Consider the following 70,957-nt stretch of genomic DNA (forward strand, 5'->3'; position numbering starts at 1 on the left):
AACACAGCATCAGGCAGCCGGCGTCATCTTTGGCCCACAGAGTGAATCAGACCCAAACGAGTTGATCTTAGAAAGCGGAGGAGCGGAGATCCCCGCCTCCGAACTTCGGTCTCCACAGCACGTGATTGACATATCATCGCCAAGTGATGGACTCCCCCTTTCGACAGCTCATCGAATGGAATAGCACTAGCCGATCGACTTCGATTTGGGAAAGCAAAACCTCAATATTATACAATAATTAGCAACAAAAATGATTGCCATTCGTAATTAATGCACATAATTGCCGCGCCAGATTGCTGCCGTAGAACGTACATAGCTCGCTAGAATGGAGTAACAAATAAAAGCAAAAAACAAAAAAAAAACAGAATTGAGAATTTTTGAAATGGACTCTTAATTGTATTTATTAATTGCGCTTAATTGAATTATGAATAATATTTACCTGCCCCCCAGGAAGTGCCGGTACAGTCCTACCACAGATTCGTATTCTCGGAAGTCCCCAGCAAGGGCATCCAACGAGGGCTGGGAAATTGCCAGCTCCAAGTGGATCGAACCAAGGCTGCAAGATCGTGCGATCCGATCCGATCGGAGCGTATTCGATCCGGAGAAGGGGAAATAAAGCGATCCAGAGCGGAAGGTTGGGAAAACTCAGCTCGTGGCTTCTGGTTTCTATTCAGATATTTACTAATGCATTTATTTAGTTTTTATTCCCATCTTTCTCTTGGTATTAAATTCAATTTAATATTCATTTTATACTCTTAAAGTATTGAGATAGATCTGTCATAAATATTTCACACTATATGAAGAATTTTTAATTTATTTTTGCTATTTTTTAAAGTTTTTATTAATTTAACTGAGTAAACAACCCCTGATGAATGAATCCCCTTGCTTACCAAAGATATATCTTTATGTATAATTAAAGAATACCTTTTCAAATTATCTTATTAACATAACTAAAATTCGTTTATGATTTTTCCTTCTGTTCTTGTCCCAACTTCAGGCAAATGGCCAACAGGAACTGCTTTCCCCGGATGTTTGAAACATTTTTAGCATTTCATGCTGACAATAATGATTGATGGCATGGACACAAAACGAAACTGTACTTCGATATTCCCATTTTGGGCAAAACAGCGGACTACGTGACCGAGGCAAACATAAACACATTTTTTTAATAGAACAATGAAGTTGTGTGGCACAGTAAAAACCGAATAAAGTCCGAAAAGGTCGTTTTCAGCAATTGCCGCCTGTGAAATTTTTAATTATAGAATCTAATTTGTTTGAACGCTTTTTTATCTTGATGATTGATCATTAGGTCTAAGAAAAAAATCAAATATAACACAAACGAAAAGAAAAAAGTAAATCCGTCTTATGTAACAAATCTAAAAAATTGCAAAAGCCAAAATCGTCGACCTTCAAACGCGAGCCAAACTCAGTTCTCAAAGGAGCCATTTCAAAAATTTATCGACGCAAACAATTAAACATTGTTTAATGGCAGGGAGATAGAAACGCCTGTATACACTGTTTAACTGATTATGGTTTGATCATGAGACTTCAATAAAGCAAACAAACTGGTTGACCCATAAAGGGGTCGGGTATGGAGGGAAGTTCCAGATGGGGAGTTCGCTCAGGAGCTAGTCAACCGTTAAAAGGTTCACGGCCAAGGACAAGGAAATCCCAGTGAATGGCTACCGCCTCCATGAATCACGACTTCAAACTCGGACTCCGTGTATCTGAAACAATTTTGTGACTTCTGAAACCTTGGGCGTGTGCTCGTATATTCGTTTTGCATATTGTTCGCCGTCTTATATCTAATACCTTTAGAAAACGCCTGTGTGCGGCGTGCACAATTATATTTGAATATTGTAAATCAGCAAGTAGGAGAATTAAACAGCGAAAATAGAGGCTGTGCCATAATCATGCAGCCCGGCTCACAGAACAATAGTAGAAAACTTGAGTCGGAAGAAAAGTTTTGACCCAGCCGTGAAGGCATTTGAACGTGTGAGAGGTTATTTATGCTGGCTTTAGCCAGAAAGCACTCAAGCCATAAAAACATTTAGCTGAAATTATTGTTTGATTGGCTTCCTAAATATATATTGCCCGAGAATCGGAAGTAAATGCTTAGCCGAATGTGAATGGCATTAAGGCTTATGTGGGAACTTTTTGCAGTGACTAATGGCTAATGCAATCTATGTGGTCACTCTTATATTTTTTAATAATTTAAGTCATTTCAAGTAAAATACATTTAACATATTGCCCACTGATCTTAGTTTAAATGCACTGAAATAATTAAACTAAAAGCTTTTCGATGCTGGCCAATGTATTTCCTAGCTCCCACGAACTTATTAGTTCAGAAGTCGCACTCCATCGCTCCAATTTGTATAATGTATCTATCGGGTCAATAATTATGTTTTTGCTACTCCAGATGCTATGCAACTCGGGGACTTAATAACTTAATGCGGATCGAAGCAAATAGACGTATATGTGATGTGTTAGCTCATTATCGGGCTCGTTAGCTCAATCAAACGATTCGATCTACTAATTTGAACGGTCCGCATTAACATCGGCATTAGTTAGTTAGTTGCTAGATGCAGGCTGCAAGGATGACCGGATTGTTGGCAAGTACAAGTGCACATATGTAGATCAATGGCAAATTGCGCCGATCTCGAGATCGCCGCTAACTGAATTTGGTTAAAACGAAAATAACACTGCCACTGCCACTGCCACTGCCACTGAAAATGCCATTTGAAATGGCGGACCGAGTCCAATTTGAGAAGCGGCGGCAGCCTTGCAAGCGTTATCAGCTTACAGGACAGGAATATATATAATTATTTACATAGATTGCCATATGATCTCGTAATCTGTCAGCTGCCATATGCAAATTCCACTCGCCAGATGTTTGAATGGTGCTTTCAATTATGCCATAGATTTTGTAATGCGCCAGTACTTATCGCCCGGGCTTAGTTTAATGTGCTACATTTACGCATGCAAATTAGTTGTTAAATGGGCTTTTAAAATTTAATCGGCATGGCCGGGTGCCACCTACTTGAATCTCAGCCACGCACGTAGCCATGTGATCCGTACTTCCTGTTTACCACTACTTTGTTTTCCAGCTCACTTTCACTTGGTCCCTATGCGATCCGCTTCTGCATCCGCTCTAGTTCTGACGAGTTTCGATTGAGTCATTCCAGGATCTATTGAATTGCTGGTTTGTTAAAGTGACAGAGTAAGTAATTGGAGACTGTAAGTACACGAAGAAAAATGGACGTGAAATGCCAAAAACCAAATTCCATACTAATATGTATTATAGTTTGTATTATAAGTTCTTATACTTCATAGTTATGAATTTCTTTTTCTACCCCAATATACTAATACTAATATACTTCGATATTAAGTCTTTATTCTTTCAAAGTATTCTTCTGATTGAACAAATTTTCCCCAAGCAGCTTACAGCGTAGTGAATGTCATATTTATTGTATTTTGCTCCGTGCACACACGGCGTATACGTAACATTTGGCATGGGCTAGCTTCGCTCGCTTGGATTTGTTTTGGTTTTTTCTGTATGACCTGTTGAGGCTTTTCGAATGACGCGCGACTGACAGAATGCTTTTGGGGTATTCTACTACCATTCCGACTGACGCGCACGCGCTAATGGTTAACCCCGCTTTATAGCCAAGCTACAAGAGCAGCAAAAACATGGCCAATGCGACGTTCTAGCCCGTTGCCGCACTTGAACTTGGTCGACCAAGCTGAGTCGAGTCAGGCCCCGCGATTCTCGACCCACTCAGCTGGCTGGCCAACTGGCTGGTTGGTGAGAGGAAACCCCACGGCATCGGCATCGGCATCGGCATCGGCATCTTGGCTTTAACCCAGCTCCAGCTGGGCAACTACGTCACAGCCGCGTCATGCGAAAACCAGTCATCCTCGTTCGCTGAAGCCAGCAATCGTCGGCAGTCGGCCCAAACGTTCGTTAACTTGGCCGTCGGAATCGGAATCTGGGGGTATTTAAGCGGCGGCAACTCGACCTGAAGCATGCATTGATTCGCTATCATTCGCTCTAAAGACTTGTGCCCAGCCTCAAGTAGTTTGCTGACTCTGTTTGTTGTAATACAATTAGCTGACAAGGATAATACACATCACCACATCAGTTTCGAGTTCGCGAAAGGATCCAGCTAAAGTTCAACCAAAACAACCATCACTATATCCCGCCGTGAATTCGAGAGTCGAGAGTCGAGATTCGAGATTCGAGAGTTCTTGTCCAGCTTAATTCTAGACGCAAACAGTTCAGTACCAGGAGCGATTTTCTTGAAAACCCCCAGCCAGATCGCCAATAAGCAGTGAAAGTGTCAACACATTTCGAGTGCTTATTGCAAATCAAACAAGAAAAGCGTAACCAAGCACATAAGCAAATAGTATTCTAAGTGTTTTTGCCAACACTTTGCGTAAATTTTTGTTATTCACCCCAAACAAAACCACCCAAACACACAAAACAAAATGATGGCCGTTGCAGCAGCCCAAAAGAACCGCGAGATGTTCGCCATCAAGAAATCCTACAGTATTGAGGTGAGTCGAAAATCGAGAAAAACATACAATTTCCAAATCAAATTGTAAGACAAGCAAATGTGTGACAAGATTTGGTCTACGTGACTATCTAAAGGTTTTTGTGTTTTCCAAAAACCAGTTAACCGGCCAGTAGGCGAGCCCATTTTTGAAATCCCGCATTTCTTTTTCGCAAATTCAGTTTGACCAACTCCATCCTCAGTTGGCCATTAAGTCACACCTCTAAGAACAGGCGGCCCAAATCGAAAGGCCGAAATCGCCAGCGGACACAACGGGCTGTGTGTTAAGTTATTATTTAACAAATAAGTGAAAGTGGCTGCACTTAGCCTGGTCGAAACAGTCGCGCCTCATTGTTGTTGGCTCGTCTCTGTTTATGTTTATGCTGCGTCCGAGCAAAACAAAAAATATGAAATCAATATAAATGATTCAATGAGTTGGGCATCTTTCATCAGCCAAAGCGGTGGCCCAAAAAAAAAAACAGAAACAGAAGAAAACAAACAAAAACGGGCTGACAGTGAAAACTGCAAGTGATGGAAACCTTTTTCCCCCATCAAGAAAAAGAAAAAACAGAAAAAAACGATCGCTTTAACGATCGCCAGTTGCATTTTTTCCCCGCCAGAATCGCATGGGGATTTTCGATTTCTCAGTCACATATTATTTATCTTCGCACCTGCCCGCTTTGGAGCGGTGACATCGCATTAAATTACCATTCGTGGCTTTGAATCACAATCAATACATGCCATGAATAGCCAGCTCTGTTCAAAGAAAAGATCTGAGGACGGCGCTTTCACACACAATTTATGTAATACTTTTCATTGCGCAATAGTCGTTAGCCCAAAGTCACCACCCAAGCGAGCTGCAGCTGAAGAAAGCCACCCTGGCTTGAAGGTCAAGGCAATCGCCCAATTTCCGCTGCACATCCTGCCAGTGTCACTAACACGGTTTCCATCTCTCCTCGCTTTCGCTTCCAGAATGGCTATCCATCCCGCCGCCGCAGCCTGGTGGATGATGCCCGCTTCGAGACCCTGGTGGTCAAGCAGACCAAACAAACCGTCCTGGAGGAGGCCCGCAGCAAGGCAAATGGTAAGTGGATGGGTCCAACAAGTGGGTCACTAAATTGCGCCAAAGAGGGTTTCAATTTGGTGTCGAAAGGGGAGCAGTTAAAGTTAAAAAGTTCTTATATTCATTTGTTTTTTATTTACAAATGCACTTAAGTTTATTATTTATTCGCCCCTTTATTTATTGTTTCCCTTCGTTCCTATTTTTATAATTTTAAAGACGATTCTCTGGAGGAGTGCATTGTGCAGGCTCAGGAGCACATTCCCTCCGAGCAGGATGTGGAGCTTCAGGACGAGCACGCCAATCTGGAGAACCTGCCCTTGGAGGAATATGTGCCAGGTTAATATCCAGTCCCACTTTCATTTCCATACTCCCTTTCTCCTCTTCCTGAGCCTATTATCTTCGACTCGATTCGATTCGATTTGATTTCATTTTGATTATGATTTTCATGGGCTTTATTATTATTTTTATTTCATTCGCCTTTAGTTGAGGAGGATGTTGAGTTTGAGAGCGTTGAGCAGGAGCATTCGCAGTCGCAGTCGCAGTCGCAGGAGCCGGAAGGCAACCAACAGCCGACCAAGAACGGTGAGCAGGGGGTTCAGGAATCCAGCAACCAGCCATAAGTAGTACTTAACTTCTGAGGGGCTTTTGAAAAGCGTGCGACATTGATTTAAGTGCTTAATATGATAAAGTGCCAGGGCAGAGGAAAAGCACTCAGCCACACGGACAATTGTGTGTGGGCGCCCACTCCTATTCAGTGTGGAAATGTCGCATTTCCCTTTTTCATTTGTTACGCTCGACTTAATAAAAGTACGAAATGCGTTTGCCTGGCAACCAGGGCCACTGCCACGTAGCTCGCTTATCGCTACGTGACCCTAAGCCTGGGAAGATTGCATCCTTAACCATCGTATTATCCCCGCTTCTTTTGGCTCTTTTGCAGATTACGGTCTCACCGAGGACGAGATTTTGTTGGCCAATGCCGCCTCCGAATCCTCGGAAGCCGAGGCTGCCATGCAGAGCGCCGCCTTGGTGGTGCGCCTCAAGGAGGGCATCTCCTCCCTGGGCCGCATCCTCAAGGCCATCGAGACCTTCCACGGCACCGTCCAGCATGTGGAGTCCCGCCAGTCGCGCATGGAGGGCGTGGACCATGATGTGCTCATCAAGCTGGACATGACCCGCGGCAATCTGCTGCAATTGATCCGCTCCCTCAGGCAGTCGGGCTCCTTCAGCAGCATGAATCTGATGGCCGACAATAACCTGAATGTCAAGGCACCCTGGTTCCCCAAGCACGCCTCCGAGTTGGACAACTGCAACCATCTGATGACCAAGTACGAGCCCGATTTGGACATGAACCATCCCGGATTCGCCGACAAGGTCTACCGCCAGCGTCGCAAGGAGATCGCCGAGATCGCCTTCGCCTACAAGTACGGAGACCCGATCCCATACATCGACTACTCCGACGTGGAGGTCAAGACCTGGCGCTCGGTGTTCAAGACCGTTCAGGACTTGGCTCCCAAGCACGCCTGTGCCGAGTACCGTGCCGCCTTCCAGAAGCTCCAGGATGAGCAGATCTTCGTGGACAACCGTCTGCCCCAGTTGCAGGAGATGTCCGATTTCCTGCGCAAGAACACCGGATTCTCCCTGCGTCCTGCCGCCGGTCTTTTGACTGCCCGGGACTTCCTCGCCTCCCTGGCCTTCCGCATCTTCCAGAGCACCCAGTATGTGCGCCACGTCAACTCACCATACCACACCCCCGAGCCGTAAGTATCTGACCTCCTATTTTACTGGGGGGCTAAAATCACTTCAAAGGGGAGAAAAAGGCTCTTTGTCGCAACCTAATTGCATTTGCCTGCCGCCTGCCTGTGTGTGGGTGGCTGGGTTTCCTGTTCCGCTTTTCCGCTTTTCCGCCTTTTCCCGAGCAACTTTTGTCGCCTGTGTTCCAGGCAAATTGGCTGCAGGAACTGCGGCAGGCTGCCCAGCTCATTTAACCAGGCTAATTGCCTTATGCCAGCACATTTTCCCATTTTCCACACTTTTAACAAGCATTATTCTCTGCCATTACAGCGACTCCATTCACGAGCTGCTGGGTCACATGCCCCTGCTGGCCGATCCCAGCTTCGCCCAGTTCTCGCAGGAGATTGGACTGGCCTCGCTGGGTGCCTCCGACGAAGAAATCGAGAAGCTGTCCACGGTGAGTTTTCTGAGACTTCTAATTGAGTTGCAATGCAACGACCTTAGGCTAAGTGCCGCTATGACGCAGCTGCTTTTTCTCGCCAAGATCATTTTTTAGTCACTGTCAAAGTCAATATTTCAGAACAACTGCATCGTGATTTAAAACTTAAAGCACATTTTAGGCTGCAAAACCTTGATCTTGGACAGTTCTACAACTTTCCAAATAATATTCTGTTTGCTCTGGCCCTGTTTTGATTTTCTTTATTATTTACTCATGTTTTCCAGGTCTACTGGTTCACTGTTGAGTTCGGTCTCTGCAAGGAACACGGTCAGATCAAGGCCTACGGTGCTGGACTCCTGAGCTCCTACGGTGAGCTGCTCCACGCCATCAGCGACAAGTGCGAGCACCGTGCCTTCGAGCCCGCCTCCACCGCCGTGCAGCCCTACCAGGACCAGGAGTACCAGCCCATCTACTATGTGGCCGAGAGCTTCGAGGATGCCAAGGACAAGTTCCGCCGCTGGGTGAGCACCATGTCGCGTCCCTTCGAGGTGCGTTTCAATCCGCACACCGAGCGCGTCGAGGTGCTGGACTCCGTGGACAAGCTGGAGACTCTGGTGCATCAGATGAACACGGAGATCTTGCATCTGACCAACGCCATCTCCAAGTTGCGACGCCCCTTCTAAGTGGATGGGATGGAGATGACATAGAAGCACCCAGAACACCGCCCACAACACACCCACAACCCGCCACCCCACCACCCCACCCAAACATACACATACAGGTGCAACGGTCTCATTTATACAAATTAATTTTAAATTGACATACCGCACAATCCCTCGTACACGTAATCCTTAAACCAAAATTAAGGCATCGCGCATTATTTTTATTTTTTGTTTATTGTTTTTGTTTAATTTTTATTTTATTGTCATCGAGCAGTTGTAATTGTCGAATCGCACGTGCGCACATGGTAAAAACACAACAAAAATCAAGCATATTTATTTGTTGATCACCGATCACCCGATACACCACCCGACCCGCATATTTATCACCGCAACTATTATTGGACCAAAAAATCTTTAGACGTTTAAGTGATGTGAAAACAAAGCCAAGCAAAGCGAATTAAGTGAAGTGAAGAGCTGGGAAAGCAAAGTTCAGATACATCCGCACTTAGTAGGCAAAGTACCACACAAAACCGATTGTATACTCAGACAAAAATTGTTTTTGTATTATTATTTTCTTTTTGTCTCTCACAATATTTACCTAGACTATATAGACACGCGATATAGTATTCCCGGTATAGGAACTTCGTTGAAAGAGAGTATTTCTAAACAAAAATTATATAGACACAACAATCGAGCAAAGAACAAATGCAAAAAAACGGAAAAGATCAAAATGAAATGGAAAACAAAATAGAATTTTCTTACATTGTACAATAACTGTAAACGACAATATTACTATTGTGTACTATTATTATTATTATCTATTATTATGCTTATGACTATTACGTATTGTATTGTAGGTATGTAGAGTTTAAACATTATTATTTTATTTAAGTTTTGTGTATTAATAAAATTAAAATGCAATTGAAAAATAATTACTCTTTGGTTTCCTCATTTAATTATCTTCTTTGGCAATTAGGAACTCTAAAGTCTGAATCTGTTTAGGGAACGTTTTATGACATCAAAGTTGAATATTTCTTTCAAAATAATGCATAGAAATGAAGAATATGATGAATATAGAAGTGAATGTCTTGTGACCAAAAATCGAGCTATATAGATACATCAAAAATTTTATGAAATTATATTAAATATTCAAAGACCTTGGACCAGTACACATACTCGTATTATTATAAATTAAAATCAAAATATTTCAAAGTAAGCTCAACATTGGGATCAAGAATATCACATATTTAACGTTAACGTAGCATGGAATTTTATTGTTATTGTTCGATGTAGTTGCAATTGGATCGAAAGCCAACCAAGTGTTAACATTTCTGCAAGCAATTAGCCAAACTAATTACTAATTAAACTCGCATATAAATCTTTATATATGTAAACAAGTTAAAGAGCAGTTGGTCCCCAAGCCAGGCTTCGTTGGTTCTGAAAAATCCAGTAAAAGTATATGTATATTGTAAGCATGAATGGAGCACAAAACGTGCAGATACCGAAAATATATATACATTCTTCTCTATATGTACACTTAATCGCTATATGAATAAAGTTGAAATCGTTTAAACTTGAAAAGGAGGGGCTGGGACACTTCAAAAACGCCCCCAGCAATTTACAATGGTTTTTATTTTTTATTTGCACACCTTGACTTGCCAGAGATCCTGAAGTCATGATTAACAATTGGAAAGGGGCCTGCGATGGAATTATTTTATTCTATTCTTAACCTGTGCCAATTTACTTTAATTAGCAGGCTCCACTAATTAGTCTTAATTGCACTCGAGCATGCGATAGTTACTTACAATAGAGCTTCTCCACCCAAACTATTTGTCATCTTACCAATTTTCGGTGATCAAGATGTTGATATATATTTATCGAGCGTGTACTTTAATTTTTTTCTTTACCGATTATCAAAAGCGACAGCTGTTTTAGAAACATGACCTACCTCAGCATATTAATTGTGGTAAGGAAAAAAATCAGATAAATAAATAACACCTGAGCGGATTTATCATATGCCAATTATAATACGTGTGCGAGTACGGGTTTATTGTGATATAATAATTGGCTGTGTGAATTGGAATTGAATGTGCTAATAGTTTCGAGTAGCAACAGTGATCGGATGTAGGCGATATGGAGTGGACTCGTGGGAACGCCCACGTTGTCGTCCAATTATAATGATATTAATATCAAATCAGCACGATAAGGGACACATGTATCGAATCTGAAATGCCCTCGCAGGTGTGCCGATCATCAGAAGGGCTGTGCTGAGCATATGAGCAGGGGATTTCCAATAACTGAATTGCTTAAGGTGGTAATACCTATAATCTTTTGCAGGTGTGCTGAAAGAATATTAGCTCATCAGCCTACAGAAGTACTGCTAGTTCTTATTGGAGATAGAAGTTTTTGTATTAATAGGTTGTAGATCATTGCTACATATTAGAATTTGTTAAAGGAATACCGCGTTCTCTTAAATCTGCATGCTTCATTGGTGGCTCATTTCACACTTGGCTTAAGCCGATTTATAAACCAAGCCTTGGGAATTCCCATGGGCTAATGTCATAGAATTTATGTGAGACATGTGGGCTAATATATAATTAAAATAGCATTGGGTAGATACGGTAACTGGTGCTCGAAGTTGAAGGTCATTTTACTAGTTTAGAAGAACACAATTTGGTTATGGTTTCACGAACTAAACTTGAGTTAAGATTAAATGCACCAACATTCCGATAAGCTGAACGTGTTCTAACTTTTATTTTCAGTTAGGTAGGTTAAGTGAGAAGGTTTATGGGTAAACCAAACTTCAAAATTTGATTAGAACCTTTAAAAACTAGCATGTATGCCAACAAATCGCCCGCTTCGATATACCCATTTAGCACTTGGTATTCTATAGTTAATGACAATTGCTGATATATCTCCATTATGGCTTAACATGATAATAAAAATATGAATTGGCGGCGAGGTTCAGCTGGAGCTAAGGCTGGGCATTTATCAACTTTAGTTGGCCACAATCGGTTAATTGTCCGACTGATTTGGGTCAGGTTTAAAAGGCTGGCGCTGGCTAAATACTTAGCGTACATTCAGCTTGGCGTGGGTAAACATTTGCACTTGATTCGATTGCCAAGACGAAGTCCGGCGGACTACGTGCCGTTTGGTCAGTTGGGACTGGTGGGGCTGTTTGGTATATGCCCAGTGGCATAAGGTTCTTATGGTGTTATGGTGTTATGGTGTTATGGTCTGCTGTCAAGGCCACTGAGCAAATGGGTTAGGGTTGCAGGAAACGCGAGGCTGGCACGGGTTTGTTGAACCGCCAACGGCGAGATAATTGCCGGAAGCCCAATGCACTTTGCAATTAAACACTTTTCATTAATTGTTTATGTTTTTGTTTTTACACTGCCAACTGGCAAAAGGAAAATAAAATTCAAGACAAGAATAAAGGCAGTGGCAGTGGCAGTAGCAGTAGCATTCGGCCAAGCTCCAAGCGAAACACGTCTCATTTACAGCCGCCGCCAACATTTCAAATTTGGCTAATTAAAGCCGCATAAAAGCCACGACGAAAAAACCCGAAAAATACAAAAGCCAAGGTTAGCTGGAGCTTGGCTTTGACAGTAGAAGTAGCCAAAGGAATTAACTAGAACATGTCTACAGCTCTTATAGCTATTTCTAGTGCCTTGGTATTTGGTTTTGGTCTATGATATTTGGCTTTGGCCAACTTCGAATATCAAAGTCAATGACTTACAGCCTGGCATGGCCAAATTCTGCATTCGGCTTTGGCATTCTGGCCGCCATTTGTTGCCAATTAATTGCAGTCGAAACGCGAGTCTTGAACTTTTCAGAGATACTAAATCTAGTCGCATACTTAGCTGCTACCTCGATTTTATACTATATATTTATGTACCTGCTGGAGGTGTGAATATCTGCAGCCAAACCGTTAGCCACTTCACTACCAACTGCACGGGGCTTTGGCCCGAGGCGCACCTGTTGGCCGGTTCTAATTTAAATGATCGAGCATTTATAATCGCAATAGCTCTCGGGCTAATTAGAGTATGAACAGGTTTACATCCCGCCAATCTCGAGGGGATCCAGGGGCTCCAGGGGCTGGGCAGTAGACTGGGTCGTAGAACCCCTCATTTGCATATGGATGCTGGAACAGCTGGTCTTATGAATATTGAGGAACGTGAGAGATGGATCCATAAATTACTCAGATAGATAGATAACGTATTCGCAGTGTTACATTAATTTCCCCGGGGTGGGAATTATTGTTACACAGGGAGGATCCCAACATGCTGAAGTTCTATTTATAGGTTTTTAGGTGGAGATTCATCTAAGCAATCCTTATAATCGCTCGCTTTCAAATATTCCAGTTTTATCGCATTCTTTTGTATAGTAAATATTTTAAAGACCCCAGTGAACTACATTCCACCATGATTCTCTGGGCCATACAAAGTCTCTCTGCCCAGTAGTGCCACCAGGCCCATAATTATAAACTATTACAGCACCAATTGGCTAGACAATTACATCCACGTTGGCCAGCTGCGCGATCGCTAAACAGTTCAGACCACTCTGGAATACGGAATACGGAATACGACACCTGGCCCAGATAAGTACTGCCGCCGGTAGCTAAGGGCCCAGTTACCAAGACCACTTTCGAACATAAATTAAAATTAGAATTTTAAATGCAAAGCTAATTAAGCTAAGCTGCAAACGGCAAAAATGCAGAGATAATAGGTATTAAAGGTATGTGGAGAAAACCTGTGAGATTTCATGCCAGAAGCCGTCGATTTTGTAAAACAATTTCAAGAAAATCGTGCATAAAACTCCCCATTAGCGGTTGCCAAGCAGCAGCCACCCTGTCTGGTACTTTTCGCCCGGACAGCGGGGCGTATGAGTGATATTGGGCGCACACTGGACAGAGGCACGCGATCGCTGGATTGATGGATCGACGACGATTTGGGCCTGATTCTGCGCATCAGTGCTCCCATTGACGGGTCTGTCAATATTATGGTTTTAGCTGCTCAAACAAGGCGGGTAACAGGCAGATACGCAAAAAGAGAGCTGACGCAATGTCAACAATGGGACAAAGTGATCTGTTTGTCATCGCCGATCACCGTCTCATCTTCGAGAGCGTGAGCTGGAGCTGCACATGGCGAGTCTGGAGCCGAAAGTCTTAAGTGGGCTTACACGCTTCACTGGCCCACTTGTTGACTCTGGCTAATTAAAAGTCGTGCACACGCTCTCTGAAAGCGGAAATTTGTCTAGAGCTGAAGAATCCAAAGGTTGACAGTGGGTTAGGGAATTGCCTGTTAAGTGGCTAAATACTTTATTCTTTAATAGTGGGTTTCGAATTGTTAAATTACAGCTTAAGACACTTGTGCATATATGGTAATGCAATGCTAACGTTGTTCTTTATTCAATATTAAATTTATATATCCAGAACGTATTATTTTTTATCGATCTTATGTGGGGACTGGAGATTTCGGCTTATTTACTTGGTGCAGATGAACGGACCAATGAATCCGACCCTTCGTGCCACCATTAAAAAGTGCATAGGTCAACAGTTTTGTCCATTAAAGGTATATAAAGTAATCTTCCCGATTTTGTAGCACAATATACTGAACGTTCTTCCCCAAGTCATTAAACTTGCTTCTTACAAAGGGTTTTCGCCAGAATTGGAAATTAGGGCCACTCTGTATTTTACATTTATTTTACATCTCCATTTTACCACAAGGCGCCATTAGCGGCCACTCGCTTAATTGAAAAGCTGCTTAAAAGCTTTTGTACTTCTGCAGTCGCTCTAAAGCTGAAAGGCGTGACACGCATTTCCGTTTTCAAAAAGTAATAATAAAAAATATTAAATATATATAAATCAATTTTATTTTTATATTTAAATCTATAATGACAGATTTTCTTGGCATCTATCAGATATGAATGACCTTAACGTATAAATAATTTGTAATAATATAAAAGATTTTCAGCAGGGAAAGAAAAACTCGAAGTGTGCGCTTGATTTATAGAAAAATGTACATTTATTTACATAAAAATCCCATCACCGCTATCAGTCTTTTGGCAAATTGCTGTCGCTCTTCCCTCGGCTGTAGGGCCGTGCTCCGCCGAGCATCCTCTCCAGCAGACTCTGCTTGGACTTGCGCTTGGAGGCCAGCACCTCCTTGCACAGCTCGTTGAAGACCTCGGCCACCTGGTCGACGTGGTCGGCGGCGGAGACCTCGCTGAACTTGCACTCGAAGTCCTTGGCCAGGATCTCGCCCTCGTCGCGGCTCACCTGGCGCAAGTGCACCATGTCCACTTTGTTGGCACACAGTTGGACGGGTGTATCGGACTGCAGATCGGATTTGGCACGGCGTATGTAGTTGAAACTCTTGCGATCTGTTATGGAGTAGACCAGCAGTAGGCCATCGGCCCACTGAACGAGCTCAGCTGCATTGGGGTACTCGTCTTCAGCCTGGGAGTATGCGAAAGGAGTCTATAATTTATACAACATTGCCATAATATTCGGATAGCTCACCTTGGGACATGTGTCTAGTATTTCAAAGAGCACCGGTTCGCCATCCACCATAGCCTCGTGCTTGTAGCGATTCTCAGTCTGATGGTCGTACTCCCCGATGTAGCGCTTTGTCAAGAAACGCACAACTAGGGCTGCAATCAAATTAAATAGCCGAAACCATTTATGTAACATGAATTTAATTTACTGTCGTCTGTGCTATCAGCGGGATCAGGTGTAAACCAGGGTAACGCCCTCTAAAGCCCAACAACCCTCATTCTGGATTTGGGTCAGGACTTAAGCGAGCGTGAAGTATGGGTGCCTCTGTAGTCCTGCCAAAATGAAGTGCAGGCACCAATGCAGAATTACCCGCCACCTGGGGCAGGTGGATATTGTGATATTGTGTCTTGTGGGGTTAATAAACCCGATTCTGCCTCGGCTGCCCGGCAACAAAACGCTGAGCCCTAAAGTTGCGTGTCTCGGGCCAACAAACGGCGTCCTTCGTAGGCCTCGTGTCCTGTCGAGGGGGTGAAGTTCGTCCTGGTCACTTCCTATGCAAGTCCTTTGAACTCTCTAAGCAAAAAAAATAAAACAACAACAGTAGCGCTGGGAACCAAAACCTCAGGCGCCACTTCAAGCGAGCATGACAATGTCTAGAGTGAACAGTGAAGCTTCGCAATCTTTACTTACTATCAAGCAAAATTGTTTTTTTTGGGTCAAAAGCAATTATTTATTAAATATGTAATATTTGCCGATGTATTTATTTTATATTTTATAAATGAAAATGATTGTAGTGTGTCCCAACTGTATTTAAGGTTTTTTGCGCTCGCGTGTGTGCGTTTTTTGTGTGGCTAGTGGTTGCCTTGGTGCCTCGCGACTTTTTAATGACATTTTCATCATTTATTTTCCCAACACCGCATACATACTGTACGACCAGTGCTTTTCCCTCAAAATTTATGTTATCCGAATTTTCTTCTCAACTTTCCGCGAGGTCAACGTTTAAATTCTTCGACGCGCGACGCCGAAATGGCAATGGGCATGGCGCTTCTCCGCCCGCTGGGCACTGATCGCGTCTGGGTCTATATATCTATAGGTCTATAAGTCTAAATGGCTATATGGCTATATGGCTATGTGGCCAAGTGCGTGTGTGCACGGTGAATTTTTCCGGCGGTCGGTGGGCGGTGGGCGGTGGGCGTGGAGGTGGATGTGGATGTGGGCGATTTAATTGCTCCACCGCATCCACAGACATAGACACACAGTTGAATTAAATATTTTTCCCGGTCTTTGGTCGCTGATGGTGGCGGAGTGACAATAAAATATGTGGCAATAAATTTATTAAACCTATATGCATTTGCCATTATAAGTTGCTTTTGGCATAGGAATTCAATTTGCTTGGAGCTGTTTTGTCTTTGTGGGCCAGAGAAATATGTGATTTCGAATCATTAAGGGTTCACCCTAAAATACTTTTAAAAGAACTTGATATGATTATATTTATTATTATTAAAACCGCCTATTTTGCTACAAGATATACTTTGCAATCCAGAGACTATCACTTTATTCTGGCCATAAAACGAGAAGGCGTAGCTCATAACTTTGTCACAAAAGCCACACCCAGTCGTATGCGGTCTGCCATTCCATCGTTTTCCTTGGTTTTTCATTCATATTTATTGGTGGCACATATTTTCTAGTCATATTTCATACGGCTCCACTGTCCACGATCTTCGCCTGGTCCCGCCAGTTTTCTTTTCTATTTACACCCGAAATTAGTTGTGACCGGGGACATATTGCGCGCAGGTGTAACCCAAAGTTGTCTTCTCCTGACTGGGGCCTCACAAAATATTACAGATTACAATTATTTCGAGATCTCAAAAATATATTTGTGCAATGGTCACCCCTTGTGAAGGTTATCCCTTCAACTTCGGGGTAACATGGAAGTATCAGATCAGTGCTCAAGAAATAATATAAATCTGGGCGAACATATATAACGCAGGGGTAAAGTTGACAGTTTCGGGAATAAATTTCCGGCCAAAGCCATCATCATCATTAGTTTTAGCTCATGGATGGGGGTTCCCAACAAAGTGTTACAAATTAAATATATTTCGGGGATGCCCGGCATACGTGCTCCCTGACAGGGAACATCAATTTATGCTAAGTCGTTCGCATCGAAGAAATATGCAACATCGCAGCTGACAATGATCTGTGATCTCGAGAGCAGCTAATTATATATACGAGCTGAACCCGTACACTTAAAAACTTCACTAATTTAATACACAGTTGTTGAAAATGTTATATATTGAACTTCCAAAAATTAGCATGACCGATATGATCAGTATAATATGTTTATTGTATAGTCCTGACTATTTTTGATTGGTAGAATGTACTTCCACTAATTTTTTGCGGTGCAGTATGCGCTGTGCTCATGGATCGTCGTAAATTAGAGCATGGCCTGGTCTTTTGGCCAGAGCCGCTTGTCAAATCAAACGGTGGAAAGCGATTAAGGCGGCAGGCAATGCCAAAGTGCCAGCAGCCGCCACACAGACAAACACACACACACACACACACATAGAGACACAGATACTCCCAGCTGCAGAAGTGTGTTGGTGTGTGCAATTGTATATGTATGCTGCCACTTTATAAACAAAACAAACAAAAGTCTAAATATACACGAATCGGCGATTGCTCAACTAATTTGCTGTTGTTGCTCGGCATCCATGCTACAATGCTCCCCAAGTATCTATTGGATACGTCTGCTATGGCTCGGATTGTTTTCGAATTGTTATTGTGGAGGCACTTGGCATCGTGGTATTTCGAATCTTACCGCTTTTGCCAACACTGGGCGCTCCGATCACGGCGATCTTCAACTCCGTCAGTGTGGACTTCTTGCGCCGAATTCCACGCGTGGTCATCTTATCGCAATCCCTGAGTTCTCCAAGCTCCTTAATTTAGTTAGATCGATTTTCTTTTTAGATTTCAATTTCGTTTTCACGGCAGGTGTATATCCGCTTGGCGTGGGTTTTCTCCGTTTCAATTATCCGATTGTTATTGTTGTTTCATTTCAATGTCAAAACAAGCGCAAGAAATGCGTTTAAAATTACAGCCGCACACCGAATTTCGTATCCGTGAGATACGTTCATTTGTTTTAATTTTTGTTTTGGGTGAAATTTGGAAAATTAATGAGTTTTCTGCTGCCGTTTGCTGCAGGTTATACTCGAAATATTTTGTTCAGATTTTTGTCTTATGCCTTTGGGCATTATTGTTGTGGATACTGATACAAAAATCGCGCACTGCACTTTCGATGCGCACCGAAAACTCATTTATTTATTTATTTAAACCATCGATTTTGCTTATATCTCAGTCCGCCACGATTCGATCTGATGTGGAGTATGTCTTTTTCACCTTTTCTCTTTTTCCCTGACTGATCTCTGTTTTTTTTTTGTATTGTTTTTTTTTTTTTTGTATTGTATCTCTTGGATTTCAGCCCGCTCGCATCCGTGCGATTTGCGCGGCCAACTGATTTGTACTGAAAAGAAAGAGCGGCGGAATCTGTGCTACGCCGGAGTGTAAATGTAGATCGGGGATCTTCCGATCGGCCGATGTCTATAGCTTTTCGCGAGTGTACGAGTGAGCATCAACCAAAAATAGACAGTACGAGGAGCACAGCGGAGCGGAGCAATTCCAATCCCAATCCCATTCCGATCCCCAATTCCCAGACACGCGCCCTGCAAAGGGTTAAAGTTAAAAGTTGCTCACTCGGCCAATAGGCTAATCGGTTCCATCGAAAATAGCCCCTCTATGTGCCACATCCGATCGCTATATCTGCGGCTATTTAAGATCGTTTCGAGGCAGCCAACCACCACCACCATCATCTTCGTTCTTGTGGGCCAAGACAAATGCAACTGCGAGCGGCGGATGGCAAATGTCGCCTTAAATTAAATTTAATTGGCACTCTGGGGCTGGGCAAAGCAGCTGTGGGGTGCCAACTGTATCTGGATGTGTGGCTATCCTACTTCTACTGTTGAAAAGCCCCTTTAATTGCAGCTGTTATGACGGGCAGTTAAAGTTTGTTTGGTTATGCAAAGTAAGTGCACCTGGCGTAGGAATTAGTTATTAAGCGTTTGGGGGAGGTTAGTTAGGGAAGTAAAGATTATGAACAGGTATGTTTAACTTCTAAGTACGATAAATAAACTAGTTCAGGATGTGGCATATTGATTAAATTATAAGTTACAAAGTCCGAATCTGTAAGCAGAGCCCAAGTTCCCAGCATATTTCGCTTGGGAAAACCTTCAAGTAAATAATATTAAATATCAAATAACAATTGTTGTAGCAGACAGTAAAAGTCAATTAAAATCTACCAAAAGCAATCATGAACATAATATTGTTATTTATTCAGCGTGTCCGCCCCATGTTGACAACGAATTAAGGACCTTTTAGTTATGCATATTAGGTCAATATTTCCTAGTTCATTAAGGAAACGGTATGTAGCGTCTGTAGCCAAGTCCCATATGCATATCAGCCAGACTAAAACACCCTCAGCAACAATGCACGTGTGTCTATCCGCCTAGTGCCGCCGAGGATTCCCCATTGCGGGGGTGTTTCTGTGCGAGTGTGAACAGCCCTAAGGGTTGAAAATTCCAGACGGCCGAAAAAAGCGGAAAGCATTTCGTTAGACGGGAAAATCTTGGCGAGAGCCAAACAGAAATCGTAACACAAATACAGGGGTAATCATAGACGCCGGCCGCTGAAAAGTATGCAACGCTATTTTTCCAACGACTCTTAAGTCACAGTCGCGTCCCCGCATGGGGGAAATTGGGTAGGGTGGCCGAAACAGCTGGCTCTGAATGCTTTCCGGTTTTTTGCCGCTGTTGCCCGTTTAGTTTTCTTTCGAACGGCGAGGCGTTTGGACGCGCACGCGGATTGCCAGTTGGGAAAATATATATCGAAACCGTGCCTCGAACTCACCCACGCCGGGAGCTTCTTTGACTTCTGGCAGCTGCCGCCAAAACACAAAAAATACATATCAAATAGAAACAAAGTAGTTTTTATTTGAGACAATCGCGCGACGCGCGCTTTTCGGTGTGTTTTCCTCTATTAGCTACTTATACATAGCATATTAGTGTGTTTCCCTCTGCTTCTTTGGTTTTTTCGAAAAACTTATTTTCGTAGTCACTGCTCGTTTTTAGAAATCGCTGCGCGTTTAGCTTGGCAGTGTCGCCTGTTATTCTTGTGCCAGCCAGTGTTGAATTTGAAATATTCTCATTTAATTTGAAAATAAAAAGATAGAAAGCGAATTAAGAATACAATCAAATTCGATTTCGTATTTTCCCCGACGACAAGTGCTTGTGGTGTTACTCTACTTGTGCGATTGACAGTGTGGGCTTTTGGTTAATGGAGAATACATAAATAGCAAGTAATGAACCCATAACAAACAAGAAGCTACGATTTGGTCATTGACTGAATAATTTGCCAAAGCAAGTGCCATAAGAACGGAAACATTATTAATCGATTTTCGGCTAACGCTTATGGCAGTCAAGCAAATACATTACAAGTTATTATATATTCCATATGCATTTTGCTATGGAATTGATGACCATTGAAAGTGAATTTGCATGTAAATTATTGCCTTAAATTGGAAAATGGTCTTCTGGCCGGAAAACGTTACAGGATTTTTTTTAAAAATTATTTTATAAAAGCTAAAACTTATAAATCATTTTTTTTAATTAAAAAATGTATTTGCTGGCTGCTTTTTAAGTTTTATTTTTAAGTCAGATCTGCAGCTTTGTCATTTTTTTAATATTTGAAATGCGTTGCTTAATTATAAACCATATTATGGGTAATCCTGCCCATGTCCTCGGTAAAACCTTCCCTAAAGCTTACTCATCAATCATTTCGCACACAAAACCCACTCACAAAATTGTGATGTCATCTGGTTTGGCGGCTTCTGCGGTCACCGTAGGCAGCCAAAAGACGAAATTAAAAGCGAAAATGAAGTGACTTACTAACCACAAATGGAGGACGACTTCGTTCGACTTCCAGCAAGGACTTCGTTTGCCCTCGGTCACGTGTTGCATTTGCCTCGAAGGATTTGGGGTCTGCGAATGAAATCATCATCAGCGCGGAGCAGAGAAAATCGATGAAATTGTGGGGACAAACTTCCTTCGCTCACCCATTGAAAAATGCAATTTTCGCGGCGACTCACTGACGCTGAGACTGCCTGGCGACATGGCCATGGCATATATATGGCCCACATAAAAAAGACAATTGCTTAATGCACTATGCAATGCCGACCCACTCCAATGTCCTTTTGTTAGTTTGCCCACAGTGTGCAGTCGGGTAATTTAATCAGCCAGGCGCTCAATTGACGCCAGGACACCAGGAATAGTAACCTTGGTAACTACAACAAAAGGACCCACAAAGGACTCTGCGTGTGACCAGTTGCCGCCCCCTAATGCCCGTGGACTGGGGGTGTGGGTGCGGGGTATCAAGCAATTTGCCGTAATTTTTATTGACATTTTTATTTTCCACCCATGACGTCGGCATCGTTTCCACTTACTATGTTGCATCTGTTGCGTTTTCTTTTTAGCGAGCCGCAATTGCACTTTTTTTCTATTTCTATTTATGACGTTTCCAGTGGCTGACGGGCCTCTTTTGAGTTTTCTTTTTATGGGAATGACCTAATAGTTGCTAAATAGGTTTATGCGTTCAGCGACCAAGTCATTGGAAAGGTATTTCCCTAAATGGTCTTAAAAAAGCAATTACCCAATTTAGTCTTTAATTTAATTAACTCGCGTCGTTTGGTTATCAAATATTTTGTCTCTCTTCGTATTTTGAGTACACCAAAATCACAATGAACACATTTCTAATTTGAAAATAAATATATAAATTTAAATGTGCAGTATGAAAGTAGCATATCAAATTTCAAAATCATGGCTCTGTCAATTTATGCGAGGAATAAAATATGCTTCTTTAATGTATGGAAAGCCTTACAATTTTCTTGACCCAGATATATGGACATATTTCATGATCTATCAATAAATTAAGCAATTTATCATCACCCCAAGTTACCCTTAAGTAGCCCAAAAGTAGCAAAGTTATGCGTGTGGGACTTGGTAAAAAATACCGATAGGGTGGAACAAATGCCGGTAGGCAAAACGTAAATAATAACATCCACCCCGTTGCAATAAAAGAAGGAAATAGGCATTAAAACACGCCGGGCGTTGCCGTCAATCAAGCCAAAAATGAAATCTACGCCAAAAAGGGGGCCAAGAAGCGTCGTTAGAAGAGGCAGGAAACCACCCCAGAAAAGGCAGAATGTGCCGGGAACCACCCTTAGAAAAGGTTAGAGAACCACCCTAAGAAATCGTAGAAACTTCAAGATATCTCCACCTTGCCAATATTTCGTTGTATACGAGTACACAAAAGAAAAATAACGAAAACATACACCCGCATCGCTTTTGGCTTGAACTTGAATTTTGCAGAAAGCAACGCAGTCGATCTTCGCAGGCAAAAACAAAAACCCGACAAACAACTTCGGGGCTTAAACCGGCAGACAAGACATTCTAATGGCAAACAATGGGGCTATACACCAACACAAAAAGCCCATTGATGGGCCAGGGGAGTCCGGAATGAAGCATATAAACTATATAACATACTTGTATATATAGGCGGTACCTACATTTATTGGTATGGGTTTAATTTGAAACACAAAACCCAAAACAAGCTTTAGATATAAGGCATTCGAGTGTGTCCGCCGCATATGACATCATTTTGCCGTCATCAGCGATAACCTCATCATGATCTTTTTCGAAGATCTCTCCGCTGGGCAGTCGCTAAATTTGCTCTCGTATCGAAATTATGTTAGCTAAACGCATTCAGTGCTGATTTTTCCACAATTTGAAATTACATTTGTGTATTCGAGTATATGTTGTGGGATCTACTGTCGACATATTGAGCTTATCCATTCGCACATCTGGTGCGGATACTTTCAGTGGGTTATGTTTTTATATATAAAAGGCATGTGTGCAAATAATCGATTCCATGGAGACTAAAATAATCTCGAAAGAATGAATAAAAATAATGAAAAGGGAAGTAAACATTTAAATTTCGATTGTTATCTTTGGATCGTTGAATTGTTTGTGTTGGAGAAGTTGGTTTACTTACAGGGCCTTATGTCACAGAACTGGAACAAATAAATATTTAAAATTTTGGTGGCCTTGAAATTATATAAATAGTTTCCCCTCTTTTGAGGAAATATGTATATGTGAGCTATGGGGAAAATGTTAAAATCAGGGAAATGTCACCATGTTCAGTACTTATATAGGTCACAAAACTTGACCGTATCTGTAGAACTAATCCTAATTTCACTGTCCACAAACCAAAGTCTTGTAAGTTTATATAGTGCCCAAACATATTTCGTTATGTGTGTCGAATGACTCAGAGACAGCGACGCCTCCTTCAGGCTGTCTCAAAGATATATACCACAAGATATACGTATATATTTGTACATTCGCAGAGAGCAAGATACTTTCAGGCTATTTCGGCAACTGTCATGGACCCCCAAGCATTTACAGTAGCTGCGCTGTTCTGTTTGTTTTTATTTATGACGCACCACTATTTTGGCGGACCAACGAAACTAGGGCAAACTTGTGTTGGCTCTGTTTTGATTTCTGGCGACCAAGACAGCGCGTTTGGGCCAGCAAACATTACTCTACTGAGTAAGGCAGTTAAGTGCCAGCGAATTCAATGTCAGACGGCGCCATTGTCAGGCAAGTCGAAAACTGCCCACGCCACATAAAAAGGGATTTGCTAAGTCTTTTGTATTTTTTGTCTCTGGTGTTCGGTTGTCGAGGGACAGACAAAGGAAATGTTGTGAACCAATCGAGAACATGCTCAAGTTAATGCTGCATTCGAGGAAATGTTTTCCTGTTTACGAGCATCAGTATGAGCAGAGTATCTGGGTATCTGCCGCTTGAATGACAGGCCAACGTCAAAGCCAACTTGTAGCTACAAATGTATCTATGTATCTCCTTTTGCGGACGCTCTTGCTGGCGCTCTTGGGGGCCGGTTTCCAGAATTGCATTTGCTGTCATTGAATTGGAAATCAAGTCTTGAGGAAATGTCTGCAATGCGTGACTTGGTTGGACAAAGATCCTCGACACCACTGGGCAGCCCTGACTTTGGATCCCAGCTCCAAAATTGGTAAGCTCGCAGGTTAACATACGTTTTTGGAGGCCCCACATTGCGACTGCGCCACAGTGATGTCTCAATTGTCGGCGCCGTCACTTTAATTCTCTTTTCGGATAACGGCAATTGGCAGGCTAAATAATTAATTGATAGCCAAACTGAAGCCACTGCAATTACAATTCAATTAAGCTCAAATTCCATGTCGCAATGGAAAAAACTGGCAAAACTATTTCAAAAAGGTTCGAAAGTTGAAATATTTTCACGCTGCACTGACGCGTTTCAAATGCATGGGAAATCGCAAGGTTAAATGCAAATATCTCATACATTGAGTCAGCAATTTATGAGGCATGATATCATAATTTGCCCCATGCTGGAAAATTGATTTAGAAAATCTGAAAGGCATGCACCTCCCTCGTGGCCCCAAGTCAGCTTATCAAAACTTTCTGGCATGATTTCATTAGGTTTTTGTTTCGTAAAAAATTGTAATTGTTCAATGAGGTATAAATATATATTTGTCACTCTGTTTTTTTGCGCTTTTAAAGAGAAAAATATATATTTTTCTTTGTTATTCCGTTGAAAGCCCTAGGCTCGCACGTTCTTTTTGATAAGTAAATTAACACAGTGATGGGTGAATCAAATATAGCTTTAAGATGTCGTCCCCTCTCCCATTCTTATTCTGCGTTCCGAGTGCTAAAAAGTTTTTAAATATAGATCGCACCGAAAAATATTGCGTCAAAGCAAGCAGATGATGTCATCGAGCCATTGCTCCAAATATCTCTAGAGAAACCCAGACGCGAGATCGTTTTATTTCGCTGTCTCTGGGGTCACGACACCTACAAATTGAAGCTGACAAAAGTTTTTGACAGTTTAATGGGGCTTGCATCACCGCCAGTTGGAGCAGCATCAGATGAGCATTTCTTTTTGCACGGTTGGATGTCCAACCACCCAACTTTGCTGGCCAGTTTGGCCGACAGCTGATTGCGTCGACGGGGGAAATCAGTCGAGAAACAAGTGCTGTAAACAAAAATGCATGAGCAGGCAACAAGTTGCAAGCTGCGGCCGGCCGGCCCATTTGCATTCAAGTGCTGGCTGGCCTCCAGCGATCATCAGAAAATCTAAACAAGAAATTGATTTTCAAATTGGTTTACCTGAAAGTGTAAATGTGGCTTGGATTCCCCACATTGTGTGGCCTAAAAAATAAACAATAAAAATGTCTGGAAGCGGGAGACTTTGATGTTTGTGTTTCTATCTTGCTTATAATAACTGCACATTTGAAATTTTGGAAAAACAATTGTGGGAAATCCTACAAAATAGTTCATATTGATGAAATTTTTATCACAATTCCATTTTATTACTGCAAACTGTTTGATTATTTTTGGCATAAAATTGAGGTTTGTGGTCCATATTGAAACTAGATGCTAAATACAAATATAAACAACAATAAATTCATGCTAGGCTGAAATATTTATGAATTTCGTTTTTTTGCTGCCCGCCGAGCAAAGAAAGATTTTCTATTTTTGTGTCTCGCACTAATTGAGAGAATTTTCGCCATAAACCAGTGGAAATTATTTCTCCACTGGATTTCTTCATCTGCATAGCTTAGCCTCCCCTTCCTCGCCAGAATTTTGGAACTGCTCTAGTGTTTTCCCCGTTGGCCCCGGGGAACTGTGACTTGCGTGTGGCTGCTCTATAAATTGCTCAATCATGGGCTCCACTGGCTTTACATTTGCGCATAAATTCTTGCTTGGCCTCTAGGAAATAATACGAATCCGGAAAGCATGAAGATCTCGGAGGGTCGGGTCACTGTGCCCACCCAATGCACTTGCCTGTGTTTTGACCCAATTTCCGTAGCTTAATTAATTAGACAGCGAGCACGAGCCAGCATATACACCATATAGACATACACATACATGAGGTGCACCACGGGAAGGGGATCGAATGGGAATGTATGGTCTAGATTGCGTGTATCACATTGTTAGGGGCGTGGCCAAGTATCCAAATGGCTCCTCGGGGGAGCCTTGTTGTTCCGTTAATGGAAATGCGTTTTTAAGTGCATTTCGGGCGGTTGAGAGCTGCTAAGTAGATTGTAATTTCCTCAAAGGCAAGTGGGTAGAATGACTATAAATAGGTTTGATGTATCTATGCATTGAAATGCACCTTAACACTGGACTACAGGCACCTCTAATTTAATCGAAATATTTTTTTGGATTGCTTTTTCTTTTTTTTTATATATATTATCGAATTAAAAGGGGCTAGTATCTATGAAAAGATTTCAAGAATAATAATTTGTAATATATTGTTTTGCATTTGTGATTGTTGGTTATCCCGTGTAAAGTCAAAGCCAATTTGAGCTGGCAGCATTCCAGACAAGTTGTCAACACACGATTGTGAGTCAGGAAAATGTCTTTACGCCATTTCCATAATCATAAAGCACGGCTTACTGGGATTGGCAGTGCCAATGTAAATCTCGCATTCACAAAGACCTCACACGAAAACAATGAATATTGCACAATATCATTAACCGAAAGCCCTAACGGAAGTGTGCCTTATAAACTACCACCAAGGTTTGCGATGTGATGTAGCCTCACCTCAAAAACTCCGCGACGCATTCATCAATAAGTCACTATATACACCATACTCTATAACTACCCAATTGATTAGGCGTACGTTCATTCAACTATAGAGCTTCGAATGTGTGGGTCTACGAGTGTAGGTCGTTGCGATGGAAAAGTAACACAGAAATTGAACCAGAACCTCGCTACGTGACTGGCTTGTAAACAAATGGAAGAGTCCCAATTAAATGCACAATAAAACGAGGAAATCAGGTAAAAATGCCAAATCAAAATAGCGTAGACAATCGATAAATATGTGCGAGTGGCTACTTATAGCTACCGAAACTAATTTGCGTATTTCGAAATTTATGCTGGCTAAATGTCAAAAGGCAAGTGTCTGTAAATGAGCAAATCCACCATTCGATACTCAATGCTCGATAGAAACCGAAATGAAAACATTTAAGGTGCATTGACTGGCCGAAAGATCTGGCATAGGTCCAGAGAAAGGCTATGAAAGATGGCCAATAAATATTTCTTACTTTCATTTGGAGCTTTTCGAGAGTCTAGACCTTCAATGACGTTGCACTTGCCGCGGCAATAGTCGTCAGCCCACACGTAGGCACTCGCCGCCCATGTTCGGAGCCAAATTGTTGACACAGTTCGAATGGTCGCACAATTTATGCATTTTAAATGTTAATTAAAGCCGGCACAGGCCCCATGCATCCATTCATAAATTTAACTAAATGCAAGCGGCCTTTGTGGCGGCTTTTCTAGTTTTCCCATTTTCTGTAGTCGTGTTACGCATAATTAAGCGGGCGGCGCGCTGTCTGAACACTGAAATCCAAAAATCCAAAAAAGAAGACAAAATCTATATAAAAACCAATTGACCCACAATGTCTGCTGAGATATGCAATGGGCAGGCGCAACTTTGTGGCCAAATATTGCACTCAAGAAGAAATACTGGCCAGCGCGGAAACTTGTGTTTCCAGCTGTCCGTTAAGGTGTTAAAATCGTTGGGCAAACAATGCGAAAATAATAAAGGAAACAAGCAAATGCAAACTGAAAAGCAGCCAATTTGCATGGGGCATGTGCAAATATATTACCTCATTGTCTTTGATTTCTGTTCGCTGGCTTTGGCCCCATCAGTAATTGACATTTACAGAGTGATTTACTTGACAACTGATAAAACAGCGGCGACATTATAGAGGGTCATGCTGATTGTTGTAGCTTGTAATTAAATTTCTATTTTCGGAGGCCTACCTACTCGCACATTCGTACATAATTACCGAACCACTGGCGACGCCATTAGGTTGCTCCAACAAAAAGTACAAAGTAAGTCCACATGCACGCAGAGTTCTCACAGTTGGTTTTCATTTGGCGGCTGAAAAACAAAAGTCGGAGGCGCCACCCAAGCGGAAAAGTTGCAAGCGGGCGTGTGGCGAAAACCGAAAAGAAAACTCGGATAATTTGCTCAGGCGGCAAAGCCGTCGATTGCGTAAGCAAACTTGGGAGTTTCAAGAAGATTAGGATAAATATTACGCAGCAGCACATATTTTACTAGTTACTGCGATTTAATCTTAACTTTATGACTGAAGTCAACTATCAAATTGCGCCAGAACATTGTAGTACTGTCACTAATGGCAACTATTGTAGTGTTCTATATAATATTCTTTGATTAGGTATCAACAATTTCAATAGGATATATTTATATCTATATATTTGGACAACCGTGAGATAAAATTATCAATCAAGTTCAGTGCGCAAGCTACTAAAATGGATTAACGAAGCTAACGTATGACTTATGTTGCAAGCATAAAAGTGGAATGAGTAGAAATGTTCGTCGCCTGGACAGACATAACTACACACTCGTCCGGTTAATTGTCAAATGCCCATGGATGCGAGGCCCTCGAATAGGTTCCTTGGACTGGCACCTCTCCTCCGATCCCGAACTATCCAAACACGCAATTGGAAAAGGCCAGCCATTTTCCTCTGTTCCTGCTTACCTTTTGTCGAATTTCTGGGCTAGCGCCGGCCAAAGTTTACCAAAGGTCATAAATAAGCGCACCATGTCATACGTAGTGCCCATGTGGGGCAATCACTGGTAGTCCAGGTGGTGGAGCCCCCAGTTGGATGGTTTTGTTTGGGGTTTTCGGTTTCTTCTCACTGCTTTCAATTTTGGGTGTGTGCGTGCGGGGCGTTTTGTCATTAAGTTGAAACTGAAGCTACATTTTTTTTATTTGCTGCTGGCTGTTGGCTGTTGGCTTACTAATTTGAATTTTGGTCTCAAACCCAGCGACAGTTTTTATAGCTGCTCTCGTATTGTATTTGTTACTATTTGGCTTACGTCATGCGTTGCTAGTTTGCTGGCTTTTGTTTGGGGAGTTGACCTTTTTTCGTACCTCCGGTTAAATTCAATGCTGATGCTGAGATAAGCCGGTAATATTTACAATATTACTTCGTGTAACACCAATTTGTTGCTGTCAAAAAACTGATAGCGCACAGATTTGAGTTCATCTATTTTTGAAAGATTATAGACTGTTTCTATATGAGTCATTGTCTGAACTCTGTGTTTACTTATCAAGTTGTTTGCATTCGGCCTGACCTTTGGCAAGGCTATCGTATTTTACATTATTGATTGACCCTAGCGGCGTTGTGGTATTAAGAGCCTGAATGTTTACAAACTGTGTGTAAATCAGACCTTGGAGTGATTGTGATTTGTTCAATTAGCTGGTGGTTTCTGTGAGATTTCGCAGATGGTAGATGGATCTGCCCATCTGCTCGACCTTCTTCCGTTTGGGTTGGGTAATTGCGGACTTTTATCTTTTGGGGGGCGTAGATCTCACGCAGAGTCAGTCAAATGCTTCGCTTATTTTGCTTGGGGTGATGTAATTTGCCTAGACGACAAGCCAAACAACCGGTTTTGCCACAAACTACTTAAATCTCGTTTCTTGCCATCCAAGTTCTCGCTCTGGGAGCTGCGCAATGGGAAATTATGACGATAAGCGTCTGGCACTTTCCTTTCCTTTCCTTTTCTTCCAGAGTCCCATTGTCAATGTTGAGGAACAGAGCTCACTTTAAGTGTCATCTTGCAATTGCAATTCAGACGGCGAAAGACGAAGGAGTAAGCTTCTTGCTCGACACATGCGTTTTAGTTATTATCAAGCAATTTACTTGTCAAGGGGGTTTAACGCACTGTCTAGTGGATGCATTAAGCACACAGAAGGGGTCAGTGAAATGGCCCAACTATGATCCAAAAGTGCGCACAATAAATCCTACTTCCACTTTATATCTATATAAACAGACAGTATATCATAGCTTAACATTGAAATAAAATATCTAAGGTATTGCTGAAGTTGTATCTTGTTGACTACAACCGTTTACATATGTTATATCAGCAGCCTTTTTATAATCATAATCTTAAGCAAATAGTTTGCTGATGACTAAAGCTATGTGCCAATGACAGTTTCGTTGACAGTTAATTTAAATTTATGTCTAGGGCAGGCGCAATATATATTTCATTACTGTTTTGCCATTGTCAATGTGTTCAATTACTCGTTTATTTTAGTTATGTTGCTGCTGCGCCATGGTGCGTATGTGTGTTATGAATGTCGACGGCGGCCTATTGCCTATTGACACTTGTTTATGTTTGACACCCCATTGTGACACGTATATATTTATATTTGTAACAGGGAGCTTGGCGAATGATTTTCAAAATGTTGTGTTTGCCCACCGATTACCATCGATGGGTGGCATCAAATGGCTTGATTGGTTTTTGATGTGCCCACAATTGGGCAGAGGAGCATCATGTGTGCTATTCCACCGGGTGCATAAATAGTTTTTCCAGCCTCCGATATCTTACTGTTTATGTGGTTACAGTTGGTGTTGTTTACACATCGGTGTGTGCGTGTGTGTGACTTTTGTGGTTGCGTGTGGCTCTAGCATTTCAATGTCTTTATATATTTTGTTGCCTCCTCCCATTCGGAAAATGTAGAAAATTTCACATTCTTGCTTTAGCATTTTTACTAACTTGGTTTCTTTTCTTTTCCTTTCCAGAACCCAGCGAGTCTAACATGAGCAACTGAGTCCCCACGAAACCAAGAGGAAATCGAACAGGAAGAACGAAGACCCCGAAAGGTGGCTTAATAACTGAGATTTTACATAGATAGTTTGTAGTAACCGAAATCGAGGAAATGGGTTTCATTGCGGAGCGCAAGCCGCGTGTCAACAAGACGTTGATCTCGCTCAAGTTTGTTGTGTTCTTCGTCATAACCGGTGAGTACTGTACTATATTTCCTATAGTTACTATATTTAAAAACCCCTAATTACCACAAAATTTTTATTTTACAATGCAGGTCTCACAGCCTTGCATGTTTTGCATGCCACCAAGCCCCTGTTGCTGGGACTAAACTTCTCGGAATACCGAACCATTACCATCTTGGCGCCATTTGTCTCCATTTTGGGCCCTTTGATCGTTGGTCCCTGGGCTGATCGATTGGCTGCCAAGAACCCGAATACTTTTGGAAAGACACTACGAGTGCTAACTGCCGTCTTTCTGCTGCTCTCGGCCTTCATATATGCCTTTCTGTTCGCCGTGCCGGAAGTCACTCGAAGAGGAGAAATCCGCGAGCCACTGGTCAGCTTTGGCTGCGATGAAACTGGAGGATTCTTGTTCCAGGAGCGCTGCGGCTTGAACTCCAGTTGCAGCCGGTGGGATCAGAAGGAGGGCAAAATCAACCTGTCGCGCTGCACCTACAGTTGCCAGAATCCCAAGCTCTATGAGCCACTCTATGTGGCTTGGTTGGCTGAGGTTCCCACAGTGGCTCCTTCCACAGAGCAGAGTTCCGAGTTCGACTACGAGGATGAGGGCAGTACGGCGGTAACCGAGAGCTTGCGCACCCGGAGGGACTTGGAGAGCTCGGATCCGGCGGATAGTGCTGGTGTGGAGGCCATTAGTGGCGAGGTTCCTCTGCATCGGTCCATCAGACAGGTCAAGAAACCCCCCACCAAGGTGTACGTCCAGCCCCCCCATGTCTGCCTTACACAGCGAAACCAGAACGGCAAGGATGTGGTGAAGCACTGCCACGCCTACACTGAGGACACCACCAGTGTGGTGATGGATGCCCTCATGGGTTCAGCGATCAGTCAGGAGGAGCACTACGATGACTACGAAGGATGGTGCCAATATCCACTTGGTGTGTAGATAATTTAAATATTTGTATAATTATACTCGTTACTCGTAGAGTAAAAGGGTATACTAGATTCGTTGAAAAGTAGGTAACATGCAGAAGGAAGCGTTTCCGTATATATATTCTTGATCAATAGCGAATCGAACTGGTCATGACCGTCCGTATGAACGCCTCGATCTCAGGAACTATAAAAGCCAGAATGATGAGATTAAGCATGCAGCTTCCAAATGTTGCCACGCCCACTCTAACGCACACCCCCCGCCCAAATCTGCCACGGACACATTTTCAAAAAAATTAAAAAAAAGTCCCAAAGCAATTTTTTGGATATTAAATGTAGAAATTCAAAAAAATTAAAAAATGTCCTAAGGCTAAAGTTTTAAACTCCATAACTCCACTTGTCTTAATCAGATTTTGAAGTGGCATACCTCTAAATGTTTCTGGCGCGATTCTCTAAAAATCTGCATTCAAATTTAAAAATGTATTTTTTTTTTAATTTTTTTGTCATTTTTCTGATGTATGATGTTGTAGAAATCAAAGGTTTAAAAAATGACCCAAATCTGAAGTTCTAAACGCCATAACTCCACTTGTCTAAATCAGATTTTGAAGTGGCATACCTCTAAATGTTTCTGGCGCGATTCTCTAAAAATCTGCATTCAAATTTAAAAATTTATTTTTTTTTAATTTTTTTGTCATTTTTCTGATGTATGATGTTGTAGAAATCAAAGAAATTAAAAAATGACCCAAATCTGAAGTTCTAAACGCCATAACTCCACTTCTCTTAATCAGATTTTGAAGTGGCATACCTCTAAATGTTTCTGGCGCGATTCTCTAAAAATCTGCATTCAAATTTAAAAATTTATTTTTTTTTAATTTTTTTGTCATTTTTCTGATGTAATATGTTGTAGAAATCAAAGAAATTAAAAAATGACCCAAATCTGAAGTTCTAAACGCCATAACTCCACTTGTCCTAATCAGATTTTGAAGTGGCATACCTATAAATGTTTCTGGCGCGATTCTCTAAAAATCTGCATTCAAATTTAAAAATGTATTTTTTTTTAATTTTTTTGTCATTTTTCTGATGTATGATGTTGTTGAAATCAAAGAAATTAAAAAATGACCCAAATCTGAAGTTCTAAACGCCATAACTCCACTTGTCTTAATCAGATTTTGAAGTGGCATACCTCTAAATGTTTCTGGCGCGATTCTCTAAAAGACTGCATTCAAATTTAGAAATTTATTTTTTTTTAATTTTTTTGTAATTTTTCTGATGTATGATGTTGTAGAAATCAAAGAAATTAAAAAATGACCCAAATCTGAAGTTCTAAACTCCATAACTCAACTTATCTTTATCGGATTTTGAAGTGGCACACCTCTAAATGTTTCTGGCGCGATTCTCTAAAAGACTGCATTCAAATTTAGAAATTTATTTTTTTTTCATTTTTTTGTAATTTTTCTGATGTATGATAGTGAAGAAATTCCAAAATATTAAATATGTCCTAAGGCTGAAGTTCTAAACTCCATAACTCAACTTATCTTTATCGGATTTTGAAGTGGCATACCTCTAAATGTTTCTGGCGCGATTCTCTAAAAGACTGCATTCAAATTTAGAAATTTATTTTTTTTAAATTTTTTTGTAATTTTTCTGATGTATGATATTGTAGAAATCAAAGAAATTAAAAAATGACCCAAATCTGAAGTTCTAAACTCCATAACTCCACTTGTCTTAATCAGATTTTGAAGTGGCATACCTCTAAATGTTTCTGGCGCGATTCTCTAAAAGACTGCATTCAAATTTAGAAATTTATTTTTTTTCCATTTTTTTGTAATTTTTCTGATGTATGATGTTGTAGAAATCAAAGAAATTAAAAAATGACCCAAATCTGAAGTTCTAAACTCCATAACTCAACTTATCTTTATCGGATTTTGAAGTGGCATACCTCTAAATGTTTCTGGCGCGATTCTCTAAAAGACTGCATTCAAATTTAGAAATTTATTTTTTTTCCATTTTTTTTTAATTTTTCTGATGTATGATGTTGTAGAAATCAAAGAAATTAAAAAACGTCCCAAGGCTGAAGTTCTAAACTCCATAACTCAACTTATCTTAGTCGGATTTTGAAGTGGCATACCTCTAAATGTTTCTGGCGCGATTCTCTAAAAGACTGCATTCAAATTTAGAAATTTATTTTTTTTCCATTTTTTTTGTAATTTTTCTGATGTATGATGTTGTAGAAATCAAAGAAATTAAAAAATGACCCAAATCTGAAGTTCTAAACTCCATAACTCAACTTATCTTTATCGGATTTTGAAGTGGCATACCTCTAAATGTTTCTGGCGCGATTCTCTAAAAGACTGCATTCAAATTTAGAAATTTATTTTTTTTTCATTTTTTTTTGTAATTTTTCTGATGTATGATGTTGTAGAAATCAAAGAAATTAAAAAATGACCCAAATCTGAAGTTCTAAACTCCATAACTCCACTTGTCTTAATCAGATTTTGAAGTGGCATACCTCTAAATGTTTCTGGCGCGATTCTCTAAAAGACTGCATTCAAATTTAGAAATTTATTTTTTTTCCATTTTTTTTGTAATTTTTCTGATGTATGATGTTGTAGAAATCAAAGAAATTAAAAAATGACCCAAATCTGAAGTTCTAAACTCCATAACTCAACTTATCTTTATCGGATTTTGAAGTGGCATACCTCTAAATGTTTCTGGCGCGATTCTCTAAAAGACTGCATTCAAATTTAGAAATTTATTTTTTTTTCATTTTTTTTTAATTTTTCTGATGTATGATGTTGTAGAAATCAAAGAAATTAAAAAACGTCCCAAGGCTGAAGTTCTAAACTCCATAACTCAACTTATCTTAGTCGGATTTTGAAGTGGTATACCTCTAAATGTTTCTGGCGCAATAATCTTAAAATCTGCATTCAAATTTTGAAATTAATTTTTTGAAAATTTTTTTTGTAATTTTTCTGATGTATGATAGTGAAGAAATTCAAAAATATTAAAAAATGCATGCAGCTTCCAGAGACATATACGTAGCGCAAGTTTGTTGAAAGTTGTCGTTTGCACTTTCACCAGCTGAGTAACGGGTATCTGATAGTCGGGGAACTCGACTATAGCATTTTAACTTGTTCTTTTTGTAACTTTTGGCTTATTTTTACAGAGGGTTTCCAGTGCCACATTCCCGTCGAGCAGGTTAATTACATGAAGGATTTCAAGCAATACACGCAGAACGACAGCAACTGCAAGCCCATGATCGAATGCCAAGTAGTGAATCCCTACCACGAAAAGAGTGTGCTATCGGACAGCGAGTGCACCAATGTGAGTATAGCTTTTATTCATATAAAATGTTTATATTTTCGAATATTTTGATTTATCCCTAGACCACCGGCAGTATCCACGATACCATCGTGGGCTATACGACCATTCGCTTGATTGGAGACATTTTTCCCATGGCTGCACTGACTCTGCTGAACACGGCAATCGTGATCGCAGTTCGTGAGACCTCCGAGGGAAGAGGAGAGGTGTGCCGCCAGTATGTTTGGGGTGCCATTGGCTATGTGCTGCTCTTCTCGCCGCTGGATCTGATCTTCTTCCAGAACGAGCCCAATTATGATGCCGCCCTGGTTGCTCTTATTATATTTATCGTTAGCTTTGTCTTGGGTGCTGTGGTGCTACTCTGTGCCACTCAGATGCCACTCAGTCCGCCGGAATGGTGGTGGCACACAAAGACCGGAATGCTGGTGGTTCCCATGTCCGCCATCCGTCGCTATACGCCCGAGATCTTGGTGCTGACACTGGTGTCCATTCTTTTTGGCACCTTCTGGAGCAGCATTCATAGCTACCTTCCCTGGACTTTCACCGATGTGAATGCCGTGTGCTATTCTGGCTTTATCCTCATCCTAGCTCTTTTCTTCAATGTGGACAAGTTTATTGAGTACTGCGGGCACTCGAATATCTTCATCGGTGGCTTGGCCATCTATGTCATTAGGTTTACGGCGTTGAGTGATGCCCAAACCCAGTGGTTGACTGTCGTCATGGAGGCCATTGAGCCGGTTGTAATTGGTCTGATTTGGATTACCATCATCCTGTACATGCGTCATGCCATGCCAAGAAAATTGACAGCTACTGGACAGGCAATCGCTGTATTGGCCTTCTTTGGATTGGGTAAGTATTGGACGAAATATTCCATGTTGATCTGAATTTTATAAATTCAACAATGCGCTTAATGGATTTTTCAGGCAAAGGCTTTGGTGCTCTGATTGGATTAGCTCGCGATGAGTGGGATCCGAAACTAGAGTACTGGTCCTGCACCTACCAATGGCTGGCTATTGTGGCCTGCATTGTGGCTGTGGTCTATTTCGGAATCTATAATCTGATCCTGGCCCCACGATGCACCGCCAAGCCACAGCACTCTGAGGAGTTGATTTCTGGATCCGCATCGCAAAACTTTGGCAATACCGGAACCGGAAACGGTGCTGGTAACGGAACCGGAAACGGAAACGGCGCTGGAGCGTCGCTTAACGGAAACGGAAACGGGAGCTACTCGCCACTAAGAGTTTACCACAACGAGAGGGGGAAGAAGGGACAGTTTAGATACTAAGATAAAGTGGGAAGTCCAGAGACTAATGGATGTTTTACTCTTTGCATGGATCACTAATGCTCCGCCTCTCTCAAATCGAGTGCGAATGATATACTTAGTTTTTAAATGTGTACACCACGCCTCGTCCTCCTCCACCTACCGCCCCCCGCCCGCTTGAGGGCAACACTGCTAATAGTTTGTAATGCGTATTTTTGCTAAGTGTATACACCAGGAGGATGAAAAACAAAAGAGTGGAGAATTATTAAAAACAAAAAAAATTGACTTTTTTATAAATCGCATGTAGAATTTATTTTATTTGTTATTTAATGCCAACTAAGCGAGTTTATAATTTTAATTAAATCGCAGTGCGGAAGATGACAATAGCAAAAAATATCACCCAACCAAATCATCAACTGCCCGAATTTAATTGCAACAATAGCCATGGATACAGCAAAAGCAATAACGACTTCCCCAACCAGCACGTCGTTCTCTTTACAACGTTACAAAAATGAAGGCATCAATTTTTAATGAAACATTTGCGTGATTTTACTAAGCATAATATATGATGCACTATGAGCATATAAATGTAACAATAAAACAGAAAATGTAATTATACAAAAATATAATTAATGGTAATTAAATGTTTCCAAATTAAGCGTAATAACTGCAGAAGAGGTTTTTGTTATGGGCTTAAAAGGGAAGTGGAAATGGAAATGGCAAGCGGAAAATATAATGAGGGTAAATGAGGAAGCAATTTGGCCAATAATCCATGTTATAATCTCATGAAGAAATCTACCTAAGTTTCGTTTCAGCGTCTATGATGCAGCGCCATCTACATTTGGCTTTTTCTGCGTAGTAAGTTCAAGTTTTCTTAGACAACGACCTTCGTTTGGAAACTTAGCAGTTTGCAAAAGCTGAATAAGAATTGGTATGAAGCTTTTATCTGGAAGCTTATCTTGCATCAAAAGCTATTGTCTTTAAATCCCACTTCTTGGTTAATTATTTTTGTTATTTTCCACCTCGATTTGCAATTTATGAGTCCCATGAATTGCATTTACTCAGTGAATGACGCCGCGCAAATATTTTCCCAGCACTTGTTCTAGCAATATACGAGTCCTTGTGTGGAAAGACGCAGACGAAGCCACAGGATGGCGGACTCTTGACCCCGAAGGATATTGGCTGGCTCTTAATAGCCCAAAAACTTAAGAGCAGAAGGGCCGTCTCACTGCTAGAGATTGTGATATTTTCGAGGATAATAAGAACGTAATAAATAAATTAATATAGGTCCTTAAAAATATTTAATGAGATACTTTACTTACTTTTTTGTATAATATAATATTAAAACATTAATATTCTGAAATAAGTCATGTATAAACAATATTAAAAACGCTGTTTCAAAGTGATCCCAATTTTTCTCGGTGCACTTAGCTGCCAGAAGAAAGCCAGTGACAGTGTCCACTTAACCGAAAGTAAGTAAACACACACTGGCGAACAATCACACACACTCGCACCCCCTTGGCTATTTACTTGTGTGTACATATTTAGTTGCATAAAAGGAGTAATAAGTGCGGATTTTATGATGCGACGCGACGCAGACTCACACACACACACACACACACTTACCGCACACACTCACACGCTCAGCGTGACTCGATTGCCTTCCCCTTGAGCTCTCAACATGCGTCTGCCCTTTGACATTACACACACACACTCGCACTCACACTCACTCACACACATGCAGCGAGTCCTTTCGCTCATGTGTGTGGGTGTCAAAGTGACAATAAGCCACTTAAGGCAGCGCGCACTTCATTAGTTTTCTTTATTGATATTTTCACAGCAAGCCAAACAGTTATGAGTAGTTGCGAGCCAGCAATTTAAGCGTTCGACTTGTTCAGCGCCTGATTTTGATGATTCAATAAAAATAACGCACAAGTTGTTGCTTTAATTTAATGTCTGCTGCATTTTGTGGGGCTTCAGCGGTCAACTTTATTTTTAGAAATTAATAGCAAACCATAAACATAAGTAGCTTAATGGTAGTTTTCATGGGTTAGGAATGGCTTAAATGTGCAGAGGGTTTAGAAACTAAGATTTTCCTGTTTTATGCTAATGATGCCAATTTATGATAACTGCACCGCAATTAACTTCCAAGCTTTTTTCGCACACAGTGCGTATGTGTAATAAGCTGGAGAAGTTTCGCTTGGCGGCTTTGAAGATACATATTTCAGCGCTGCACTGCATTTAAATAATTTTTCGCTGCGCCACAGAGCGTATGGGTTACAAGCTGAGGCAACTGCGCTTTGGGTGTTTTTAAAATGACGAATTAAAGCTTTTCGCTCGTGGTGATGGGTCTGGCGTTCTTCTTTCGGTCTACCAAGCAGCAGAAAATCTTGGCAATTAGGCAGTGACAGCGAAACAAAAGCCCCGACTAAGGGTTAGCGTGTGTGGAACTGGCTTGTCTCTTCGCCCGGCAGGGAAAGACAAAATTATTGTCACTTGGCACCTCGCAAAAGACAACAGCAGCGGAAACAACGTGGCGGGTGTGGGTTTATGATGGTGTAGCACGAGATCTAGGGGGTGTTTTGCAAGCGCTTTGCCCTATGAAAAATTGCTGTCATTTGCACAGCATAAAAATAGGAAAATTCTGGCGAGAATGGGGAACTGCAGCATGGGCATGAGGCCAGGATGCACACACACAGTGGGACCTGCTAACCATAAGTTAACGGAAATCCACAGAACCACATGGCCACATCCACATGCAGGCGACATGGGCGGGCTGCAAAGCACTTGTGAAAAATAACTTTGCACATCGTTGAATTTGGTGTGCAATTCACCCACCACCCACCACCAAGCTCCATCTCCTCGTTCGCTGCTCGCTCTGCGCTCTTCGTCCTTTTACTTTTAATTTTGTTTGTAAAGAAAACTCATTTTCATCATTCTGGAGTTGCAACTGCGTTTGTCTTTTGTGCGCGGCAGGAGCGGTGAAAAAGTGCGCTTCATGTAATTATTTTGATCATTTGCATTTGAGCGGGAGAATCCGCAGAGCAGACCTTCAATGGGAGCCTCGGTCTAAGGCCCTTTAAGGATTTAACTGTGATCCCACCCAGTCAACCCGTTCGCCATCATCACCATGACCATCATCATCAGCATGGTTGTGGCAATTTATGAGCTTGCCTCTTTCAGTTTGCACGTGTGAAAATGGTCTTGCCAGAGTTGGTTTTTGTCTTGCCATGGAAACGCAGCCCCACAAGATTCACTGAAACCCAGGACCACTCATTGTCTGCAGCAGCATTTATTACTTTCGCATATTGTGTCACAATTTCAGCGTACAAATCTGCACGAATGCACAATTTAATTTTTATGAAATTCTCCCCCTTTTTGGTTTCATGCATAAACATTCGCACTGATTTGTGATGTTCACCCACGGCAGTCCATCTACAGATCCTGTCCTCTGACGCGTGACCCATGGACTCAAGCTAAAGCGATAAAAAGCTGCCAATGGCATGAAAAATTCGCAGCCATTTCAATGCTAATTTGTTATATTGTGGAATTTTGTTTTTCTTTTTTTTGTGGGCTTTGTGGGCGTAAATAAATGAATTTCATTGCATACAGTTGAGGGGCAGAGCCAAGGATTTTATTCTTTGCAATTTATTCATTCCAAAAGTTGGCGCTTCCAAGCGAAACGGTGAAAGTGAGTCGGCCTTATATAATTGAAATATGGCCAGAGGTGTCGCCGCTCTGAATGAGTAAAACCATTCAAGCGGTGCACTGGAAAAAAATAGCTTGGGACTCCACTAAATGTAAAACTAAAACGGATGTTTACTACTTAAATATATAACTACTTATTTTTCTTATATTTGCTAACATTTTTATTTTATCTTACTTATAGCCCAATAATTGGAAATCATTTTTTTCTTTGCCAGCTTGCAATAAATTCATTCTTTCTCAACAGCAATCAGTTTGACTGAGTGGCTCTTGAAAATATTGCTCAAGTCTGGAGTGGAGGTGATTATCGCCGACCGAAAACACATGGCTGTTCATATCAAAGTTATGCAAATTTATCCCCTCATCAAGCCCACAAAGTCCTTTGAAATAAATTGGATTAAGCCCAGGCTCAGTTTGTAAGGGTCCCACTATATTCAGGCTATCATTTACTCGTACTTGGGGTCTGGGGGCTTTTCATTAGATCCGGCCGCCTGACAGGCGCCTATAAAAAAGCCGGATGTCCTTTTGTTTTTTGGCGCAAAACTTTGCTAATTACTGTGAAAATTTTCGCAGCATGCGACTTTTTGTTTTCTTCGAAGGTGGGGACATTCCGTGCCCCATGGCCCCAAGCCATTAAATGTGTGAGTTCAATTCAAGGTGTTGACTTTTTAATTGTATGTGAGGTGAGGCTGACAGGATCGGGAAGCAAAAGGAAGGGACTACAGTCACAATGGGCCGAGAAGGCTTTAATTTTCCTCTGTTAGTGCAGTTAATGAGACGGACTCTCTTTTGTCCTGGCCGCTGGCAATTAACGCTTTCATAAATTGCAAAATTCATTTTTGCGTCTTTTGTGGGCCCGTCCTTCATACACGTATGTTCGAAAAACTTAACGTTTTTAATAGGCCATCCACATGGGAACCTGGCTTTGAGTTCATTGTATGCCATGAGCTGCTGTCTGCATAATTAATCTTGTAAAACTTTCTGCCAACCAGATGCGAAAAAATTACACAACCAAAAATCGTTCTCAAATTACATTTACCCACGGATTTCTCGTTTACTATGGAAACATAGTTTACCTTACTGTTTTGCTGTTACTTTTGAGAGCCAGATGGACATACTCGCAAATGGAGCTGATAAGAACAACCAGAAGGAAGTGATTAAAGTCTTTAACTATAAAGTGGAACTTACGCTCTAAGACTAAGCATTTGATAAGTCTAAGCAAGCATTTGCTAAAATATTAAGATTAGTAAGTGCTGCAAGTATTTTTATATATCAGTGAAAATTAAATAAAAGGTGAAGGCAAGTTGAAAAAGAGTTGAAATTAGAGGCATCAATAGCTTAGCGAAATTTAAAACATTTCAATTGTGCGCGGTCAGCAAACCCTCACGCACACACGTTCAAAAGGGGGCGTGGCAGCCGCCTCTTTATTAGCCACCGTCTTGAGCTCCCAAAGTTTTTCGCTTGCCAGCGCAGTTTTCATCATCAAAGGATAAGCGTCCCTGTTGGAAAAGTGGGCGGAAATCGGAAAGTGGCAGTGGGGGGCGTGGACAGTACGTCGCTTGCATTCAAAAGCGCACAAATCGCATTTTCTTGAGAGAAAATGTTGCTTCATTTGTGCAGCACGCGGCGGTTTGTATAGAAAAATGTTTGAAAGGATTTCTCCTCCTTCTCAGCTGCGTAGGTAGAGCGGAGCAGCCAAGATTCAGTTAGGGAAAAAGGACGAGAGGAAGGGAGTCCCAATTGCATGTGAAAAATTAAATAAAAGCGCAAAGCCATAAATGCAATTTAGCTGCAACGGCAACTGCATTGATAAAATATATATCAATTGATTTTTAGCTATTATTTAGATGGCATACGCTGATTCAGCAGTCGAAGCATCGAGATGATATCCTTGAGGCTAGGCTTTAGTCTGATAGAAATGGGGTATTTCCTTTGTCGTCGAATTAATGTCCACCTTTATAACCTCTTCTCTGGAATTTATGGGCCGAAATCCGGGGAAAACAATTAAATAAAATTACCCCTCGGGCCAGAAGGAGAAGTATTAAAAATCCATTAACATTGCATTGCCATTAGGCACAAATAGTATGAGTTAAGTTATTTTTATTTGTCGTTCCGATCCGTTGGCTTTTGCTTAATTCCTATGCCGCCCCAACATTGACTGCGGCAATAAAAGATAGAAACTTATTTTATGGCGCTATTTATTTTGCCTGATTACAGTTTTTACGAGGCGATGGCGACAAAGCGAAAGCCGGCAAAATGCTGCATACCTTTTGGCGCAGCAACCGAATACCTAACTCAATATTCAAAAGCCACCGAAAAAGATAGAGAAACGAGGTAAAATCAAGAAGGGTAAACCGAAAAGCAGCGCAGCCAGAGCAATAAAAATGCATTTTTATGAGCAAAACTACCAACAAGCATAAATCTCTATCGAAAGCTGCTTTGCATTGCCATCGTGTGGAGCATTCCACCTGAATTTTCCCGGACTCACAATGCGGCTGGCTTGGAAATGGAAAATGGAAGTACGAAAGTGGTAGCAAGCGTAGTACTGGTAGTACATATGTAGCTTCAGATACACCCGTAAGATAATGCGGTGACTTCACTAAGACTCCTGCGACACGGGAAGCCACGGCAGACACAGTGGGAGAACAATAACAAATGCATGGAAAAACAAATTACAATTCGTTTGTCGATGGCTAGAGGGTGGGAGAGGGAGAAGGGCGTCGAGAAAATAATCCCATTTGTAAAAATTGATTGCACTTTATCGATAAAAAACGTTGCAGTAGAAAACTGGCAGTGGTAAGTGCTGCAACCGGAGACGACGGGCAGAGAAAGATGAAACACGTTTGTTAAGTGGAACGTTGAGACCAGCAGACGTTGACCAGGCCCAAAGGAGGCACACATCCTGGCTGCAGTTCATCCATAGGCCATCCGCAGGGTACATGTGTAAAGCACAGATCATTAGTGTGGCCCGACATTAGGACGTGATTAATGGACGGATGTCTATGGACGGCAGTCTGGAGTCCAGACTGGACAATCAGCTCCGTTCCTGGTCAATTACCCAGACAGTGTTTGGCTCGGCATTCTTCTCCATTTATTAGTGCCCGCTTTTTTGTTATCCTTATTCTTCCATACATCTTTCTGGCTTGCAAATTGGTCACAGGATTCGCTCGAGTTGCGGTTTTTGCGCAGTGCCACCAACTTTTGCTTACCTTATACCCAAAAATCGCTCTAAACGGGCGAAGTGGCCTGCATTCAATGGAATGGAATTGTGGGCAAAGTTTTCGTATTTTTTGAACAATTTTTTTTTTTTACTTTTTTTAGTTTAGTTGTGCCCAAGGACTACAAATGTTGCCAAGCCATGGCGCTGCACTTGCGGCCGGAAATCTAAATTTACAGCATTACAACTTCCGGTAAGCTGCTTATTGGCATAGAAACTCCAACGCTCAACGGTCGTCCAACTGCGAATAAAATCCGACAATAAAATGATTTATAAATAAACGGTTGCATGCCATGTAGGTTTACATAGCCAGGAATGTTGGCCATTGTAGGTGGGCTGAGAAAGCAGCGATGACTGCTCGATTTTTGCGATTTCAATTGGCCAACATTTGTTGCAGTTGGCCGCTTGGCGTTATCGGTATAGCATTATTATTAGCTTTTGTGTGCAATTACACATGAGTGGCGGCTATTTTGCGGTAGTTTCGAGTGCCGGCAATCAGTTAACAAAAATTTACCTACAGCCAGTCCCAAATGGAGTGCACTTCAAGTGTCCGTGCAAAAGGAGTTATTAATGTTTCGGCCGGCGAATGGCCCTTGAAAAGTTATATTATTAATTTGCCGACGAGAATCATAATTAATATATAGTTCAGGCGAAAATGGATTTGCCCTTACTGGAACTTTTGGTTTTGGATGCGGAAGACTAAGTATATGCAATGAACATTATTCATTGCTATAAATACGTGTATACCTTATATTTGATTTCCGAATTCCCCGAACTTACCACTTTAACTCTAGAGATTTTGACAATGTCTCAATGAGCCCCATAGGTATGTACACATATTTCACCCCCACGTTGTCAATCAACGTGGATGAAAGACCTTTGCGAAACATTTCTGGGAATTAGTTGCCTGCTACTTGACTGTGAATAGTTACCTGCAGCAGCTAAGTCGAATACGAAAACTTCGGCACGACTTTTGCACTTTGTTCGGTTAACTTAACTTACTAACCAACTGGCGCGGACCGTCATAGTTGGCCAAAACTTACGGCTCATTCTCATTCTCATTCTCATTCCGTCACTGGTTCTGTGTATAGCCGACTGTCAATCATTTCCATCAAATAGCTGGGCCACTTAAAGCGGCGAAAACCGCTGGCCTGGGCAGTGGAAGTAACTTTTTAGCAAACACTGAATGCAGAATGCTGGCCAAGTTGTCGGCTTTCTCATCTCGTCTTGGTGAATCGTGGAACCTTGAAACAATGTCAAAAGAAAGTTGCTACAAAGGGCAACTTGTCACAAATTGCGCATACGCCGCGTTGTCAAGAACTCGGCAACAAACTCCGACCATAAAACCAAAGTCAAGTTCTACTTGCTGTAGTAAATTTGTGCCATTGTTTCGCTTTCGACACATTTGATGATGCCACTTTTTTGCTGGGCGGCTCGTGAAATTGAAAACTTTCGAGGTTCAGGTTTGGGTCACACTCAATACTTACTTATTGCAAATGCAAAATGGTTTTCGCCCACTGCCTTCGCGCGTGAAACACGCAAAATAATAAAAGAAAACGGAAGAAGCCCAGCGGAGTGGAGTGGAGTGGAGTGGAGTGAATTGAAGTGGAGTGGAGGCACAAAGTTAAATTGAACATAATTTAATTTGGCTGTGAACCGCAAAAGTTTTGCGTTTTTAATTAAACAAACAGCAACAGTGAAGGAATCAAAGAGCAAAAACTGCGGAAAGACCCTTCAATGCTTCTACCCCAAAGGCCATCCCATCGGCTTTCAGCCAGAACCCATTCCATTTCAGGCCAAGGATTCAACATAAATCATGCTCGGCGCTGAAATTTTGAAAAATATTTTTGCAGCGATAACTTTGCATTGTGCTGCGTTGTTGTTGTACTTGCTGTGTTTGTGTTGTCATTGCGATAATTAATCAACATGGCGGCATAGTCCTAGGCGCTGGCATTATCAATTACCCGATGATAAATTGTACGGCAAAGAGTTCTTTCTTTAATAAAATTTATGATGCAATTGTTAAGAATCGGATAAATAATTTCAATGGCTTCCCCACGGACAGTGTTTGGCCGCAAAAAAGAGTATTAAAACGTCATTAATAAGGCGCATTATTATTTATTTTGCACATGTGAGCTGCGACTGCACGAGTATGTGCGTCCATTATGCTCGTTTCCCGCAGTTCAATGACCCCGCCAAATATCAATTAGTGAGTGCCGTCAATCTGCACTCTTTATGCTTTTTATCCCGAAGAAATCCAATTTATTGTGACAAAACCCCTTAATCTGTTATTATACCGCGAATCGCAATTATTTGCTCCTGTAATGCTGCGAAATTGTTGCCCATAAAAACAACAATTGAGAAATTAGTTCGGGCCAAGGAGAACGTAGAAGCGAACGGAGAGGATGAAAAGCAACTTGATATCAAACAACATGCCTTTTGTTTTGCAGTCGAACCTAATTGCAATGGCAGGGGCGACGATGAGGGCAGGACATTGGCCAGAACCTGGGCAGGTCCTGAATTCAGGCTCAGGAGCAGCGACAGCAAGAGCAGAAAATATAAATTGCATGCGAGCAAGGGCAGCTATTACCTGGTGCCTCAGATACATCTGCGCATTCACAACCACTCCTGCAAAGGCAAAGGCAAAAGCAAAAGAAGGATGTGTGTCCGTGTGGCAGGCTAACATGCAGCTCCCCGTCTCTTTGGTTGCAGCTGCAAGTGTGTGTGTGTTGTCTTTTGTGTGTAATTAAACAGTGCTGTTGGCATGAAATAAAATATAAGCACTGGGAGAGAACAACAAGAATCCAGCGAGGGCAGCCGGGTCGAAGTGGGCACACTGGGCAGCGGAGGGTTAAGGTGCAGCGGGGAGCAGGGGCGAGAGCGGGTTGTGATGCGGAAACGTACAAAGCATAGCATGAAATTTTCTTGTCTTGGCATCCTGTCGCCGGATATGTTGCCTCAATATGGCCGCCGGATGAATGATGCGTGCACATACAGATACAGATACAGATACAGATACAGATATGCGGATACATCTATAGCTGGCACACACACTGATTCACATGGCGAACGACTCGCACAAAGGACACAGATACATCCTACAGCTGAGCACCAGGACAATGGATATTTTATTGAATTGCGCCTTTCGAAATGCGCTCTGTAGTCCGTAGTCTGTACTTCTATATTGTTTAAAATTTTAGCTATAAAGTATTTCTTAGGCCATTAGTTTGACACTTGAAAATTTAGTGCGCAACAAGGTTCGAATTCGATTGACCCCCCCTCCGCACTCCTCTTGCACTTGATTATGGGGCATTGGCATTCTTTGGGTGCAGTTTATTTTCTGTGCGGGATTGGCATTCAGTTGAAGCCAAATGTGTTGGAAATAAAATTGACAAAATGGTAAGCAATAAGCCAAAGCCCTATATATGAGGTAAAATTAAATGGCAAGCTGCATTACCTTCCAAGTTATATTGTAAACTACTAAGTTATTTCTATGAAATCAGTTCTGAAGTTCCTTCTAGCAAAAGGCCTATAAAAATGTATATCCTTTACTTAGCTCCTCTAAAAACCGTAAATAAATCGTAAAATAAATGCACGGTTTAGAGACCGTTTTATCTGGCTCAGACAACACTGCACAAGGATATTTCTTAGTTAAATGAATGGCTGTGTTTCATGAAATCGTAATTACAAGGCGCATGTTAACCGCAGCCAAACAACAACATCTAGTCGCTCATTAACACAGGATGCAATTCAACGGCAGTTAAACGAAAGCTAAGCGAAATTTGAAAGCGCCCAAAGCCATGAAACAAAACAACAAGGACCTTCTCCCATTTTCCCCGTTATATGTGTACATGTGCATATGTATGTGTGTGGTATTTAATTACCTGCGGTCGGGGGCTATAACTTATGCCGTCCACCAAATGTGTTGCAATATTTTGCACCTTTTGTTGGCGCTCGCAAAGTCGTGGAAAAGCGGATTTGCCGGCGCCGTGGAAAGTGCATGCTATTTTCTGCAGCTTGTGCGAAAATTGATAATAATATTAAAGTTTGTACGCTTGAGGAAAAGTGCTAGTAACAGCCCGAAGAACATGCCGTGTTATGTAGCAAATGCCCCAGCAATTGCAGCATGGAGTGAAAATACTCTACCAACTTTCCACAACAAAGTTGCGACAATTTTGTAAATTACTTAATTGATAACTCCTAACTGGCTTACGATTTTTGTTTGATTTTCAAGGGTCCTTAATGGATCTTAAGCACCCATCGCAAACCCATTAAGTTAGCCAAAGTGCCCACACCGCAGTCGAGAGTGTGAAATCCTTTTTGTTCTTGTGCCTCGCACTGGAAAATTGCTAGGAAACTTTTATTATTCTCGCATGTCGGCTGGCTGGCGGGGTAAAGAGGTCGCCTGATTGCAAAATAAATGCAAAGGCAAATGCATTTAAAAACTTTTCCAAAAGAAATTTGCCCCGGCAATGGCAGTAGCAGCAAGATTTCCCAAAATCGCTTCACGCATTTCCGAGAAATGTCACACAAAAACCAATCAACTCGCTTCGAGTTCCATATCAAAATGAGTTTTGTTTCGATGTCAGCTAGTGCATGGTAAAATGTAATAAAATGGAACACTCAAACATTGACATCAATAACGCAGTCGAAAAACACATTAAAATAAAACTATTTTTACGCTTACCCACTATTTCAGTTTTATGCGTGTTCGCTGCCAAAAATTGCAGCAGCACTGCTATTGCTGATTGTTATTGCTATTCGAGCTATTTTGTTTTAGTTGGCAATTAAAAGCGATTTCTGAAATTCGCCAGCAGCCGAATCGCCCCCAATTTTCCCCACCAACCGTTCACCTTCCACTGTCGTAAAAGTCACGCGCCATAAAACTGACAGCTGTTAAAATGTTGTATGATTTGGGGTAAAGTGTGAAGTGCTGTGGGTGGAGAAGAGTCGGGTGGGGGAAAATCCGGTGAGGAAAACTGCGGTTGCTTTGATGAGTTAATGTGCCATTAAGCGTGCAACCTCTTAAATTCCGCCATTGTCTGAAGAGCACTTGAAGAGAAACTACATCTGAATAAGTAATCGAACTCAATGGTTCTATTAAGCTAGATTGCGGCGTAAACTAGACTTCTAAACACCCATCAATTTCCGCTGGCAATTGGGATATCTATAGCCAACGCGTTTATTTGCTTGGACCTGCATCAATATGCGTTATTTGTGTGATATATAAACAATGGCTTCAATCATTCCACGCCACGTCACATATGCGGCTAAAATCCGTTCAATATCCGGACAAGAGATTTGAAACCAGAATTTTAGTCATTATATATGGCCATTTCCGCATCATTTTCATTTGATTTTTGTGTTTCATGGCGGCCGGCTGCAGAAATTTTAAATGTGCATCGGCTTGCATATTTGATGTGGCATCATTTCAAATTTCGGTATTCCATAATTTTTGGCCATCGCGGTGCAGAGCGACACAGCTGGTTGGAACCATTGTAAATGCTTTCGGCAAATATCTCTAAAAAGGCAATTAAAGCGAACATTTTCAGTCCAAAATCCAGCGAGACCACGGGGCGTATGGGTGATGCACCGGAAAAGCTGTTGAGAAGTTTGTCATCTATTCGCTTCTTTCGTAAGCCCAGGCCAGGAAGGAGAAGTACGACTAATTTATTGGGGCCACGTGTAATACTGGCAATTATTGAAAGCGTGAGACAAATAAAAATGTATGGCAAAACCTATAGGGAAGACAAATGTGAGCGTATATATATATATATGCTATATAGCGTGGAATATGTGTGTTTTGGCCAGCAAATTGCAGTTGCCCGGCACGTTCGTGGCCAACAAATCACAAGCAATTATAGAAATTTAAGAAGAAATAGCCTGTCCCAATGCCAGTTTTCCGAGGACTTGGGTCCAAGGACCAAGGACCAACAGCTGCCGCTGACACAGGACACGAACGTAAAACTTGAGACGAGGGCAGCAGTATTTGTTTAGTCGCCGCGGCGACTTAATCGAAATTGTTTCGCAGATAAACGTTAAATATAACGTGACACTGAATGGCGCACGGAAATTGTATCTGCGATTAGCGAGCCTGGATGTCAGGATGTCAGGATGTCATGGGTTACACTCGTAAGCACTTTATTGTTAAATGTACAAGAGCGATTATCGCCCTGTTCTACATATTTGTGTTCATTACAAGAGATTAGTGCCGGCAATCGGTCTGTAATCCATATGCACCATGCTTTATACCTACGTACGAGTATTTGCGTGTATATATAGTATGTCGGGTGATTGGTGTCGCGCCCTATAAACTCCATTCATTTGCATAATTGCACTCAAGCATGTTTAATTTGTATTTATTGCGTTATTACGCATATCAACGGACCGCAAATTCAGCGACAACCGCCGAAATGCAGCCTGCACACAGCTGCAAATGCAGTTGAGAAATGCATCCAGATGATGCATCCCCAAATGATGATGATAACGATAATGATGCTGGTGGTGATGTTGATGGTGATGGTGATGCTGATGGTGATGACCTGGCTCACCAGCGGTCGATACTTCCTAACTGGGCAGAGCAAATTGCGAAAGCCGTTCGGTGATGGTCATATGATAGTCGCCATTTCAATGTAATCCTAAGTTCGCCTTTTTTTGGATTCAAAAAATGGTTGTTTATGTTGATAGAATGGTGGTGAACATAAAAAACAAATAAGTAAATAAATATTTTCGTATGTTGGGAGTAGTTGTACATTTAAATGAAGTAAATCCGAAGCTGGTCATCAGAATTATACCTGAAATATTTAAAATATTTTTTTAGTTATCCAAAAGTCTAGGCACCTGGGATTATGTTGATTTATCTGCATTTGAATTTAATTATAATGTTGCTATTGACCAGAAATTGTTGCACTTGTCTTCATTTTGACCAACGTGATACCTTTGAACCCAGAAGGATTAGTTTAATCACAGAATCTTAACTGTGTCTTTGTTTCTACCTAATCGTTTAGCAAAACTCAACTCAAAACTAATCAAGGCAACAATACACTGCATACAACATACGCCCCATTTCAATTTCCATCCTGGCAATAATTAATTAAGCCATAATCAGTCCGAACAGTTTCAATCTCAGCATTTTATCTTATTGTCGTCTACCGTTACCACACAATGTGTGGGTATTTATTTACGCCCAGCGGCCATCGGAGTTCTATTCTGGATTCTGGGCAACAAGTGGGCGATATAGATGCATACACAATTTCTGTTAATTATTTAATTAAAACTTTTATCTGGCCATGCACACGCACACGCACACGCAGACCGGATTTCCACTCTTTGGTTTCGAGGGCCTGGGAAGTTTTTGTGCCGGGTCTGTTTGAGCTTAGTTCGGCCAGAGTTTCCATGCAAATAGTATTCCTCGCAAAGTTTTTATCAAGTTGCTGCAATGGAAATTGCAATTGTTGTGTATATTTAGAGTTTGCCCGCTCCTTTCCACGTTTTCCTTTTCCCGGAGCGTGTGACAAGGTTCGGTAATTAACATCATGAAGGGCTTTAGATGGATGTGCATGATTTATCTTGGCGCCTTTTAAAACACACTCAAGAGGTTCATTAATTCTTGCGTCGCACACTGCAGATTACTCATACGCAACTTTGCCCGCCTGTTGTGTATCGCACCCAGTAAGCCGAAGTGAGCAATTAAAAGCTCATTAGCATTTGCATTTTTCACGCACGGCGCTAAAATATTCAACCGAGCAAATCCTTGTGAGACTTGACTAGCTGATTTCAGTTTCTTCCTCCTGCTCGAATAAATATTGTTTTGTTCACTAGAGAATTTCTCACGCCGCATGTAGTCGCCGAGCAAAGTTTTTATTAAATTCTTTTTTGCCTTTGCCGACTTGCAACAATCAATTACGCGGCCCGTCCGACATTTATGGCTTTTGTTTGGCGGCAAGTGAAAAAAAATAACAGAGCCAAAGGAAAAGCAAAAGCAAAAGTTATTTTTATTATAATATTTTTGCGCAAAAAGGTGGCCAGGCCGAAAAATGATTGCAAGAGTTAAAATTAAAAGCAAATGTAAAATCATATTTCTATGTGTAAACTTTTGCCAAGGCCTCAAGGTCCTTGCCAGTTCCGCTAGCCGAGTGAAACAAAAGTTTTTTAATAAAATGTTTGCCTTTCCACAGTTCAGAAGTTTATTGAGAGCAGTAGCGGCGGAGCTGCAGGTGCTCCGTCCTGCGGCTCGTGGAAGAAGCATGAAAAATCCGAAACCGAACTTACATTTACAGTAACGTAGCAGAAAGGACTCTTAGCAATAGGCCACCAGAAAGGTAATCGAGTATGAAAATTGGTATTGAAGTTGCCTTCTTTTTACCCACACCTCCCTATCCTTCTCTCCCTGAAAACAAAGGAACCGCCTAGGAACAGCAACGCCTTCGGGAAATGAAAACGAGCCGCCAAAAGACAATTGAAGGCATTTCGGCCGGGTTCACGGTGCGTATGCGTGTTATTGCAGCTGTATTGCTTTTGCCATATCGCCATCACCATCACCATCACCATCGCAAAACTAAACAGTGCCCGTGGCGCAAATTTTGAAGTTGCCATTGTCAATCGCAGACAGCGGCAAAAGTTCATTTAATTTTATCATCGATTTACGAAACTCGATAAAAATCTCGGTCCTGCCACTCGAGGGCCAAGGTGCAGATTGAAAATTTATTACATTTTTATTGCTTTAATGTGCGCGATAATCGAAAATTTATTTAACAGCAAGAGGCTGGCGACTCCAGGGCATTCTCGATTTTCAATGGCGGGGGCGTGGCCACGTTTGATTTGTGGCCACAACCGCAACGCAGCACCGAGATCCTTAAACTACGGGTATAAAGATATAGATAAAAGTATCTACAAGCAGCTTTGCATGCATAATTAACAGGCCAACGCAAAAAACAAAAAAAGAGAGGTATGTGGGTATGCCAAAGCGGAAAATCCTTTGGATTGGAGTGGCCAAAGTTTTGAGCCACAATGGTTATTGAGCTGCTGCTGCTGTACCTTTTGCTGGCTTTTTGGGGCTGGCCAACTTAATTGTAATTTCGAAGCAATTTCCTGGACCAGTGTTTGTAATTAGTTCTGCAGAGTTATTTCTTTGACCGACGATACCAAAATGGCTTTCACAGCCAATATTCCTCGAAAATAATCGCTGGGAATTTTCGTTCTGGCATCGAAGAAGATAGGGCAAAAGTTTGCTATTCAAACATTTGCGTTAAACTGCAGGTAACCAACTGCAAATAAGTTGCCAACAAACGACAGCCACTGGGTGTGCGAGTGTCTGAGTGTGGGTGTCCAATGTGTGTGTTTGTGAGAGTTAACATTGTAAGCCGCTTATGCTGAGCCAAAAATTTTTTGTTTGTTTTCCGAATTTAAGCCGCAAAATGGCGCATGTGTGTGAGTATTATAAAAATATACAGCTATTCAGCTGGAACTACGCTGATCCTTTGCACACAGCAAAAGACTCCACAAGCATTGCGCATACGCCGCGTTGGCTGCCGAGGTCGAAACGCAGTTGAGGGCGCTCGTTAGGGAAAAATATGCAATTATTAAGAGATGTTTATGGCACGCATTAAATAAATATTATAATTTCAGGCATTCACTTGGCATTACAGCGAATTGCAGTTCGCATATTAAATATGCTCCATAGCATTTGAATTATTAATTACTATTCAAATAAAGCAGCAAAAGTTAAATTGGGTGCGTTTTAATTTAAATAAATATAAATACAAATATGCACATATGGCTACATAATACGGCTTGAATGATTGGAATTGTTGGCATTAAATGAGGGATGTAGCCGAATTTGATTTATGAGCATATTCGAATTCGTAAAAGTTTTAAGTAGAATGCGTATTCACTGTGTTTCTACATAGTTAAAGAATTTATATGCATTTTTTAAGTTAAAAAAGTTAATGATATGCCCGAGGAGAAATTCAATGTCGCAACATATGGGATTAATTACAATTTTTATTTGCTTTGCTCCTACAATGGGTTTGTGTATTTTCAGCGCCTTTTTTACGTGCATTTTCAGCGACAACAGCTGCCCCGCTTGGGCAAATAAAAATAAAACATTTAAATGCATGACATCGAATGGAAATTGACACATTCAATTTGGCATCAATTTAGCCGGCCAGCTGCAACAAATTGCCAAGAGATTTACAAAGCCAGCAGCTGCCAAGTGCCCCAATGTATCCGTATCCGTATCCGTACCCCTAGTCCGTGTATCCAATCCAGCTAGCCCTGATAGTCCTTTTAGCTGAACTTTGCTTTTGCTGCAATTTAAGTTTTGACTGGCTCGTCTTGATTTCATTTTGAAGTTATTCCCCACCCCTCCACCCCTTACAACTCTCAAATGCAAAAACTTTGCTAATGCAACAGAGCCGAGCAACTTGGGAAAAGTCAATCGGCAAATGCATTTCTGATATCAAACATGGACTGTTCCCAGTTCATAGACCAATCTGCATATCTGCATGCCCCATTCTTATGCCAATTCCGAAAAACTAGAAAGTTGCAATTAAAAGTTCTTTGGATCCGCTTTACAAGCGCATTAATTCTGTGCAGCGCATAACTAATGATTTAATTTCTCCTGCCCACTGGCCCTGGAATCTGGTTTGCTGGGCCTGTTTTGCCATCATTAGCAACTTAAAAATGATTATTTGCAATGCAAATTTAGTCGGGGCAAAAACGGAGTCTAGAGAATATGAAATGTGTGCCATCTGCATGAGAAATGCAGCAATTATTCCAGACTCAAGTGGACGGAGCGAAAATGCTGACTTGAAAATTAAAGCTTAATCTGGAATTGAGCATGAACATAAGACAGAGATGTTGTACAAGACAAAATCCACTGATTTTGCATGCTCCCTTATACCTTTTAGTACCTTTGAGGTGGCAAATATTCACACACTTACGCCAACCGCTCCCCTGATGATCTCCAAGGATAACTTTTCGTATAAGCGTAATAATGACCTCGCCATAATAGACAGCAACTAGACGCAATCCCCACAAAAATTGAAATACAGCTCCCACTGCACACATTTTTCCATGCCCCGGCCGAGTGGTGGGAAACCTGAAGGGGTGGTCCTGGGAAATGTTGGCCAGGATACCGTAGCATTTTTCACTGCCTACACCGCGGCGAGGCGGCCATAATGTCATTTAATTAAACGCCAGAGAGCAGTTGCCTGGCCCCCTGGCTGTTATTTGCTGCTCTGTTACTTGTATATATACATTATTTTTTTTTGGTAACTTGTGCGGGGTCAGCGGCAGCTAAACGGTTAACCAAAGTTAGCGGGAAGCCGGCTTCACATAATTTGGCCAAAAGAGGAGGCGAACAGTGAGGCCAAGGACCAGCAATTTATGTTCATTTGCATAGATATTAAAAATTGTTAGGAAGTCATTAGTAGGCATCAGTCAAATGACGCAGCCTGCATATAAATTAAGCATAATTTTATTAGGCAAACTCCTCGGGAAGGTCAAACCCACTTGACAAATGTCCAAGGACTTCTACCCCCACAAGAAAAAAAAAACGTGTGCTTGTTGTCGTATTAATTATTAGTTTTAATTGCGTTTTGTTTGCCTATCTCTGGGTAGGCTTTACTTTTTTGGTAACCAAATCATCCATTCATCCCCTAACGAAGTAGGGGAAAAAATCTCGTTGATCCCCGAACAAATCTACACACATATATATTGCCCATTTGACTTTGCTATTTTACGCAAGGACGAAGCTATGGCTCGAACAACCCCAAAAATTGTGTGCAATTAAATACTTTAAACCATAATGTATTTTTCACAAGTTGAGCAATGTTGACCATTTGGTTGCGGATGTGGTTGATGCCCCCGTACTCTGGGCCACCACCCCGCACCGCAACCCTGCTGTTCAGTGTAAATTACATGCACAAGAGGCCAACAAAGAAAACTCATTTGTATTCCGAGACCCGAGGACCCCCGGCTTAACCCCATACTGACCACCGCCCGCAAGTCAAAAGCTCAACCACAGGCAATTTTATTATTTCTTCTTGGCCTCTGTTTTCTCTTTTTTTATTTTTTATTTTTTATTTTTGGCTTAAACACATCCACATCCAGAGAGATAACTAATTCGAGTTGCGTCTGCTGTTTGCTTATCAAAATTTTAATTGCGTTTTTTTGTTTCGTCTTTCGCCTTTGAGATTTGCCGACGCGGCTTATCTATTTATTATGTGTTGTGTGGATTTGTTTGGCCAACTGTTCGATCCGGGTTTCCTTTTTGGCCGAATCCGCCTGGGAGACTTGGCGCCAACATAGCCAACTCACGTTCAAACTCGAACTCGAACTCGCACTTCCATTTCCCCACACCCATTTCCGTTTCCGCTCCGATATTAAATGGTGCGCGTAATTAGATTTTAAATTTATTGTTCTGTGTGCTGGTATTTATTTTGTCTGCCTTGGCGTGCATAACAATGCAATGGCTGCAATAAATAAATAAACAAAACGTGAATGTGAATTCAATGGCGCGGTATCTGTGTCTCTGTTTGTGTTGGGATATAGGGATATAGCTGGGCCTCCGGGGAGCAACTTTATAAAACCTACACACAATGAAAATGCATCTTTGTGTGGATTGTAATAAAACATTTTAAAAATGTGGAATCATACGTGCTGATATGTGCTGCTTTACATCGTATGTTGTCATATAAAACTACCTAAAAATTAAAACCATAATAATGAATGCGAGTTTAAATGGATGAAATTATAAAGCAGAAAAGAGTAAAATATAATATCTTACCGTTTTCATTGGCAAGTTCGTACTCCATTATTTCTCCCAGTGCTATGCCAGCTGTGGCGCCGGGCCAAAATATTTCTTCACCAGTAAATTGAATTTGAAAATCGATTATCCGACTGGTGCTGCAAATCTGTCGGCTCAATCATTGGTTAAAGTACACTTCAAACATGAGCAGATTTAAGAGTTAATCGCGAACCATCGGGCTGATAGGTGATAGCAATTCTCGACCCCCTTTGTACTAATTTATGGCTCATCTTTGCCAAGCTTCTGCCGCAAAACTGCGGCCATCCGGCGGTCGATTCATATGGACTGTCATCCAGACCGCAGACAAGTGGCACCACAGACGAGATACTGAGGCACTGGAACACGGAGAGCTGCCACAAGGACGTCCACCGAATGGACAGACATATGGACAGGTGGACATATGGACATATGGACTGGGAAGCCTTTAAATGTGCATACATTTTCGGAATGGCGGCGTGAGTAATGAGTGCTTAATAAGGCGCCATTGGCATACTTTTAAGTTCCGGATGAAACACAGTGCACAGTGCATGTATCATAAATTTACATACTGCAAAAATATTTGTGCTCATTAAATATGCGAAAAATAAATGCGAACGTGCGACTGCAGTGGAAATTGTTGGCTGGTTGGTTTGTTTGTAAATTTCATAAATCACCGCTGTTAAAAACGATGATGATGAGTTCAGTTCTCGGTTCTGGCCGGCGGCAATATCAACTGCCATATCCTGTGCAAAAGGCAAACCGTTTGAGGCGTGGGTAAAGAGGTCCTCGACCATCTGCCTCGCCTTGTTTACACATGTTCAAATCGCAAATGAGCCGTAAAGCGCTGATAATGCAACAAACTGACAATTGACGATGCAACACAATACATCCCTCGGCGGGAGCTTTCTTTTTCCATGATTAAATTAAGTTTAAGCGCCACAAATGCTGGGCAACAGTATTATTAAAGCGAAAGTGGCATTTGGGGATTTTTTATATTTTTATTTATATTATTATGTGCTGATTTCACAACATTTTCAATTCAGATATACTCTTCGAATGCCAGAGATTTTCGTTGCGCACCTGACTTCTGACTTCTGATTTCTGGGCCATCGCCTCAATGTTTTCCCGTCACTCACCGCATGTTATTTTCATTATTTTCTTTGCTTTTCGCAGCGCTGATAGAGTCATGCCATCCTTGAGCTCCTGTCTATATCAGTTGCCCCGTGTCCTGTCGGCGGCATTAAAAAATATGCCAATAACATGGCCATCTCGCTGGCAGCGCAAATGATGCGTTCTGCTTTCAGAGGCGAATCAAAATGAGCTGCCTGCCAGCAGAGCTATCTCATGCATGTCGGCGATGGGCGTGCCAGGATAAAGGGGCGGACCACCGCCCACTTTGGACAATGGCGCGAAATGTGTAACGGAAACCACAGCTGAGTGCACGGCAGTGGATGAGGGATCGAAGGATTGAGTCCAAGTCCGGATTCGAGCCCGAATCCGTGTGCCCGCCGCTTCAGTCGCTTCAGTAATGCGGACAATAAAATTTTAACGTAAATGTTGCGTAATTAAATGTGCTCGCCGCACGGCAGCGTAAAACGAGATTGAGATTGTTTTTCCTTCGCATTGACCGGCAAACAAAAGAGTAAGATATGCCAGTTGGCTGCGGAGACCGACTCGAATCTGTTTAAAGAACGCGCAGCATAACTCACAACTTATTGGGGTTAATGGTAGTGGATGGTGAAGTGAAATTGCGATAATTCGTTGCTTCTTTAAGATTTCCATTTTGTTACATTAAATTCGTGTATAGTTCAAAGCATCATAACAAATCATATTTGATGGGCTTTGATGGCATTTTTCCATTTTTAATTACCCACTTTGAGACAATTAAACCTAAATAATTTGCCTGGGCCACTGGTATTTATTTCACCGCAGCTCCTGGCTGTTGCAATTAAAGTGCTGATTCCCTAATCCTTGCTCGTCCTGACCAGAATGCTGGCATACTTTTCACCGCAGAATGCGCTGTGGTCGCCGAGCAGAAGTTGCCGACGTCGTCATATCGATTAAGCCATCAAAACTTTGACCGCTTATTAATGCGCGTACATCAGTGGCAAAGTGCGGTCATATTTCAAATGGGGCACCCTCCATTCAAGTCCTTAAAGGGCGGCAAATCGGTTTTCGGATCAATTGTTTGGCCGGCCGCGATGAGGGAAGTGAATTCGCTCAACCGCCTTACACGGCAGTTCCTGTCTCTCGTCGTGCTGGTGACCCAGATCTGCGGGGTCACCACCTTTGCGTATAACTCAAAGACGCAATGCTTTCGGCGCTCTAGATCTTTGCGCCTTTACTCCAGCTTAGTTAACGTTGTTGTGGGACTATTCCTAGTTGTTTCCATATGCAAAATGTTGAATAATCCGCAAGTTGTGTGGCCATATGTGGTGGGCAGTGTTGTCATATTGGTGGTAAGAGTACAAGGATTTATGGAAAGTGAAGAGATCATGGCGCTATTAAACCAAATGCTGAGTACAATGAGGCAGGTGAATCTTATGGCCAGACATCCGAATATGTTTCGCCTGAAGCATTTGCTGCTCCTTCTTTTGGCCCTACAGAATCTCTTGAGATCCTTAAATACGATAGTGGGAATAAGTGAGCACTCTGCTGAAGCTTTAGACACTCTGCTCAGTAGCATTCTACTATTAATTATGCTGGCCGTGCTTCTGAGCTTCCTTCTTCAGATCACCATCAATATTTGCCTATTTGTGGTGCTTATTGCCACGTACAGCGAACTTCACCATTGTACCAAAAGAATCTCAAATGATATGGATAAGCTGAGACAGTCTTCCGTCCTTGAAAGTGGCCAATTTATGGTTTTGGCGAGACAACTTCATGAAATCGGAGAAAAATTGATTGGACTGCGTTATAAAGTCTTTCAAATTACACTCAGCATCATACGACATTTTCGATTTCACTGGCTGTGTGCCATCATCTACGGATTAATACCATTCTTTAGTTTTACAGCTAAAGATATAAATGGTTTTTACTTCCTCACCATTTCTGCGTTGAACATAATGTTCCAGTGGACTATTTTCGCGATTCTGTCCCGTGAATCAAGAATCACCAGGAGCTTATGCACTTTTCACTTGACCAATTACCATAAGGAAACTGCTCAAACGGTGAGTAGAATTAATAATAAAGTTGGTCGATTTTAGTAGAGTTATCCTTCAAGTACAGATCGATGAGTTACTCCATCAGGAAATCTGGGAACGCATCACAGTTACCATATACGGCATTACACTGGACACCAAATTGCTCTTCAAACTGCTATCCATCTGTGCCTTTTGTGCGTTTGTTAACCGACTGGAATACTTGCACACCAAGTGTCCTCAATAGATCCTGCCATTTAGCTGTCAAATTAAAGTCGCTGGAGTCCTTGCTCAATTTCGATATTGTCGTTTTGTCTATTATTAGCATTCTGGGTTGTCATGTTATCGCAACTGTTGTGCACCAATGTCAATTGCACAAGTCAAAAACTGCCTCATAGATGACTTTCGAGATACTTTGCCGGCAATTACGTAGCTGTTTCATTGTTCCTCCATTTCGAACAAGCTTCATAATATTTTCACTTTTACGGCAGGCAACATAAAGGACGACAGCTTTGGCAATAGCAACAACATCATCATTATCAACGCCATCAAAGCCCGGAAAATTCCACCTACTGTGCCTCCCCCTCCCCCTCCCCCTCCATCGCCTTTCGTCTCATTTTGTCCCCCTCAATTGTCGTAAAATCATAGGAAAAAAGAAAGGAGCCAACGGAGGCGAAAAGTGTGAGTGCGTAAATTTCACTCTGGACTCGGAGTCGCTCAAGTGTCCTTCCATTCTGTGTCATAAAATTAACGCTTTATATGAACGAAAGCATAAGGCGCTCGATTTTTATCACCGAGTCCAACAAGATGGCCATGGAACATGGAAATGCACACGCAGAAAGGGGCAGCTAAGTACCTTCAAATTGATGGGTGCTCTCACAATTGATACTAATCTTAATGAATTCTGTTACAAGAAATCAAAAGATCTGAATAGATGATTAAATACGAAGCTTGTGAAGTATGTTTTTCTTAGCGCAACCCATTTATCAATGCTATTTTCTAACAGTGCATAAGTAGTTTGGAGTTGAAACTGGGCCCGAAGTAAGTTGGGCCCTAAACGAGGTGGTCCAAAGAGTGTCTAATTATTTACGTGCAATGAAAGTTATGAATTGGGGCCAGGCCAGGCCAACTCGGGATGGGCAAATATACCTCCGAACAGCCCTATGCCTTTGCTGTCTGGATAAATGGTTTCAGTCTGGTTTAGTAGCCAGGCCCTTCTACACATTGTCGTGTTGTGTATGTGAAATAGTTTGTTTCAAGTGCCCTGAAATTTCAATAGCGTCGAGTGTTATAAATTTGACTCAGTATAAAATATAATTTGCAATACACGCAACCATGCTGACGACCCAGCAGACCGAATTCAAGATGATGGACAACGGCACTGAAACGCTGACCGATTCCCGTTCGAGTTCCAGTGCGGATTTGAAAACGCTCTCGGAGATGGATCTTCGTAAGCCCCTCGCGGAGTTCGTTGACTTGCGCCTGAAGCATCCACTAGAGAATACCTGGACCCTTTGGTACCTGGAGAACGATCGCAGCAAGAACTGGGAGGACATGCAGAACGAGATCACTAGCTTCGACATGGTCGAGGACTTCTGGAGTCTTTACAATCACATCAAGCCGCCGTCTGAGATTAGAGTGGGCAGCGATTATTCTTTGTTCAAGAAGGGCATACAGTAAGATTGGCTTGATATACATATATAAATAATGGCTTTAATTGGCCACTTTCATTTCAGGCCCATGTGGGAGGATGATGCCAACAAGTTCGGCGGCCGTTGGGTCATCAATATGGGGCGCGGCTCCAAAGCGGAGCTCGACAAGCTCTGGCTAGATGTGGTAAGTAGCTATTGGAGCTCTGTGTCCATCGCCTGTCATATCTGTTGCAACTGCACAACCTCTTCTCTGCCCACTGACAGCTACTCATTCTGATTGGCGAGGCCTTTGATCACACTGAAGAAGTCTGCGGCGCTGTTATCAACTTGCGCGGCAAGAGCAACAAAATTTGTGAGTCACTGAGAAAAATATTGCTTCAAAATGATTGTATGTGTATTATATGTTAGGTATATACTATTCAGCTTTGAGCATCAACAACAGAAACTAGAAACTTATTTATATGCATTATTTGTTAAATTTGTTAAATAATTCCCCTGATTTCTTCGCTCTTAATTTATTTATTCAAGCTCAACAAAACCGCAAAATACCTGCGTAGTATCCATTTACTTTTAAGCCCGCTTGCACATTGTAGTTTTGTAGTGCACCCAGCTTAAGTAGCCCTGGGCAACGCCATGACAACTGCTAACCCAGCGCCTTTACTCCGCCAGCAATTTGGACCGCCAACGGGCACAACGAGCTGGCCGTCATGGAGATTGGACTCAAGTTACGCGACCTGCTCGTCCTGCCGCCCCACCAGCTGCAGTACCAGCTGCACAAGGACTCCATGTCCAAGCAGGGATCGGTGGTCAAAGCGGTTTATTGCGTGTAAGCTGGCCCGGTTTTGAATGCCGCCCACCACTCCAACCAGACGACCAATCAGCTCTCCACCAACCATCCACATTTCCAAGGCCGCTTATGCCGGTTGCTGTTTCCAGCGCGTGTATCCAAAAAATATTAAAAAAAAATTGTCTTGACACAGAACTGCTTTTATGAATTTGACCATGTTATAAATTGCAAAGAAAGCTGTAAATACATAGTGTTCTACGTATCCGCCGAGCCATCATTAAATTGCCCGGCTTTAAAGTCCCGGGAGCTCTTTTTATGCCGCTAGTTGGAGCCCTTTACGCTCCACGAAATGTTATGCAAACATATGCCGCACCAGAGCGCAAATAAAATGGTTTATATACACTTGCAGTTTGTACTTTTGGCCGGGCCAGCTAGAAGTGCACAGTGACTGCAAAAGATAAACGTCCACTTGGCTCGCTTGGCTGGCCGAGCGAAAAACAAAAGATCCAAAAGGGTCAACAATGGCCACGTTGGATTGTCCGTTTTAGCGAATGGCACAGGCTGAATCTCTGGCATCTCTGGTATCTGGAACTGGCGTCGAGGGCCTCCGAAATGGAGACAATTGAATTTTGATGAAAGGCCGAAAGGCATTAAAATTCATGCTAAGAGCCTCGAGTTGCGCGAAAAGAGAGCTCTTTACAGTCTTGAGCAGCAGTAATTTGCGTGTAACAATATAGTCAGGCATTAAAATATATGCAGTTTTTATAAATATTTCACAGTTTCTTTGCTGAACAAGCAGATTATTTACAACCACTCTGAATTAGCCCAAGTCCTGTCTAATAATAGGGATGTACATACGTCCCCCAAATGCAAACGTTTGTTCAACTCTTGTCTACGCCGGTGACGTAACGTTTCAAGCCAACTCGGGTCACCAGGCCATTCAATCAGCATTGAAATTCCGATGGCAGCGGCACGTGCAGCAGCAACTTCATTATGAGCCACTTTAAGCTGGCAAAACTCATCTCCATCCGCGCAGCCCGTTGACTGCATTTTATGGGCCCAGGTGGCGGCGGCTTACATGGGGAGCTGTTAAACCGAAACCGCATCAAAACCGCACACGTCCCACATGGCATCCAGGTGCCTTCACCTGTAGTTTAGCCCACCTTCGCCAGCTCTGCCATCCACACACCCACTTCGCGTTCCTGCACCTTTGACATATTGCAGGGCTGGAATAGGGATAGCAATGGTTTCGCTGGGCGGAGTGAGGATCCACACACAACACCGCAAACTTTTTGCCTTCAGACGAATATTTACAAATTAGTTGCTCGAAACGTGACATCGAGAATGTTGTTGCACTTGCAATTGGAGTCGCATGTGAAATATCTGGCGTTCTGGCTGTGCTGGTGAAAAACTTTGGCGAGCATGCAACTTAATTAGCACATAAATAAATTATGATCCCATTAGTAGGTCCTTAACACGTATATTTCAACTTGGGTGATTAAAAATAAGCTAAATCAACAATAAAAATTAAAAGCTAGCAAGCAATCAAATTATACCAACAGGATTAAACGGAGATAGATTTTGTTCAAGTTTCGATCAGGTACAAATGTTTTCCCCAGAGAGAAATATGCACGCACAACATATTTGCATGATATACTAAATCGTTTTGATTGGTAGTGGTGTTTTCTTTATGCATACTGATTGTTTTCCTTTTGGTGGTTCTGTTATAAAATGGCCAGATTAAATCTGGAATCGAATGATTTGTATTAGCTCCATTATAGACTGGTATCGCTCTCCACCTCCATGCTGGTCATGCATATATCAACACTCTTCATATAGCCAACGCAGACCACATTGAGCTCCAGCTTTGGTTTTTATGGCCACACCAGCTGGACAAGCACTATGTACCACCCGGAAAATACAACCCAAACTGGCCAACTGGCCAACTGGCCAACGAACCACCCATCCACCAACAAACTCTCCATTTTTGCTCAGCTTTTGTTTATTCTGTGTATTGTTGGAACTCTCGCGCGATTGCTGGTTTCAGCTTTTGGTCGGGGTTTCCTTCGTCTTTTTCTGTTTTGGCAAAACAACACTATACAACATAAAAATAAATTGCACTTCTGACACTTGAATACGGCGTAGGAGTTTGGGGGAGCGAGTGGAGTTGGTTCTGGGAGCGGAGGGCAGATGCTGCTATTTGGGCAGCGACACATGATTAAGTGGAGTTTGCGGTTGGCTTTGTTCTGGGAATACGCATGTAAATCTATTTGGGTATACATTATCGTCGTCCAGTTGAAGCTTAACTTTTATCATATAATAAAATGTAATTTTCCAACTCGTAACTCTGGGGTAATTAGAATTTATAGCGAACTTAATCGCTTTTGGCACGCAGACTAAATGGGATAGGATGTGGATCTCTTCTCCCAGCGTTTATTTCATTAATTTGCTCAAGAAGAGAATTTCATTAGCCGCATAACAGACAGGCATGCAACAATTTTTGTGCAATTCTCGCCAAAAAGGGATAACAACCAATTTCCACTCGTATCAAATAGTAAAACCGCATCAATGCGGAGCATTCGAAATGAAATATTAATTTGCAAAATTCCAAGCCTCCACTTTGCCGGGCTCTTCACAAATTTTTTATTATAAATTAATAAGAATTTATGATGCCTGCAAATATGAAAACGAATCAACGCAAGGCCTCGGATTGTACTTTTGAGTTCACCTTCAAAGGAGGGCCCGAGGAAATGGCAGGAGACGACAGCCAACCGAGATATTTGTCTACAAATATTATTGCTATTCGAAATGTGTAGTATCTGCTGTGCCCTTGGCTGCCTTCGTTCGTTTGTTTCGGCCCAAAAAATTCCTGGCTGCCAAATATGCAGGAGGTATGCCCTCCACTTCACTCCACTCCGCAACCTGGTAGTGGTGGAATTCAGTGCGAGATAAAGGCCGGTTTGGATCCCTCCGCCTATATAATTCTTAATATTTCGCTTCATAAATATGTAAATAAATGCCGACACGAAGGAAAGACAAAAGAAATCTTGGCCAGCTCTGCTCTACTGTGTTAGCCATTCCTCTGCCCAATACGGCGAAGACGTTCGGCTTGATAGAAACTATAAAGGAATCCGGCAAAAACCGCACGGAACTCACAACGGGATATTAAGCACAAAAGTTGGCCACAAAGATTTTCGGACGCAGCCAACTTAATGAAATAAAGCACTCGCTTAGCACACACATTCGAGGACCCGAATACGAATCCATGGGCAAAACCTTAACCTAAAGCATAAGAAGTCAGTCATGAAAAGCGTACGTGAGCAATGAAAAAGTCGCAAACACTTTATTATACGTGGCACGAGGGGAGGCAGCTGTGCTGGAGGAGGATGTGCTGGGCTGGGCTGTGGGCTGGCCTTTCAGCCACATCAAAATGCTACGCGGCGCGTATACGAAATAAGTCCTATGTAGATGCACTCCACCCACCCACCAGGCACATTACTCATACGCCGCGTCATTGTGCCGCAGTCAGATAAAGACCGAGGGCGAAAGACAAAAGATGGCCACGGGACAAGGGACACGGGACGCTGGACGGAGGACGGAGGAGCGGCAGGACACCAAGGACAACGCAATGGCAATGCACATAATGGCCGGGTGCGTGAGCTAGGTATTTTGGTATTTTAAACATGTGCCCGGCAGCTAATGCATAGTTTATGGGTCTCTGGGCCTACGGGCAAAAGTGTTGGTCAAATTTGGTCAGCGATTTAAGCAGGCTCCCCATGCGATTGTAGGCCAAACTTGTGGGAAACCTTTAACTAAAGTGGTGCTAAGTAGCTGCAGCATGGATAGTGACACAGTTTAATCTCATTTAATCATTTAAAATATGCTGATGCCAGGTAGTTTCAAAGTTGCATCAAAATAATTGCACATCTAAGGAATTATAATTGTACTCATTGAGTTAAACTTAGTTTTAGAGTTAATTAATATTGGTTATTGAGAAGTTACGCACTTGGAATGCATAATATTCCGTCAGGACAAACTTTAGCGCTAATAAATTACAATAATATTTGCTGGAATATTTATCATGGTAATTAAATTGGTCAATAGGCCGAAACCCATTGAAACTTGTGTGTCCATCTTGCCAGTGAGGTGCAAAACTTTCGCTTTTAATTTCACACACAATCAATTTGTGTTTATTAGCTCATTATAAACATTTTGAGGCTGCCTTCGCTCAGTTGGCATTCCCGGCACGTGGGTCGTATACTTAATTTGCTTAGTCAACGAAGCAGATCATTGACCAAAAGAGTCCAACCAAAGCCGAGGCCAGCCAGTTGCTGTAGGACGTGCATGAGATGGTTAAGGATTTATGTGGAGGACCAGACAAATTTTATAATTCGAACAACAACCATTGGGGGTAGGCAGCAGTAGAAACTACAAGGTGCACTAATTTGAGGTGTTCAAATGGCCCAAAGCAGATCCGCAGCATGAGTCCCAGCCGTAGGCTTTTGATGTGCACTCAAGGGTTGAAGGGTTGAAGGGTTGAAGGGTTGAAAGGTGGCATAATCAAATCAAAGTCTGGACCCGGATCTATATACACCCCAAAAAGGTTATTTGTTTTCCTTGGAAGACTCTTTGTTCGGCCGTTTGCGGTCATGTTTCTGGTCCGACACCTTATTTGCCATTCCGAGCACATATCCGCAACTTGAGTGGGATTTGGCAGATCTGTGGGCTTCTGCTGCGCTCTTTATTAAGTGTCACTTGGCATAATTTAAATATTTAATCCGCCGCGTCTGATATTCCTTTTAATAAGTATGCAAATAGCACATTTACAAAATCGCGGATTCCGCCGCACAACTTTTCTTTTCCGAATTTCGCGCAATTCGAGCTTGAGTTGCTTGTTTTTGTTGATTATTTTCTCCTCTAGTAAAGTTGTGTCTAGACATTTTATGCGCGCCAGAGATTAAATAAAAACTGCGTGGGAGTTTTTTCTTTGGAGTCCTAAAACACCAACGCGTTGTGGTTATGGAAAGAGTTCCACGTTTGTAGGACTAACAGTTGTGTTGAATTCTTGACAGATATGGGAAATGGTCGCTTAGAGAAAGCAAACGGAAAATAAATGTTACTGCTTGCAACATCTTTCACAAACCGTTTTAAACAGCGCTTCTTTTGATCAATCATTATCAATATTTTTCAAAAACAAATAATTACCAAAGCAGCGCATGAATTCCACGATATTATTTTTCATTTTCCTGTCACAGTTCCTTTCAATTTACGATTGCCAAAGCAAATTGAATTTGCTGCACTTCAGCACAGGCCACCAAGTGGAACGAAACAAGGTAAAAGCGTTATGAAAAAAGGGCTAAGGATGCGGAATTGAGGAAGCGTAAAATGGGTAAAAGGATTTGGTGTGCTCATAACTTTCATCCAAGGATGTACACCCAGCTTTATATTAAGTTAATTACTCCGCGTAAGGCTGGCAAATTTGCAACCTATGCATGCCTTTCGCTTACTGCATTTTTATCCGTAATATTCGCAGATATGTAAAACTATGTGTATGAAGGGAACCAAGGCAACTTGTAAATACTGGATACATACATTTATGCGTCTGCGTTCCCGCCGGTCGCCGCCGACAATGGACGCTTACTTAAGCTAAAAGCTTTTGTGTATAAATTTTAATTAAAATGCAACAATTAAATGCACAGCATTCTCGGCCAGACTCGTTCTGGATGTGGTTCCGTTCCGTTCATTTGCCGCCTTCATCGCCGCTGGTCATGCGTGTAAGTTGTAGTTACTACGGCGGCGGCATGCGATGCATAAACCAGTGTTAAGCTCAAATTAATGACATTAATTTACGGCCACGCCCAATGGGATTGGATCTCTGGGAGTGGGCCCAACGCCTCCCGGATCCAACGCCTCATTGCGTTTTAATAAGTTAACAGAAATGTATTGCCTACTTTGCAGCGCCCGCTAATTTGTATTTTGTAATTGAAAATGCCCACACTTGGCAATGCAGCACACTTGCTGGCCCTCTGTAATCAGCACTACTTAAAGCCAATTAGCTGCAAATATGGCCGGTAAACCACCCAATTTTGCCTATCAACCTGGCTCGAAAGGGGAGTTATTGGGGGTTTTTTTGCTTGGCGGGGCTTACTCCGTCAATGGGGCATGAAACGCGTTTTGTTCGCCTCTTGCTCGTGCCACGCCCTTCTGTCCACGTTTGCGGTTTGTTTGGTGCCGGTTTGGCAATTTTGTGATATGGCCCTCTCTATACCATTTCGTTCCGCTTGAACATTGTGCAAACGCCGCGTTTGCCGGCAAGATGGCTTGTGTGTGCATGTGTGCATGTGTGTGTGTGTGTGTGCAAATAATTGGCAACATTTGCGCTGGCCACACACTCACACTACGGCACTATGGCCACGCCCCGTTGGATACCGCTGAAAATTGCACAGCGAAATGAAATTTGCAAACTCGCAAAAGGTGTTGACAATTATTTGCATAACAAAGCACATTCCAGCTTCCCCGCCTCGCCAGCCTAAAAATATATACCAACGTACACACACATACAAGTATATCAAGTAAAATCAACATTTGGAATTTAAACTTCAAGTTTGCATTGAATTAGTTGAGCATTCCCGTTGGCAAGGGGTACAATTTGTCAGCTGTCTGCCATGGCATTCCAGAGGCCACCCCCAAAAAACCCTGCTACCCTGGTACTTGGCCCTGTTTGCTGTGGCCAGGAACAAAGCTCACGGACAGGTCTCCAGCGAGCCAGGAGGTCCACTCACGAATCCTGGACCGCAGGGGGGTGACGCTGATTAAAGACGCCCCAAGGACCGCAAGTGTAAAAATAGCCTAAAAGCCTATGGCCACAAGGCCATACTCCCCAATGGGGGAGTAGTTACGTTTGCACTGGCCACAATAGTGTACCAGGAAGTGGAAGTTTAGCAAGTCTACTGGCGGAAACGTTAAATGAAGTACTCGAGCGGGTAAAAAATGGTGATTCAAACAATCTACTTGTTATTCTACTTATATTCTAAAACGATTAAACTTGCGTATTTATTATAGAAAATTAATATTTTTATGTAAAATATCTTTTTAAATATAATATTTCAAAGCACTTTTTCCCAGTGGAGGAACACCGCAAATTCCAGCGAAACATTGGCAGATTAATGGCGTGTAGCGTTAAGTGAATCAATTTGGTTCTTGCATGGCCCAGTGGCACCAAGATACAATCTCGAAAAGCAAAACAACTCAGTAGGCCATGCGTGATGGGAAAGTTTGCTGCTATCTGTTAATTACATAACATTCAAAGTTATAATCTGCGTCCATCGTCCAAGTTGCCCCAAAAATAGACCGACAGCCAGATGGTCAAGTGGATTTTTTTAAGCGAGTTTCCTTTTCCCTTTTCCCATTTTTTCGCTGAGATTTCGTTACGTACTAATGGATGCCACAAATTTTAGTGAGCAGCGGCGAGGAAGGAGATGGCGACATAGACAGACTACAATTTGACTTACACAACTGCCAATTTGCAGCACAAAACTATAAGGAAACACCGCTCCCCTCGACTTGTCGCACGTTTATGGCTCCGACGAACATTTTTGAGTAACAACTTTGCTGCGTGACACGAATGTCGAGCGATGAGGCACTTACAAAATATCTTGCCATGTGATCAGCGGGTGCGATGGCGATGGCGACGGCGATGATGATGATGATGGCCACGATGATGATGGCAAGGTGACAGGAACGTGGTTGGTTAGCTGGCTGCAAAAGGGGTTTCCGCAGGTCGCGTTATTTCGCTGATAAATTGTCCCGAAATGACCCCGAGTAATAGAAACTGCGTGTGAGAATAATAAAACAAATCGATGAAAGGTTAGTTTACTTGGCGAGTTTATATAAAAGTCACATCTATATTAAAAGCGCATTGTCGTTAGCAGCATTTGAAGAAATGTGCAAATTTAATGTATAAGTATTGCATTTAGCCTATGAAGAAGGGGAAATGTTGCTGATATTTTGAACGGCATCTTATCAGAGGACTTACTTGTTGTTTTACATGTATTTCGGAAACTTGTGGTGAAGCACGTTTAGCTTGTTTTAATAAATAGGATTTACTGGGCACATGAAATGCAAGCCAAGAAGTTTGTACCCTTTCAACCACTGCAATATTTGTTACCGCCTATTTAAATTCTGCGAGTGCTTTTTGGCCAACACCAAAGACGATTCCGTTTATCAGGTGCGGGCGAGAAACCCATCAGGAAGGACTTAACTCCTCAACCAAGGTGATGTTGACAAATTCTTTATCGTTTGGCATACACTTTCCGCTGATATTTGTACAGAGCGCTGTTGCTGCCGTTTGTTAACCCATCATCAACAATCGTGACAAAAGGCTCAAATCTGTCACATTCAAAACACGTGAGCGAACATCATTTATATTGTGGGCTTGCCGCTTTTGAAATCGCTAGTAAATGTTTTTATTTCCCTTTGACTAGGTCCTTGCCACTCACCTGTGTGCGTGAGTGCTTGTTTGTGTGTGTGTCGAACGCAATCGGAATTCACAAATTTCGCATTTGAAACGCCATTTTTTATTTGTGCCACCTTTTTATGGTTTTTTTTATTTAAACCGCAAACAAATTGACTTTGGTGAAATGAATTACTTTGCACTGGAGCCTAAATAATTGGTTTGATATTTTGCGTTGTCAAAGTTATAAATTGCTCAATCAAAATGTGCATATGTGAATTACCCTTTGGCCTTCAATGGTTGCACAACATTACGAGGGAAAATCACAAACAAACCTTGTAACCTTACGAGCTGGTGTAGGGTTTCTATATTTAAGCCACCTACTGACCTAGTTTCGCCCACAAGTCGTTATGCTAATGCCTTAAACTAGTCCTGAATTTTGGACCGAATCTCGGCCATCGATTGGGCATTCTCATTAAGGTGCTCTGTAAATCCTGTAACTGGACCTAGTGAAATGGTTCGGGTATTATTTTTAATAAGTCCCGGCAATCCAGGCGGCCACTGTAGCTTGATCTTTATGCCAAAAGTGCTTACTGGCAATACACTCTAAGCCACTTAACGTGAGTCAGCAAAGCGAATCTCATTAACAGGCTTTAATTTTGAAAACACACTTAAGTGCGAGGCGTTTTCCGCTTTCCCCTTTCGCCCAATCTCCATCTCCATCTCCATCTTCAATCTCCAGCCTGAGTCAAGTCGACAACTCGACAAC

At 41.9% G+C, this 70,957-nt stretch overlaps 5 protein-coding genes across 9 annotated transcripts; 4 read left to right on the top strand and 1 right to left on the bottom strand.

Annotated features, from left to right (window-relative positions):
- The first annotated feature begins 3,992 nt into the window (after window positions 1–3,992).
- Window positions 3,993–10,025, top strand: LOC6544948 (tyrosine 3-monooxygenase). Its single transcript, XM_001971506.3, has 7 exons — window positions 3,993–4,557; window positions 5,526–5,637; window positions 5,833–5,952; window positions 6,100–6,198; window positions 6,554–7,373; window positions 7,678–7,804; window positions 8,071–10,025. Exons 1-7 carry the CDS (start codon window positions 4,489–4,491, stop codon window positions 8,467–8,469), a joined length of 1,746 nt encoding a protein of 581 aa, XP_001971542.1. The 5' UTR covers window positions 3,993–4,488; the 3' UTR covers window positions 8,470–10,025.
- Window positions 10,026–14,448: 4,423 nt separating this feature from the next.
- LOC6544949 (ras-related and estrogen-regulated growth inhibitor) lies at window positions 14,449–18,495 on the bottom strand. 2 transcript variants are annotated; one of them, XM_026977770.1, is made up of 3 exons: window positions 17,766–18,495; window positions 14,972–15,102; window positions 14,449–14,908 (listed from the first exon to the last, which is right to left on the bottom strand). In XM_026977770.1, the coding sequence occupies exons 1-3, from the start codon at window positions 17,851–17,853 to the stop codon at window positions 14,504–14,506; spliced, it is 624 nt and encodes a 207-aa protein (XP_026833571.1). In that variant the 5' UTR covers window positions 17,854–18,495; the 3' UTR covers window positions 14,449–14,503. The 2 variants fall into 2 exon arrangements, with proteins under 2 accessions (XP_026833571.1, XP_026833572.1); XM_026977771.1 differs by lacking the exon at window positions 17,766–18,495 and adding an exon at window positions 15,156–15,224 and having other exon boundaries at window positions 14,467–14,908.
- Window positions 18,496–19,808: 1,313 nt separating this feature from the next.
- LOC6544950 lies at window positions 19,809–37,122 on the top strand. 4 transcript variants are annotated; one of them, XM_001971508.3, is made up of 6 exons: window positions 19,809–20,020; window positions 30,733–30,951; window positions 31,032–31,871; window positions 35,030–35,187; window positions 35,250–36,033; window positions 36,108–37,122. In XM_001971508.3, the coding sequence occupies exons 2-6, from the start codon at window positions 30,870–30,872 to the stop codon at window positions 36,467–36,469; spliced, it is 2,226 nt and encodes a 741-aa protein (XP_001971544.1). In that variant the 5' UTR covers window positions 19,809–20,020; window positions 30,733–30,869; the 3' UTR covers window positions 36,470–37,122. The 4 variants fall into 4 exon arrangements, with proteins under 4 accessions (XP_001971544.1, XP_026833031.1, XP_026833032.1 ...); XM_026977230.1 differs by lacking the exon at window positions 19,809–20,020 and adding an exon at window positions 20,056–20,354; XM_026977231.1 differs by lacking the exon at window positions 19,809–20,020 and adding an exon at window positions 24,109–24,142.
- A 21,236-nt stretch (window positions 37,123–58,358) lies between these two features.
- On the top strand, window positions 58,359–59,544 carry LOC6544951 (uncharacterized protein CG32395). Its single transcript, XM_001971509.2, has 2 exons — window positions 58,359–59,327; window positions 59,386–59,544. Exons 1-2 carry the CDS (start codon window positions 58,359–58,361, stop codon window positions 59,542–59,544), a joined length of 1,128 nt encoding a protein of 375 aa, XP_001971545.2.
- Window positions 59,545–60,500: 956 nt separating this feature from the next.
- LOC6544952 (eukaryotic translation initiation factor 4E1) lies at window positions 60,501–61,998 on the top strand. Its single transcript, XM_001971510.3, has 4 exons — window positions 60,501–60,973; window positions 61,034–61,133; window positions 61,214–61,301; window positions 61,619–61,998. Exons 1-4 carry the CDS (start codon window positions 60,633–60,635, stop codon window positions 61,777–61,779), a joined length of 690 nt encoding a protein of 229 aa, XP_001971546.1. The 5' UTR covers window positions 60,501–60,632; the 3' UTR covers window positions 61,780–61,998.
- The last annotated feature ends 8,959 nt before the right edge of the window (window positions 61,999–70,957 follow it).

Source organism: Drosophila erecta, unplaced genomic scaffold (genome assembly GCF_003286155.1).
Source record: "Drosophila erecta strain 14021-0224.00,06,07 unplaced genomic scaffold, DereRS2 tig00000021-arrow-pilon, whole genome shotgun sequence".
NCBI lineage: Eukaryota > Metazoa > Arthropoda > Insecta > Diptera > Drosophilidae > Drosophila > Drosophila erecta.

Coding starts and splice junctions, on each gene's coding strand:
- LOC6544948 (XM_001971506.3), top strand. CDS start 4,489: ATGATGGCCGTTGCAGCAGCCCAAAAGAACCGCGAGATGTTCGCCATC. Junction 5,953..6,099: donor CTTGGAGGAATATGTGCCAG/GTTAATATCCAG, acceptor ATTCGCCTTTAG/TTGAGGAGGATGTTGAGTTT. Junction 7,374..7,677: donor CCATACCACACCCCCGAGCC/GTAAGTATCTGA, acceptor CTGCCATTACAG/CGACTCCATTCACGAGCTGC.
- LOC6544951 (XM_001971509.2), top strand. CDS start 58,359: ATGAGGGAAGTGAATTCGCTCAACCGCCTTACACGGCAGTTCCTGTCT. Junction 59,328..59,385: donor ATAAGGAAACTGCTCAAACG/GTGAGTAGAATT, acceptor CTTCAAGTACAG/ATCGATGAGTTACTCCATCA.
- LOC6544952 (XM_001971510.3), top strand. CDS start 60,633: ATGCTGACGACCCAGCAGACCGAATTCAAGATGATGGACAACGGCACT. Junction 60,974..61,033: donor TTGTTCAAGAAGGGCATACA/GTAAGATTGGCT, acceptor CTTTCATTTCAG/GCCCATGTGGGAGGATGATG. Junction 61,134..61,213: donor ACAAGCTCTGGCTAGATGTG/GTAAGTAGCTAT, acceptor GCCCACTGACAG/CTACTCATTCTGATTGGCGA.
- LOC6544949 (XM_026977770.1), bottom strand. CDS start 17,853: ATGACCACGCGTGGAATTCGGCGCAAGAAGTCCACACTGACGGAGTTG. Junction 15,103..17,765: donor GCCCAGTGTTGGCAAAAGCG/GTAAGATTCGAA, acceptor ATTTGATTGCAG/CCCTAGTTGTGCGTTTCTTG. Junction 14,909..14,971: donor TACTAGACACATGTCCCAAG/GTGAGCTATCCG, acceptor GCATACTCCCAG/GCTGAAGACGAGTACCCCAA.
- LOC6544950 (XM_001971508.3), top strand. CDS start 30,870: ATGGGTTTCATTGCGGAGCGCAAGCCGCGTGTCAACAAGACGTTGATC. Junction 31,872..35,029: donor ATGGTGCCAATATCCACTTG/GTGTGTAGATAA, acceptor TTATTTTTACAG/AGGGTTTCCAGTGCCACATT. Junction 36,034..36,107: donor ATTGGCCTTCTTTGGATTGG/GTAAGTATTGGA, acceptor TGGATTTTTCAG/GCAAAGGCTTTGGTGCTCTG.